The sequence below is a fragment of the Marmota flaviventris genome, chromosome 1, assembly GCF_047511675.1.
Source record: "Marmota flaviventris isolate mMarFla1 chromosome 1, mMarFla1.hap1, whole genome shotgun sequence".
Lineage (NCBI taxonomy): Eukaryota > Metazoa > Chordata > Mammalia > Rodentia > Sciuridae > Marmota > Marmota flaviventris.
Genome location: NC_092498.1, coordinates 13623598 through 13691438, shown reverse-complemented (window position 1 = coordinate 13691438; position 67841 = coordinate 13623598). Strand labels below are relative to the sequence as shown.

The 67841-nt window shown below is 38.3% G+C and overlaps 3 protein-coding genes across 4 annotated transcripts; all 3 read left to right on the top strand.

Moving 5' to 3' along the window:
• Positions 1-7641: 7641 nt before the first annotated feature.
• On the top strand, positions 7642-32728 carry Wee2 (WEE2 oocyte meiosis inhibiting kinase). Its single transcript, XM_027952219.2, has 11 exons — positions 7642-7974; positions 12284-12474; positions 16214-16262; positions 20476-20648; positions 21999-22120; positions 26945-27091; positions 27776-27883; positions 27995-28080; positions 28873-29043; positions 30926-31068; positions 32566-32728. The coding sequence occupies exons 1-11, from the start codon at positions 7642-7644 to the stop codon at positions 32726-32728; spliced, it is 1686 nt and encodes a 561-aa protein (XP_027808020.2).
• A 2777-nt stretch (positions 32729-35505) lies between these two features.
• On the top strand, positions 35506-44252 carry Ssbp1 (single stranded DNA binding protein 1). 2 transcript variants are annotated; one of them, XM_027952217.2, is made up of 7 exons: positions 35506-35577; positions 36224-36288; positions 39325-39385; positions 40606-40746; positions 40968-41055; positions 42604-42692; positions 44103-44252. In XM_027952217.2, exons 2-7 carry the CDS (start codon positions 36265-36267, stop codon positions 44144-44146), a joined length of 447 nt encoding a protein of 148 aa, XP_027808018.1. In that variant the 5' UTR covers positions 35506-35577; positions 36224-36264; the 3' UTR covers positions 44147-44252. The 2 variants fall into 2 exon arrangements, with proteins under 2 accessions (XP_027808018.1, XP_027808019.1); XM_027952218.2 differs by lacking the exon at positions 35506-35577 and adding an exon at positions 35584-35716.
• Positions 44253-62626: 18374 nt separating this feature from the next.
• On the top strand, positions 62627-63601 carry Tas2r3 (taste 2 receptor member 3). The gene has a single exon (XM_027952222.2). It carries the CDS (start codon positions 62651-62653, stop codon positions 63599-63601), a length of 951 nt encoding a protein of 316 aa, XP_027808023.1. The 5' UTR covers positions 62627-62650.
• Positions 63602-67841: the final 4240 nt, after the last annotated feature.

Below are 67841 nucleotides of genomic sequence, written 5' to 3'. Positions count from 1 at the left end.
ATATTCCTAGTACCTAGTAGGCGCTCAAAAAATATTTGTCAACAAAGTAAATGAATGAAAGTAGAGAATTATACCCCTATACAATAGAACCTCTTGCCATGCTTTATCTAGTATCTTGCACTAGTAGCAGATGCTCAAAAATGTTAGTGATATGGTGACATCCCCTCTTAGCACACACATTCACAGTCTGAAAGAGGCTTTCTACCTGATCATCAGGTATATCTTCTGTTTCTACTGAATTTCATTAGGTGATCAGAAGGGAACTAATTGAATTTAGCTATTAGAACAGCTCTGCTGGGCAACAAGCATGGAAGACCAGAAGAGGAGGAGCAAGAATCATACAGAGGTCCTAGGTTAATATAATATTTCAAAATGCATTCACCTAGAACACTGCTTGTCTAAATTTTAAAATAAATTCATTTTACTTTCCTAAAAACAAAACAGTAGGGCAAATGCAATCAGCCTTTCAGGCTGGGGACTTATAATTGAGAGGTGGCAATGCCAGGTTAAAATGCATTCACATTTTTCAGGTTCTTGATAATTTTATGTTCATGTTTTGTGATTTAATCTAATTATGCTTTCAAAATATATGTTGGTCATTTGTGATTCCTCTCCAGTGAACTCTGTCCATTTAGTTTCTTAACCTACTCAACACTTATGTTGGTAAAAGTGTAGACAACCTTTTCATTAAATTGTTATTCAATAATTGCTACACCACAAATGGCATTGTCCTTTCAATTCCTGTGACTTATAATTCACCTTTAAAGTATAATGTTAAATTACTATGTTTGCCAATCTGTGTATCCTTAGTCACTGCTCTGTCTGTACTTACACTAATACCACAGTAATTTAACCATTAAACATATATTTAAATTTTTATTTCTAGGAAAAGTAGTCTTATTTCTTTATGCTTCTTTTAAAAAATCCCCCAGCCATTCTTTATTAATTTTTCATGTGAACTTTACAATCATTTCTTCCAGTTTCAAGAAAAAGTGAGACTTTTCATTTAAATTGCATGAGCAAGACATATTTCCTGGAGAAGAAACAATATCTTTAAATCGAGTCATTTCTTTTGCAGGAAGAGTCTTCCATCCACGTAAGGCATATGTAGCCCTGCATTGTGACCAGTCTGCATAATTAGTGAACCAGGACAAATACTGGTGATCTAGACTGGAGTGCAGATTATGGGAAAAGAGGAGTTGCAACAAAGGATGAAAATAGTAAAAATGTGAATGGGCAAGAAGAGAGTAATGTTCCAATATGGAACATCTATATCCTTATCTGTCATGTGAACTAAAATTCCACAGCCAAATGGATTCTGAGAGGACCTAAGCCCAGGTTATCCAGCCTCCAGATAACCTCCATCCTCCCAGTGGCCTACCATCTATTTTATACATTGTATCTATTTTACTAGTTACAATGTTTCAGCTTTGTATGCACAATGTTCCCTTCACTCCCAGGTCATCTGTGCTGCAGGCCATGTTGGGATAGCCCAAGTTTAAGGTGGAGTAAATCACATGCCACAGATGCTGTGTTCAAGTTGGGCTAGGAATAGTAGAGGCATTAACATGTTCAAAGTTACTAAATTATTTAAAATCAACACATCTTTTCCTTTTAGTCCTAGTTTTAAAATTTGCATTGGGGTTGAAAATTAAACATTTTGAAACCTCATCAAAGTTATCCATTCTTTAACAGTGTTCATCATAGGGATAAATGGAATGCAAATATGCTTGACTACTCTGCAAATACTGAATGAATGCCTACTGTGTTCCAAGTTCTGCTCTAGGTAATGAAAATAGAGCCGCAAACAAGAGTTGAGCACTGCCATCATGAAATTTAGGTTCTGTTGGGGGTGGCGTGGGGAAGGATGATTTTTTAAATTAACCATGAAATATGTAATATATGATGTATTGATAAGTTTTATGCAGGAATGTGACACAGAGCAAGGGGCCAGAGAATGGATTGCAAAGCATAGTTTTAGGAAAGACATCTCTGGGAAGTGACCTTTGAGGGGCAAGTGATACCTGTGAAGAAAGACAAGTCAGAAAGAGCAAGTCAGTCAGAGAAAAGGTCCTGGGACAAATAAGATGTTGGCAACTGTAGGAACAGCAAGGAGAGCAGAGGCGAATGTGTGCCGGGGGAGATGCTGGAAGAAGTTGAACAGGATGGGGTGGGTTCTATTGCCCTGTGGGACTCGATGCAGGGTTAGCTCTGTAATTCTGAGTGAAATAGGAAGCAGTGGAGGATTTGAGTACAAGAATGTCATGATCTCACTTACTTTTCAGGAGGTGTCCATTAGCAACTAGATGTAGAATAGAATGCTGTGAGGTTAGGGTGAATACAGTGGACCCCTGCTGGAGGTTTTTGCCTCTAGGGAAGACGTAAGGATAGAATTGAAAAGATTTCTCCCAGGTTTGAAACCAGATTTAAAGATAGGTAGTTAGTGTAGTTAGGTAAATCGGGTCTAATATTGAATAAGATAAGTAAAATGGAGGCCATTATAGAGAATGGAGTCCAGGAAACCAGAGCAGCACTTGGGGAAATTGAAATGTTAATGTCCCCAAGGCCTTGGGAACCCATTCTAAGGAACTGTTAAAGAAACAGCTCCCAGCAAACAGGGAAATGCTGATCAGAAGCTGCCCCAGGCCCTTCTTGCCCAGATTACTCTTTCAGCCCACCTATCTCCCACCTTTTGGGCCTTCCCACCTGCATTCTATCACTGCAAGATAACGGAGAACAAAGGACAGGAATGTGGGAAAGCTGAAAGAAGACCTTAGCTATCTCGGATTCTCCTTTTGGGTACCCTTATTCCTGGGGAGAAGTCTTTTCTGATGTCCTTTAATAAAGCTTCTACTTTCTACTCTAAACTTGCCTCAGCGTGCTTCTCTGGTGTTGTACTTCAGCATTCGGGGAAGCAAGGACTCCTCACTGGTAAACAGCAGTAACAGGTTGAATGTAGGGTTGGTGGGGAGGGGAGGTACTCACCTATTGCCATTTACTGATATATGAAAAAAGTGCAGAAGGAGTAGGCTTCACTGGGAGGTTTGGACATGTTAAGACTGAGGTGCCTATTAGACATGCAAAGGGAGATGTGATAAGGCAGCTAAAATTTGAAGTTCAAGAAAAAAGTCTGAGACACAGATATAGATTCAGAAGTGACCTGCTTATAAATAGCATTTCCAGGTGGGGTGAATGATGCTCCAATAAAGTGAGTGTACCCAGGAAAAAGTCTGTGGAACTGAGTCCAGAGCCTCCAGAGTTTAGAGGCCAGAAAAATTAAGAGGGAAGAGCAAAGTGGTTCAAGCACTTTAGGGACTAGTTTTTAAAGCATGTATGTTTCTTTGGTCACTTGGTTACATTTTAAAACATTATTTTAACCATTTAATAAGCATCTATTCATGGCAAAAGATTAAATGTCAAACCTCACACAAGACGTGATGAACAGTGATTGCCTTCTCCTCTAATTCCCCAGTCCCACTCTGGCCATAGAGATAGCCACCTTTGACTAATTTAGAGTTTTCAGTGGTTACCCCTATGGAAAAGCTTTAATTCTGCTTTATCATATTCTTCAAATAAATAATTAAAAGTTTTCCTTAATTTTTTTATTAAGATAAAACTTCAGCATGGGGACCTTTCAGTCAGATCAAAAGTAAAAAGAAGAGGCTGAGAATGTTTGATCGAGTTACTAGTCCTTTGGAGGACAGAAGAGACAGTAAGTCAAGAGAGAGGCAGAAGTGCTATAGCTCCAAGAATGAGTATTTTTCATACTTATTCATTTCTTCCCAATCAAATTGTGTGTGTGTGTGTGTGTGTGTGTGTCTGCGTGCACACCTGCACAGAGGGAGGGAAGGTGAGAGATCTCACCTTCAGCTGCAGGGCTGGCCTTGGTATAGGTCACACAGTCAACCCATTATCTGCTCTAATTTTAGGGAATCTGGAAATAACCACAACCCAACTGAATAACAGGTCAGGCTAGTGAGTTCAGACTGAATTTTTAAAATATCTGCCTTAAAGTATAGGCAGGACATCATCAATCTCTAAATTATTGGACATCAGGTCAGAAATGTGTTCCTATTCTAGGAAGACTGTCTGTGGGCTGAAACACAGCTTATCTCTATTACAATAACCAAGCTGTTAAAAGGCTCTAGTTTTAGCCAAGGATAAGGTTTGGTGAGAGAATCAATTCATTAAAATTAGCTCAATTTTTTGAACAGGTAGATTTATAGATTTCAAATGAATGGATTGACCTAGATATTTTTTACCAATGGCATCAAAATACTCATTGGTAAAATGACCTTGTTATCATGGATTTGCTTTAAAATACCCTCACACCCACCCCAACAAAACTTCAGATATAAATTAAACAAGATTGTAACAATGCCCATAATGTTTGGAGCTAGGTTGTAATATATTGTGACTCCTTATACTATTTTCCTGTTTTTTGGTATGTTTGAACACTTTCATAAGAAAAAGGATAGGAAAGGCAGCAGAACACAACAGACACTAGTATGGCAATATGTAAATCAATGGATGTGTAACTGATGTAATTCTGCAATCTGCATATGGGGTAAAAATGGGAGTTCATAACCCACTTGAATCAAAGTGTGAAATATGATATATCAAGAAATTTGTAATGTTTTGAACAACCAACAATAAAAAAATTTAAAAAAACCTTATCTCACTAAAAAAAAAAGTTATAAACAAAAAGCAGAGTATGGAAACCAGTAGTTTCCAATGGGAACAGTCTCATCAAATACATGACGATCTAACATCACTATTTTTTCAGAGTCTGAATGACTCAGTCTTAACTCAATCTTATGTAATGTGGTAGAGCTTATTCAGTCTGTTCAGATGTGTTTTGCAATTCACTCTCTGAGGTGACAATCAGTAATGTCCTTCCTTGAAGTGACAGACTCTCAAACAAGTATCTCAACATCCATAGCCTTAGTTTTAAACTTTTTCAAAGGAGCAATCTACCCCAAAGTTGAATGCAAGTTTCCAAATCTTGCAAAATCAATTGCAATAGGTAGATTTTCCTGTTTCCTCTTCTTTCCATCAGTGTGTTTAAAGCTTCAGAACCAAAGTTTGGACAGAGTGGAGTCTAGGCTCTTCTTCCTCTTCCTACAATGTGTCTGCAAGAGGTGAGCTTCCTCCAAGCCCATGGTTTAGGGGCTCAAATACAACCTGTCAAATACAATCTGTCCTTCGTCTGTTCAACAACTTCTATTACAACTGGAAAAGTGAATGGTGCAAGTTTCTAATAGAATTACTGTTGATAAGAAGAGAACTAAACTATAACAATGACATTAGTTGCCTTCCTAGGCAAACAATATAGTCATAAATAGGAGTGATTAAGAATTAAAGCAAGGGAGAGAGAAAAGGAAAGGGGCTGATAATAAGAAATACCTAGTCTACCAGGTAATACCCTCTCAGCCTGCATTGGTGCCCTGCCTCCAGGCCTGAGGCACGCTCAGCATTGGGGATCAGGTCCTACTCCGTTGGAAGCAAAGCCAGCTCCCAGCTGGCCCAGAGAGGCAGGAATGACAAACTGTGGGGCTGTGAGTGGAAACTGATCAACACCATCATCTGGCCCACTGATCTCTAAGCAAGAAACGCACGCCTAGGCCCAGAATTTCAATAGATTGCAATTCCTTTACTGGTAACCTGTGAGTCTTCCCTCCCCTTTGATGCTTCTTATGGGCCCTCATGGGATACTGAATCTCTGATACAGGTGAGCAGTGAGCCACTGCATGCTAGAATGATCCAGGACAGTTTGGGTGGCTGGGAGGGAGTAAGGAAGGGCCAAGGCAGGGTCACATGGTGCACCTACCTGCAAAGCTCAGTTTTTAACTGAATAGACACTTTCTCATCTTCCTAGATGGCTTTCATTTGGGTTGCCCTCTTCAGGAATTCTGGTTGGAAATGGGGAAACAATGGAACAAGAGAAAGTGGTGCAGGATCCGTGGAATAGGGAAGTGGTGACAAGCAATGGGTAAAATAAGACTGTCAAGAGAAGGGAAGTTTGTTTCAAACCCATGGAGCTGCCTAGGTTCCCTCCACACCTCCTTCCCTGCACCTTGTTTATCTAGTAAACAATTCCTCTATGCCAGCTGCATCCCTCTAGATCCTCTTAATGGTATTGTGTCATTTTCCTTTTTTATAAACTCACTTTCACGTGGTTTTCTCCTATAAAGTGGTATTTCTGGGGTTTGTTTTCTTTTTCTTTCAGACATATATGTACACACACACACACACACACATTGTGTAATGTTATCATTGTGTAATGATAACCATAATCAAATTAATTAATAAATCCATCACCACCCATGTTGTACGTTAGCTCCCCAGAATTCATTCATCATACAACACATGGTACTTATCCTTTGACCAACTTCTCCCCAGCCCAGGGCAACCACAGTTCTACTCTGCTTCTGTGAGTTGGACTTTTTAGGTTCCATATATTAGTGAGATCATACAGCATTTGTCTTTCTGTGTCTAATTTATGTCTCAGCAAAATGTTCCCTAGGTTCATCTGTGTTGTCATAAGTGGCAGGATTTCCTTCTTTTAGAGGCTGAATACTATTCTATTGTATAAGGTACCTCATTTAAAAAAGTCCACTGACCATCAATGGACAATTGAGTTATTTCCATATCCTAGATATAGTGAATAGTGCTACAGTGAACATGGGTGCAGAGGTCTCTTTGAGCTTCTGAATTCATTTCCCTTGAGTGTACACCCAGAAGAAGAGAGATTGTTGGGTCATTTGGTGGCTTTTACTTCAAAGAGTTTTTTACCCTTCATTTGGGCAATCTGAGAAAAGTTAAATAATGTATATTAGAGATACCTAAACTGTAAGGAAAATAATTTTACAAAGTAAGGCTTTTTTTTTGGAAAAATAGTTGTCATTTTAAAGTGTCCAACATTTGCTTCTTAGTGTTGCTGATCTTTCTTTGGTCAGTTTAAAATTTTATTCAGTTCACTAAGAGCTTTAACCACTAATATTGTGGGGAGGAAGGGTGTCTGAATTAGGGCAAGTGTGTCTGGCAAGGATCTAAGATGTGTCCCTGTCAGGGATACAAACTCCAGCCAAGATATGTTCGAGGCTGTAAAAGGATCAATATGATATCCAGGTGATGGTAAATTCTAATGATCTGCTGTTAGCCATTAGGTGCTTGGGGAGGAGAAAAGAAGAGAGGGTGATATTTATATAAGGCAGGTGTAGAGGAGGGAAAATAATTTGTTAGATAATGAGCTTATTCCCCAATGGGCTAATGGGTATTTTTAAAGCCATACTAAATTAAAGGAATCCAACTACCTCACTACTATTTTATAGCACATGGGAACAGGGACACTCTGTAGGGCATACAGAAAAAATTTTGTATATGAATCAGATTTAATTGCTTAGAGAGTTACTGGGAATTTTCTGTAATCAGAATGGAAATAAGGATAAGCTGAGGTCTTACAGATTCATGGTACTTAAGGGAGAAATTTAACACTGTGCCACACAGCTGTTTGTTGGTTGAGGGAAAGGCTGGCTGAAGTTGTAGAACTTGCTGGGTTTTTTTCTCCTTAAGTCTATAGGTGTGGAGTGTTCCCTTCAGAGAGACCTCCTTACCTGTGCTATAAGCTCTTTCACTGAGATGGATGACAGCAGTGTTAACAAAGAGCCAAACCAGAAACTAAACTTTTCCTTTAGTGAAGAAGAGACTGAAAGTGAAGAGCAGAAAAAGGTACAAGAATATGGGGAGACCCAGAGCCCAAGTCCAGAGATGGGTAAGGCCCAGGACTCAGTGGCTTCTTCGACTCCTCCCAGAAACATACAGGAATGCAACACATCTCAGGAGAAAGGTGAGGGTAGCCCAGATCTAATTCTGCGGACTCCAGAGTCAGCTCCTCCCAAATGTCCTGCTACCCCAGCACCAACAGCCAAGAGGAGCAGGCTGCAGCATGGTGACAGCCCCTCCACCCCCAAGGTAAGTTAGCTGTGGAAAGGAGCCAGGTCACTGTAACCTGTCTTCAGTTCAGCTGACACGGCAACAGGACTCAGTTGTCCGTGTGTCTGTGGTAGACTTTCATCACCGGCTCTGTATATCCCCGGTTTTGTATTATTGGTGGAAATGAAGGACAGTGGAAAGCTACTGAAAAGAATCTGCTTCTTGTCTTCTCAAAATCATAGGTGCCAGTAACTATTTGGCATTGGCCACAAATAAGAGGGGTGGAGGATCCTAAAGCGTATTGGACGTAGAAGTAATTCTGAGATCTAGAGCCAATCTCTGTACTACATTTGAGAAAATTAAGGTCCCAATAGATGAAGTTGCTTATAGCTCAGCCAGTGGCAGAGACAGGGCTAGATACTTCATCTTTTGGACATGGTTCATCATTGTTTCCACCATTCCAGTTGACTATATTTTTTGGGGAAATTATTTTACTTTTTCCTAATACAAGAACATTCACATGAACATATTCATGGCCTTCTATTCTCCCCAGCAGGAACTCCTCCCTCCACTCAGCCTAGTCAAGAGCAGGCTCTTTTATAATAGAAGAGCAAAAAAGTAACTTTTTGATATTTCTTTAAAATTTTGAAATGGCAACTAAGAAGTGGTTTTGTTGTAATTGGTCTTCTATCACACTGCTCACGTTATCCCAACCAGGGTCGAGGCAGGTTACTTCTCATCGACTCTGGTGCCATGGTGTGTGATTCCTAGGATGGGTATTAGTTCTGCTTCCTGCTAGCTCAGCTTGATGTACTTAAGATCATTATAATAACATCTGTGATCCTGCTTGCAGGACAGTCACTGTCAGCGGGTCTCTTTAGTGCCTGCTGAGTTTGCATAGCTTGTCTAACAGGGAATACTAAGCTGCTTGTCTGAATTGCAGACAAAATATGTTCAGGGATCCATCAGCAGATTTTTTCAGTGATCTCAGTACCAATTAATCATTCATTTCTTGAGAATCCACTGTGGGTAGGGAAAATAAGATAAAATCTCTGCCCTCAAAGAGCTTAAAATCTAGCAGGAGAGAGGAGGGAGGGAGGGGGAGGTGGAGAGAGAGAAAGAGAGAGAGAGAGAGAAAGAGAAAGGGGGGCAGGGAAGGAGGGAGGGGGAGAGAGGGGGGAGGGGGGAGGGGAGGGGGAGAGGGGGAGAGGGGGGAGGGGAGGGAGAGGGGGGAGAGGGGGAGGGGGGAGAGGGGAAGGGGGAGGGGAGGGAGGGGGAGAGGGGGAGGGGAGGGAGAGGGGGAGAGGGGGAGGGGGGAGAGGGGAAGGGGGAGGGGAGGGAGGGGGGAGAGGGGGAGGGGGAGAGGAGGGAGAGGGGGGAGGGGAGGGAGAGGGGAAAAAGGCAAAAAGACCTTGTTAAGTGCTTCAAGAGTGGTCAGAGTTCTCTGGGCAGATTATCAGTGGAGTGACCTGGAGATAAACAGGTGAAGGAAGCACGAGAATGGCAATGAAAGTTGGCACAGTTTTGATACGTGGAGAAGAACTGGCTGAGAGTGTGGCTTGAGTAGGGAAGGACAATATGACATGGTGCTGTGTTTCATTCATTTGATCATTTTCAACTTAACACCTCATTGTTAGCAGATCTTCTGTTGGCAAAACCCATTTACTGTCTTCAAAAAAAAGTGCCCCCCAAATGAATAAAGACAAATAATGAAAAAACAATTCAAGTTCAGATCATGTGTGCTAGAAGAATGGTAGGGCATGAAGAGAAGGAACTATGAACTGAGCTTCAAAATATCAGGGAAGACTTTCCAAAGGAAATAATGTCTGAGAACAGTCTTAAATGATGATTTGGAGTTTTCCAAGCAGAGACTAGAGCTTGGGAGGGAAGCTACAAATGCAACTTCAGAAAGTGCATATTTATGAAAATACAGTTGGATCCAGGACTGGCAGAGAGGAGTTAAGGTGATAATAATTGGTAATGCTATGCTGAGACAATAATTGGTAATCCTTTCTACATAGGAAAGAAAGGTTGGCTTTGTTCAGCTTTGCCCAAGGAGTAGAACCAGAAATCATGTGAAACTGGCTTTAGTTTTCTGTAAGGAATTCCCAGCAGAATTACCTACAGATAGAAAAGCATCATCAGGAGGTAGTAGGGTTACTGTGGCTAAATGTATTGACCACTAGTTGACAGCCACCAGATTGGAATACTCAAGAGATCGAAGCATCAGGGGACTAATTGTGCCAACTGGGCCTTTTCTTCTTGAGATACTATGACATCAGCTGTGTGGGAAGTTTCCTTCTCTTTTCACCTTCTTCAGAAGTCTAGGAGCTACCCCCAGTTTTCCCTTGTCTCCCTTAATCCTCCACACAGAGCGGGACTGAGGGATTTATCTACATGCTCTGGAGCATATTTATACTCTCAATCTGTGTCATCTTCCAGGAATCGTCAATCTGCTTTATCTCCCAGCAGAACTTCCTTTTGTAATGGATGTTACTAATGTCCTTATATCACAAGGGGACCTCATATATTCTGTTGGCTTTCATATTTACAGACTACAAATTCTGATGTTGTCTGCCCCTATGTGACCAATTTTTCTTTTTCTTTTTTTTAATCTGAAAATTTCTTAGGCTTTTTAAAAATTTTCCTTGAAATGTGGCAACAGAACTATGTGCTGTGTTCCAGGTGTGGATGTTTCATCTGTCACAGAAGCATTTTGCTTTCCATATGATGATCAGTATCACAAAACTCCTTCTCAGGGAACCATTTATAATAATTTTAAAAATAGAAAACATGTTTCCCAAAACACATTGGTAATTGAAAAATATCAATGATACAAATATAGTTCTGCTTATTTTGAACCAATAGTCAGTTCTCATGATAAACTCAGCAGAAAATCAAGAGTTTACCAGTGAGGATGTTGGCCACAGCCTCTGAGATTATTCATCCTATAAACTCTTAAGACACAGACAGGGCACTGTAAAAACCCTTGACTTTGATAATAACATATTTCTTCACTAAAATAAATATGTTATTATGTATACTCTGTAACTTCATTGATTTCCACTTATATCAATCATGTATTGAATGTAATAAGCCTCATTTTCATTCTTTGTATATTCACATTCTTTAATGAGTCATATTATAGTCTGGCTTCTGCTTCTATACTAAAAAGTCAGGGGCAGAGACCATCCAAATAGTAGAATTCTTTTATAAAGAGACCCACAATGCAGTGATTACCCTGGGAGGCACATGTGCTACTGTCTACTTACAGATCTATAGCATAGGTAATCCTCTGGTCCCTGGCTCTTAGGACTAATGGAATTCTGTTGTCTCAGAATTTTCTGTCTTTGACTTTCCCCCTTGCCCTTTGGTTGATTCTGGTTCCAGTTAGGTCTATGGTCTCTTACTGTACCACACTTGGAGTATTGTCTTGTATACTCTCCTATTTATTGGTAGCCACTTCTATTGGTTATAGCCACTGCAAAACCTGAAATCTCAAGCAATTATTTCAGAGCACTATTTTTCAATCTCTTTACCTTACTTTATGGAGCTTTTTTTTTCATTTAATGCTATATTTTAAGTGAAATTGGGAACTTATTTTCTCATGTTTAGTTTATGAAATCTCTTCCTTACAAAGTGATTATTTCTGAGACACTGAGAAAAAAATTGCTAACTAATAGATTATGTATTTCTTAAGAGCTAGAATTCACAAACATACCCCTCAGTATCTAGCCAAGAATCTGCTACTTAGTAGGCACTAAATATTTGAGTGAATAATTTGAAGTTAAAGTATAAACTATGGAACATATGGATGGGGTTTTCTATAGAATCATTTTTATTTGTTGAAATGTCCTCATCCTTAAAAATTGGAGGTAGGGCTGGGGATGTGGCTCAAGCGGTAGCTCGCTCGCCTGGCATGTGTGCGGCCCGGGTTCGATCCTCAGCACCACATACAAAGATTCTGTGTCCGCCGAAAACTAAAAAATATTAAAAAAAAATTCTCTCTCTCTCTCTCTCTCTCTCTCTCTCTCTCTCTCTTTAAAAAAAAATTGGAGGTAGGATTAGAATTGGTGGGTTTCACAGAGAGCTAACAGAATTTCCTAGGGCAAAGGGGTGGAGCTTAACAAAATACAGATTCCTGTGTTCACCTCATAAATAAGAATATTTAGAGATAGAGACTGAGATTCTATGTTTTTCATAGAGCATCAGTTATTATGCAACTAGTTTGCTTTAAGGCCCTTTTAGCAATAACACTTTGTTCAAATATTAGCTAGCTAACTGATATGGAAGTTTTTTGTTTTTTTACTAACCCTATTCTGCCTTGCCTTTGGTTATCCTCATTCAGAGCCTGGTGAGCCCGCCGGAGATTTCTTCAACAGGGAAGCTTCTTCCCCGAAGTTCTAAGCATTTGAGACACACATTTGTTCCCCTCATGGATGAGAGTACCTCACTGGCTCTGGTCAATGTTAATCCATTCACCCCAGAGTCCTATAGACAATCATCCCTTCAAGGCAAGAGGAAGATCCGAGGAGATGTGTAAGTGTAGCTCTCTCTAACTTTTAAGAACCTCTATAGTCAAGGGGAAAGGAAAGAGAGAAAGTAAGTTTAGGAATAAGAACGCTATTTGAATGAAGTTTAAATAATGTTTACATGACTTTCCTCTTAAGTGCCGATGTTTTCACAGAGTTTCTAGCATGTTTCTGTTCCAATACTATACATAACTTCTCTGTAAAAGCAGGGGAAAGTAATTAATAGATCTCTGACTTCAATTAGAAAGTTGAATGGGGTATGGACTGTATTCAAGGGGTCTCAATTGGTTATTTTGGTCCTAGCAGATGGGAATGGTGTAGTTCACACAGCAAACAATATATTGCTACTTAAAGTGTACATTGTGTGACTGGTGATGAGAGCTCCAGAGAATAAGGATTTGAACTTCTCTGTAGGTGATGGAAGACTGATTACAGATAAAAAGATAGTGTTTCTTCCACTTTCAGAGGTGCTGAAAAAATGGAAAGCCAAATTGCCCCATTCCACAAAAGGCATGGAATGGTAGAAATCATCCAAATAAGGACTGTGCATGTTACTCAAAGACATTACCATTATTTCTTTTTTCTTAAGAATGGAATTACCTCTGTAATGGGGACAGTTATATATGTTCATAAGTACCCAGCAAAATAAATGTGCAGTAAATAATCTCAACTTTGCAGAGCAGTAAATATACCATGATGGGTTGTTTCTTTAGATTCAATGTGTATGTGTTATGGAGATATGTGGCCTGAATAGGTTTTTTTTTCAAAACAGTCTCCCAAATCTTAAATAAACAGAATTTCAGCATAAGTATAGCCAGTCTACTTTGGTTTCCAAGAATTCTATTGGTTTCAGCTCTTTAGGAGTCTTTGTATGTCATCAAAATCAATGGCTCCACTTTTCACTGAAGCAAGCAAGAAAAGACAATTAACTTGAATTCCTGGCAATGAAAGTGGTGATACTATAGTCATATTCTTACTGCTTCTAAGATGGTGTTTTCCTCCATTATTTATTGCTTTGTTGTTATTTTATATAAATGTCATTCATAAATATCAGAATGTAGTGCTAAATTTGCCACAAGTGTTCACCAATTTATTTCCATGAATGTAGTGTCCTCTACTTGTACGTCTCCAAAAGAAAAATCTACTGGCTGATCTGTAAGATGAATTTTTCCTAAAGATCCAGAATACAGTCATGCAAGAAGAGGATATTAATCAGTGCTTTCTGCTTATTGAAGAATAACTCAAGACATCTTAGCCAAGTCTAAGTTCTTAGTTCTGTTATATTTACAGTCTGTGAACCAAATTGAAAGCCAGGTTCCAGGTAGGGGTTGGAAGGAGGGTGTAGTGTGGCAATGAAGAGCAAATGCTTTGGGATCAGACTTGATTTCAAATCCCAGTTCTATCACTTACTAATTATGTAACCTAGAGGTTTCTTTTTCTTTTTATTTGTTCTAATTAGTTATACATTACAGTAGAATGCATTTTGACACATTTTACACAAATGGAGCATAACTTCCCATTCCACTGGCTGTACACCAGTAGTGTAACCATACATGTATATAGGGTAATAATGTCTGTCTCATTCTACCTTCCTTCCCATCCCCACAGCCCCACCCCTCTCTACACTTCCCTCTGCACAATTCAAAGTTCCTTCATCTTCCCTAGCCTGCCCCCAACATGGACCAGCATCCACTTATCAGATAAAACATTCAGCCTTTGGTTTTTTTGGGATAGGTTTATTTTACTTAGCATGATATTCTCTAGTTGCATCCATTTACCTGCAAATGCCATAATTTCATTCTTCTTTAAGACTGAGTAATATTCCACTGTGTATATGTACCACAATTTTTTTTATCCATTCATCTGTTAGTTTCAGAGTTTGGCTATTGTGAATTGAGCTGCTAAAACATTGATGTGGCTACATCACTGTATGTGCTGATTTTAAGCCCTTTGGGTATAAACTGAGGAGTGGGGTAGCTGGGTCAAATGGTGGTTCCATTTAAAGTTTTCTGAGGAATTTCCATACTGTTTTCCATAGTGGTTGCACCAGTTTGCAGTCCCACCAGCAATGGATGAGTGTGCCTTTTTCCTCACATCCTCGCCAACAGTTATTATTGCTTGTATTCTTGATTATTGTTTAAATTGCCATTCTGACTGGAGAGAGATGAAATTTTGGAGTAGTTTTGATCTGCATTTCTCTAATTGGTAGAGATGATGAACATTTTTTCATGTTTGTTGATCATTGAATTTTTTTTCTGTGAATTGTCTGTTCAGTTTCTTAGCTCATTTATTGATTGTGTTTTTTTGGTGTGTGTGTGTGTGGTGTGTGGTGTGTGGTGTGTGTGTGTGTGTGAAATTTTTTGAGTTCTTTATATATCCTGGAGATTAGTGCTCTAAGAAACTACAGAACACTAAAGAAAGAAATTGAAGAAGACCTTAGATGATGGAAAGTTCTCCCATGCTGTTGGATAGGCAGAATTAATATTCAGAATGGCCATACTACCAAAAGTGTTATATAGATTTAATGTAATTCCTATTAAAATCCCAATGACATTCTTCATAGAATTAGAAAAAGCAATCATGAAATTCATTTGGAAATAAGAGAATCAGAATAGCCAAAGCAATCCTTAGCAAGAAGAATGAAGCAGGAGGCATCAAAATACCAGACATTGAACTATACTACAGAACAATAATAACAAAACCAGCATGGTATTGGCACCAAAATAGACATGTAGATCAATGGTTCAAAATAGAAGATAAAGAGACAGACCTCATAAATACAATTATCTCCTACTAGACAAAGATGCCAAAAACATACATTGGAGAAAATATAGCCTACTCAACAAATGGTGCTGGGAAAACTGGAAATCCACATGTAACAAAATGAAATTAAACCTATATCTCTCACCATGCACATAACTCAATTCAAAGTGGATCGAGGACTTACGCACTAGAACAGAGACCCTGCGCCTAATAGAAGAAAAAGTGGGCCCAAATCTTCATCATGTCAGCTTAGGAACTGACTTCCTTAACAGAACTCTTAAAACACAAGAAGTAAAATTAAGACTCAATAAATGGGATGGATTCAAACTACAAAGCTTCTTCTCAGCAAAGGAAACAATAATGTGAAGACTGAGCCTACACAATGGGAGAAAATCTTTAACCTGGACTTTGGCAGCACTCTCTGTCTTGGTTAGCTTATTGGGGATGATAATGCCCACATAGAGTTTCACAGATGTTCTCTTCTCTCCCTTGCTTCCAATTCTTAGCACATGGTGTTCTACTTGCCTAGAACTCCCACTTGTTTTCCTAAGCTGGATCCCACTCATTCTTGGAATCTTAGCTTACATATCCTCTCTTTTGAGAAAGCTTTTTAGTCTCAAAATACTTAACTGGACATTGGCCACAGTATCCCTTAATGCTTTTTTTTTTTAATCTTTAGTTGTAGCTGGACACAAACCTTTATTATTTTATTTATTTTTATGTGATGCTAAGGATCGAACTCAGTACCTCACACGTGTGAGGCAAGCACCCTACCATTGAGCTACAACCCCAGTCCTAATGCTTTGTTCTTAGCCTGCCTGATGTTCTCATAGTGAAACTTCCTGGTTATCCCTGCCTTCAGACAGAGATTAAAGCAAGGAAGAAACTGTCTTATAGCCCCAGAACCTAGCACAGCACCAGGCTTCATCAGTGCATTAACATATATAAGCATACCTTGATACAACGCCTTTCTTTTTCCTTAGTGAGGAAGCTGGCTCGGAGGAAGGCAAATTGGAAGGGCTGCCTGCCAAGGTGAGCATGATTCTCTGGCCCCGCTGTCAGGACACAGGCTTTTCATCCTGTTCTCTCTCCATCTCCCCTGTCTTCTCATCTCTCCTCTCCCCTCCCTTTTTGCCCTTTCTCTCCCCCCTTCCCTTACCTCTCTCTTCCTTGCCCCTTCTCCCTCCCTTCTCTTTTTTCCTTCCTCCCCCTTTTCTCACCCTCTCTCCTGTACCCACCTCGGTACCTCTCCACCTCCTTCTCTTTTCCTCCCTCTCTCCCCGTCTTCACCCTGCTCCTGTCCTCCTTGGGCTTCCTCTTTCCTTTTTTCTCCTCCTCTGCCTCTTCCCCCTCCCCCTCCCCAGCCCTTTATTTCTATACTAATGGGATGTAGAAATGACAGGAAAATCCAGACATTTTTTTTTTTCAAATGGCAAAACAGAATGGGGGACAATGGTATAAAACCAGAGGTTTGTATGTAAAATTTTAGTGCTTTTGTTTGTGTGTGTGCATTGCTGGAGATGGCTTTAGGCATGCTAGAAAAGCTCTCTACTGGTGAACCTTCTCTCTGAGCTACGTCACTAGTCCAAATTTCAGCTCTTAAATGTGTCCCTATCTATTGAGTTTTATATTGTTTGCAGTCTTCCATGTAGTATTCCTCTTCTGGTAATCGGACCTAAGAAACTAATACTCTAAATACTACCTCAGAAATGTTTGTTACATCTTAATTGTGATAACAAAAAGTAGGGGGTTGCTAAATGCCCAATAAAACAATGACTAATTTAATATAATATTGAGTCAATAAAAATTAAATTGGAATTAAGATGTTTATAATGTATAAAAACATGGATCAGTTCAATGTTCAGTGTACAAGAACCCTCAAAAAACTAAATGAGGAATGATCACAATTATGTGTTACATATTCATTGAATTAGTAGAAACTACTCGAATAGTGGAAATTTAATTTTTTTCCTTCTAATTCCTAAAGTTTTCTGCAGCAAATTTTATCTGTTGCATAAAGGAGTTGATATTTTAAAACATGACTGTAACCATCTTGGAGAAGACGACCATGGGCACATGCTTCCTTTTATAAGCAGATGTTTCTAACTTACGCCTTCACTACTCTTGGAATTTTATTCTTATTTTGAAAGGCATCTCCTAGCTTCAGATAGAAATGTCAAAAATATTCATTAAGCATTTAATATGTGAAAAACATTGTATTTGGTTCCCATAAGGAATAAAAGCTGTATGAAAGTCACTTCCTAAGAGGAACTAACACCTTTGAAATTTCAAAATAATCTAAACATAAATGTGAAGTTAAAAGATGTGTATATTTATTTGTATACTTGTGTGATGTGTATATACATACCCATGTATTTATTTAAAACTTCGGTGGAGGGTTAGAAAAGATGTAGGAAGCAAGTCCACCAGAATACAGTGTATCAAAATAATTCTGGGCAAAGGAATAAGTAAATGCTCTGAAGGTGGAGGAGGTTATGTTGTGAGAGGGTGGGATTGGAGAAATTGCAAGGATGGTGAGCTGGCAGATTTGGTATCTGAGATGAAGGTGGTAAGGTAGTACTGTTCATCTGATGAGAGGGCCTTCAGTTCTCTTGTTAGACGTTTAAATTTCGCACCAGGAAACAATTAATTGTCTGATTCTGTGGTATCATTTTGAAAAAAATAATTCTTACTATGAAAGGAGTTAGAGGGATAATAGTTATAGTAAATCCAGATATGGAGTAAATGTCTTGAGATTGGCTAAGGGCAATGGAAATTAGAGACCTAGATGATGAAGACGGATTGGAATTGGATGTTAAAATGAGCTAGTTAACATCCACATATCAAAAAGAACATTTGAAGTTGTGCTGAAATTGTGTACAATGAATCAAAATGCATTCTGCTGTCTCATATACCTAATAAAAAATTTTTAAAAAAGAACATTTGGCCTTTGTTTTTGGGCGATATTCTCTAGCTCCATCCATTCACAGGCAAATGCCATAATTTCATTCTTCTTTAAGGCTGAGTAATATGCTACTGTGTATATATACCACAATTTCTTTAACATTCATCTGTTGAAGGGCATCTAGGATGGTTCCATAGCTTAGCTATTGTAAATTGAGGTGCTATAAACATTTATGTGGCTGCCTGACTTTAGTATGTGGATTTTAAGTCCTTTGGGTATAAACCAAGGAGTGGGATGACTGGGTCAAATAATGGTTACAATTTCAAGTTTTCTTGGGACTCTACATACTAATTCCATAGTGCTTGAACCAATTTGCAGACCTATGAGCAAGGTATGAGTGTACCTTTCAACACTCACATCCTTTTCAACATTTAGTGTTACTTGTATTCTTGATAATTGCCATTCTGACTGGAGTGAGATGAAATCTCAGTGTAGTTTTAATTCACATTTTTCTAATTGCTAGAGATGTTGAACACTGTTCATATATTTTTGACCGTGCACATTTCTCCTTCTGTGAAGTGTCTTTTCAGTTCCTTGGCTCTTTTATTAATTGGGTTATTTGTTTTTTTTGGTGCTAAGTTTTTTGAGTTATTTATATATCCTGAAAGTTAATGCTGTACCTGAGGTGCATGTGGTAAAGATTTTCTCTTTTTATGTAGGCTCTCTCTTCATGTTATTGATTTGTAACAATATTTTCTAATATATATATATATATATATATATATATATATATATATATATATATATATAATTTTATATGATAGCACAATGCATTACAATTCTTATTTCACATACAATTCTTATTTCATTTCTACTCTGAATATCAACACAAATAGAACAATTTGATATGTGGATGCTAATATACATAAGGGTGGGCTAGGGAAGAATAGAGATACTTTGGACTGAACAGAGGGGAGTGAAGGGAAGGAAGAGTGTATGGGAGTAGGAATGATAGTAGAATGAGTCAGACATTATTACCCTATTTGTATATAGATTATATGACTGGTGTGATTCTACATCATGTAAAACCAGAAGAAAGAGAAATTCTATTCCATGTATGTATGATGTGTCAAAATACATTCTACAGTTATGTATACCTAATTAGATATAAATATAAATAAAAGTATCATTGCAGTCAAAATGAACTAGTTAAAATTAAAAAAACAAACAAACAACTTTATTTGCTTATTTATTTTTGATCCCAGGGATTGAACCCAGGGTGCTTAATCACTGAGCCACATCCCCACTTTTATTTAATTTTTTAAAAAATTTTGAGACAGGGTCTCACTAAGTTGCTTAGGGCCTTGCCAAGTTGCTGAGGCCAGCTTTGACCTCATGATCCTCCTGCCTTGGTCTCCCAAGCTGCAGGGATTACAGATGTGCACCATAGTGTCTGGCTAAGAATTAATATTTTTTAAACCACTGAAGTTAGAAGATAAAAATTTCTGCTAATTGGGAAATTAGGAAAAGATGACTTTGGTAGACAAATCAAGTTCATAGTAAATTGATGGAGATGCTGATCATAATAGTTTGCTGAAAATTTCCTATGTGCTGGGCATTCTACTAAGTTATCTATCTTATTATTACATACAATATAAGTAATAGGATATTATATATTTTCATGTAATAACCTTAAGGAGCAGTGGCTATGATCTTCATCTTACAGATGAGAAAGCTGATAAAGGAATTAAATTATTTGCCTGGAATTATTTACTAGGTGGGAAAAGAGGGATGTCACTAGTTGGCCAGTAGGGAGAAGGTTTGCTTTGCTTGAGCATTTATTCTGAACTAATCAAGCGAGCATTTTTGTTCTTCAGGCCAAGATTTTTGAGAAAACTATTTGTAACCAAGTCCATTCAATATGAGATGGAAATCTTAGCATGAGGACGGTGAGAAATGTAAAGAAGAGATTCAAAGGGACGTTTTGGTTTTTGATTTGCTCTTCCTCAGCCGAGGACAGTAGTGCTAGGTATGACAACATGTGTTCTCTGTAGGAACATATAGAAAATAATACTATGACTAGGTAGAAGAAAGACCATTAGAGAATGCACAAGAAATGTCAATACAGAATTGTGTGGAAAGTTACAAAGAACAGAGAAGGTAGTCAGACATTGAGGGATTCTTGCTACTGTGAATATCGACACAAATAGAACCTACTGCATTTGCCTCAAGTCTTTTTCAAAACCTAAAGAATTTAAGAATGTAATATGGTTCTTTTTTCATTGCTCACAATATGTTGGGAAGAGTTATTCTAATTCTCTTTTTATAAAAATATTTTAGAAAAGTGTTCTACAAGAAACTAACATGGCTTCCCGCTATGAAAAGGAATTCTTGGAGGTAGAAAAAATCGGGGTTGGAGAATTTGGTACAGTCTACAAGTGCATTAAGAGGCTGGATGGATGTGTTTATGCAATAAAGCGCTCTACAAAACCTTTTACAGAATTGTCAAATGAGTGAGTACCTTCGAAATACACTAGAGGTGCAATCTTGGATTTGGAAAGCTGTTTCTTTTCAAAATATTTTAAATGCGAGTGCTGATAGCATGAAACAAATACTCGTTGCTTCTTTGTTGTCATTTTAAAATTCTCCTCCCCCAGTGTATGTCTTATGTTCATTACTTTCTTGAGTTTTTCAGATCACTTTTTCCAGAGACAAGTTCCTAAACTATAACATGATAATTTCAAATACTGTTGTGAGTGTGGGGTTTTTTTTTTTTTGTGTGTAAATCTCTTAGCTTTTACATTTTAATACTGGTCTTACTGTCTTTTTTTTAATGAGTAGATTTATGGAATTATCTTTTGATACTTGTTCAGTTCATCAGAAATACTGCTGAGAAAGAAATTATCGTTGACTCACTGAGTTACCTCTACTTTGCATTAATAATGAATACAATGGTCAAGTTTCAGAGACAATACACAAGGAAAAATTATTTACAATAATTTATATTTCATCCCAGAGCTAATTGTTAGCAATTTCTTCCTTGGTTATAAGGAAAACAAATATTTTCAGATTCCACCAATACTTTTTATGAATTCTTTGGATATAATACTATGCTGAATCCTGAAATTACAGACTTTGAAATTCATTTTTATATTGAAATTCATCAAGTACTATATTTTGCTTACCTTGTATTGGGTTTTCCTATTGTATAACAAATGTCTATCACTAAGACTCTCTATGACTATATCATATTGACTGAGTTTAATATTGACTCTAATGAGGGGCTGCGGTGGTGGCTTAGTAATAGAGCACTTGCCTAGCATGTGTGAGGCACTGGGTTTGATTCTCAGCACCACATATAAATAAATAAAACATAAAGGTCCATTGACAACTAAAAAAAAAAAAAAAAGACTCTAATGACAATCTAGCCTTTCAGGGAAGATAGAGACCCATCACAATATCCACCATGGGTGGTATGGTGACTTTCTTGTTAAGCCCTTAAGGTTTTTATATTGTGATACAGTGAAATTAAGATCTGAGCCTGTCTACTATTGTGACAGTAAACACCTAAGATTCCTCTTCACATATGCCATATTCAATATAACAACAGAGGACCTTGGTACCAGGTTGACCAAGCTTCTGGTCTAATCACTATCACTTTGAATTTGGACCAGTCACTTACTTTCTAGAGACTTCATATTTCCCACTGTGTCTTACCAATGAAGACTGAATGAGATAAAATAATAAGCATGCAGTAAGCACCCAGCAAATGTTCTGCCATTGTTCATGCCTCATATTTTATTTGAAAACTTCTTAATGTACAAATTATCTTGATTAATTTTCTCAGTGCTTTTCTGTTTCAGGAACTTGAGTTTGCATGAAGTTTATGCTCATGCAGTGCTTGGGCATCACCCGCATGTGGTACGTTACTATTCCTCATGGGCAGAAGATGACCACGTGATCATTCAGAATGAATATTGCAATGGTAAGTATGTGGACTAGTATCTATAGAGAGGGATATGAGTCTTGTAAGTCTTCAGAAATAAAGCTGGACTCTTCAGAATTTATGCCAAGTATAGCAGAGACATACCTAAAATGTTGGTACCATAATCTTGCTTAGAATCAGAAAGCTGAGAAAATAGTTGAGCTGAAAAAGGAATTTTCAGGTGCATATATGTATTTCAGAACTTGTATGTAGTTGATATGTATGAGCCATCACTCCCTTTACACTTTATTTACACTGAGAGAAAAATTTACCCCAACATTTAAATGGTAAATAATTCTTCTGCCATTTTTTAGTTATCTTGAAAGATATAAGCCATGCCACTTTGAGGAGCTGGTGGTGAAGTTTCTTCATGATGCCCTATTTTGGTATACATATGACTTTTGAATAATTTTCTAGTATATTCTTAAGTTGGGATAGTTAATGCTTCTTACCTTTGAGATTCAGTGTTCTCAGAGTGAGAACTTGGGGTGAGACACCAGGACTGGACTTGGTGACTTCAGATACATTATCCTAGGTTCTTCAGGATTGAACATCCATGTAACACATGTAACACATGTAACACACACTTGTAGCACATTTTTCTGGGCTACTTAGATCAAACAGAGAGTCCTCTGGCTAAACATATTTCTAGTCCGTTTTTAAGAGGTTGACAACAGTTATGTGTTGTTGGCCTTGGAAATATTTGTCATCAAAATGTTCAGTGGTAAAGTAGAAAAGTGCTACAAATTGAATAAAAGCTTGCCCTCATATTAGGAGTAGAAATCCATATTCTGGCCACAGTAGTATTTGACAACCACGTTCCTTTCCTCTACCTCACCTTCCCTGAGTGTCTTTAATGGTGTAGCCTGTCCTTTAGCAATTTTAGTAACCAATTGGCCCTGAGTATATATGTCCAGCCTGGCTTTTTAGGGTAGTGATAAGTGATAAATTATATAAATTAATATTATATATTATATAAATAATATATAATAGCATATCATATATAAATAAATAAGAAGTAGGCAAGTAAATAATATTATGAAGTGCTAGAAAATGATACATACATCCTGTAAAATAATGATTTGGCATTTCTCTTGTTGTTTTCTTATAAATTTCCTTTTAGCATTACCTGTTACCCTTGTGGGCTGTTTTTTTTCTCTTATTATCTCACCGCAAATCCCTTTTTCTAATAATCTGTCTGAAGGAACTGATGGATCCTTTCTTTTTGCTTAAGATTGAGAGGTCAGTACTTCTCAATCATCTTCTCTTCCTAATTCCCCCTTATGGAAGCCTGAGGTTTCTGGTTTTTTTTCCCACTCTCTTACTGTAAGGAAGATTAGTTTTATTGCTGTGGCTTTTTTCTATTAAAACACAGATATTGCCAAATAACAAAAATGCTTTGTAACTTGTTTTGGGAACAGTATAAAGCCTTCAAAATTCAAACCAAATAAGTTGGAGAGATTATTTCTATTAGAATCATCTTTTAACTTATTTTAGCATTTGTGGACCTTCTATAGGCTTGACACTGTATGGAGCTGTAGGTAGAGGAGTACTCAAGCCACTGTGCTGCACTCATTCTTTTAGAGTGACTACACAAGGGGCAATGCAAAGCTTGCTGGTGCAACTATGGATAAACCAGTAAAGAAGATAAATGTGACAAGATATTGGAAGGGGCCTGGATTTTAGGGTCAGGAAGACCTGGTTTCCAAGCCTAGCTCTGCTGCTCACTAGTTGTATAATTGCTGTGATGTCAATATCAAATGAGTGAAGGAATGGTAAAGGAATAGTTTGAGAATTAGCAACAATACCTGCCAAATGTTAGCAGCAGAGTGCCAATACCACCTGGTGTAGAGTAAAAACTCAGTAATAATTGTTGTTAGAGTAGCCTGAGATAATTTCATAAAGGAGGTAAGATTGGAATTAGACCTTGTGGAAGGCCAGTTAGGTACTTAGAAGTTTTCCAGTTGTTGGAATAGCATGTAGGCCAAGGGTATGGTATTGGGAGCAGGTCTGGCACACAGTAGGTTCTCACATGACTGAAGTAACCCATGTAGTAGGAAATGAGATCAACAAGGTAAAGGATGAGGAGACTAGAGAAGGCCTTGAAAGCCAGGCAGTAGATTTCAGATTAGATGTGATGAATTCTAGGGAATTGTTTCTTCACCATGATGACCGATAACTTCACTACTTGCCATTTAAAAAACAACTTTGATTTTGCAAAATGCAATCCATACATGTTGAGCCTTTCCAATGTCTCATTCCTTTAAATGCTTCCTTCATTCCATGTCCTATCTCTCCCTCCTTCTCATTCCCTATTTTTCCATCCTCCACCTTCTCTCGCCCCCAGTCTATCACAGAAGTTAGGCTGGAACATGTACAATTATGATTTTAACTTATATTATAAATCAGATGATTTAGATAGTCATTTAATTTCCCCTGCTATCTCTCCCAACCCCTTAACCAATAAAATGTTACTTCCTTCTTCTCCATCCTTGCCAAGTTCCCCTACAAGTCACCTCTGGGCCACCCTCAAAAATCTAAAATAGTAGTTGGATTCTATAACCCTAGGATTCTAACTGAATAAGGATTAGACATTAACCTCTGCTACAGGCAGTATTTTCTGGTGACATCTATCACTGGAGTTTTCAAAGCATGCTCTCCTAGAATGGTGGTCCTTATACTTGTTTGGCTGATGTGACATTTGGAACTAGGCATCCTCTCTGGGATGCCATGAATATTGGTTGTATTTTTCTATCAAACAAAGAATCACTTCACCAGCAGAAAAATATACTGGTGTTATAGGTAGCAACATGAAGAATGTGAGAATACAAATGTATGAACCAATATTCTGTTGAATAGTTGATCTTTTTTAATATTTTATTGTTAGAGTCACCTGCTCTTTATATATTTTGATATCTGTTAGGTCTCATTAGAAGAAAGGAAAACATAAATATCATTTTTAAGTTTCTTTTATCTTCTGGTAAGGGAGTAAAGTACTATTATTTTTATCTTAAGGGAGGAACTCAGCAGCCCATCTCACAAAGTGACCAAGGGCTGTTTTGTTTTTTTCTTTGGGCACAATGCTTGCAATTACAGAAGCCATGTCCAAGTTGTACCTTGGGTTATGAAGTTAGGGCTTCTGTGACTGGATGGGATTGATGGGGATGAAGCTCACAGTATGTATATAAACACGTGTTTCCTTTCTGACACTATTGAGTAAAGGACAGTTAATTGTGCTCTTTTATAAGGGATGGACAATCAGCTCTAGTTGTAGCAAAATAAGGATATTCTAACACCTCTGTATATAGGAGTACTTTTCAATTACTTCTACTATTGTTAATTATTACTTGGCCAATTTTAACATTATTTACTCAACTTCCAAGTATTTAAAAGCAATGTTAACATTGGTATTGTTGCCCTTACTAACACTGTAGCTTTTCAGAGTAGCAAGCACCTCTGTTTATAACCTACAAGAACATACTAAAAATTCCTAGTATCCCAGGAGTCTTCTTTACTCCACACCTTAAAGGGGTCCTTGACTTTCTATATCTTTTACCTCTAGAGCCAGGATGAACATTCATTTCAGAAAATATTTATTGCATGCCAGGTCTTGGGAAACGGAATATGAATTGGATGTGGTCTCTGCCCTTATGGAACTCAGGCTAGGAGGGACACAGGAGTTCTATTGGATGCACCCTTCCTCCTCCTTGTCAACATCACCTCATCTACAAACTGTCTCAGAGTGGCTTCATTTTAAAACAAAATCCAAAACTTTCTTTTTCCTTTTTCTTTCTCAGTAATAACTCATCTATAATACATAAATTCTTTTCTGAGAAGAACCTGAGAGAAGTAAAAACCTTTACTGTGGTCCTCTTTGTGTTTCTGAAAAGATCTGAATTCTTTCTTTGAACTTATTTTAGCATGACAGATGAATCTTTTCATTTAATTTTATACAGCATACTTTAAGCACACATTTCCTCTATTACCATCTGATACATATTTGACTGGTAGAGTTACAGCTTTGTAATTGCCAAGGGGAGCCAGGACCCTATAATTTGAAGAATCTGCTAGTAAATGCTAATTAATGAAATAAAGTGCTCAGAAACACTCTAATATCTTAAGACGGGTGGCCAACCTCAAGTAGTCATATAAACCCAAGCCTTATTTTTTATTGATGACAATGATGAATCAAGATAGTCTACAGCTGATATTTAAATACTGTGGTTCAAATAGGATTCAGATGTGTCTAAAGTTTTAAATTTTTCCATGGGTCGGCTATCATTAAGTATTCTCATTTTATGATATATTTTTAGTCGAATTAGAATCCATTACATTAAAATTATTAGCCTGACATTGACATGGAATTAATCATCAATACTGATGGCAGCTATATGACTATGCCTGATTGGCATTCTGGTTAATAGGTAAATTTTTCTTTATTCATACTGAGAATTGAACCCAGGGTCACGACCACTGAGCTACATCCACAGCCCCTTTTATTTTTTATTTTCAGACAGGGTCTCACTAAGTTCTAAGGCTGGCTTTGAACTTGCCTCAGCCTCCCAAGTAGCTGGGATTACAGGCAAGGGTCACAGCACCTGACTTCTTTTCCTTTTGAAAAGCTCTAATTCTTCTTTCCAACATCTCTATAACATAAACATAGAGCAGATAATATTATGCTTTGCACTGACACTAAAGTAATATAGACCCGTTGGACTGCAAACAATCATGAGGAATTTATTGAATATTTATTATGCTTTCACCTTTAAGACTCATACCTATTTTCTCTTCCTGTGGAGTTATTCTCTGTTGTTTCTTTCCTAGGCGGGAGCTTGCAAGCTGCTATATCTGAAAACACTAAGTCTGGTAAACATTTCCAAGAACCAAAACTCAAAGACATTCTTCTGCAGATTTCCTTGGGGCTTAAGTATATCCACAGCTCTGGCATGGTACACCTGGACATCAAACCTAGTCAGTATGGCTCTTTCTATTCTTCATGACATATTTTGTTCTTTTCATATCATCATCATAATTTGTGTCTGAAAAAAAATTGTGTCTGTATCAAAGGCCCTTGACTATCAAGTGTCAAAAAGTGTTGGCTGGGAGAATGCCTTCCATTTGTTTCCCCTAAAAAAGTTCAGTTAAATAGTTTAACCATTTCCCTCTTGGACTTAGAGAACAGAAAGGGGGAAAAAACTTCCATATCATGAAGGTAAACTATAAAATAGATATTTAATTTACTACAAAGGTGGCCGTTTATTGGCTACATTCTGATCATGTAATTTATAACACTGCTGCACTTTTTCTAATACAGCACTGATCAAAATGCGCAGAAATGAATTGCTTTTTCACTCATTAATGTGAAACTTAAGGATAAGTTACTACTTTGTGTCTGGTGAGACAATGGTATCCTGCCATCAGTCTCTTCAGAGAATGTGAAATATATGATGATGGTTTAACTTGAATAGGCATTATCAATCACTGGCTATCCCAATGTGATTTGAGAGATCTCATAGAAAAAAAAGAAAGGTTGGTGGTCTTGCTACAATCACACAGGAGGAGAAAATAGGGCAGCTAAAATGTCAAATTGAGAAAAGAATCTTTGGAATGCAGAGCTTGGGAATCATTACTTAATGCCTAGTCTGTATTTTTCAGGTAACATCTTTATTTGCCATAAAATGCAAAGTGACTCTTCTGGAGTCCCAGAAGAGGTTGAAAATGAAGCTGATTTGTTTCTCTCTGCCAGTGAGATATATAAAATTGGTGAGTCTGCTTTGTAGCCCTACCAGTATACTATTATCCTATAAAACTTATACTGATGACTCCCCTTATTCTTTTAAAGAGCTCTGTTTCTTATTTATTTATATTTTTTAGGTGACCTGGGTCATGTGACATCAGTAAGCAAACCTAAAGTAGAAGAAGGAGATATTCGATTCCTGGCTAATGAGATTTTGCAAGAGGTATAGATTAAAGGGATAGGGAGTATTTTGTTATTTTATTTTTTGAGACAGGGGCTTACAATATTACACAGGCTGGCCTCACACTTACAACTTTTCTGCCTCAGCCTCCTGAGTAGCTGGAACTATAGGCATGGAGGGTATTTTATACTCATTGACCTTCTTGACACTCAAGGCTCAGTGCAAAAAATGAAGAGAGTATATCTAAAATTTAAACATATTGTATCTACTTTCCATTGAGAATAGAAACCAAAGAGGGGAGAAACTTACCCCCAAACATGGGGAAACTGGCTCAATCAAAGGTGAATCGATACTTACACAGTTCTTTCTGCAGAATTACTGATCTGCCTTTTTGGAAGGAACCCTCCTCCTTAAGCTCTGGTTGGTACAGACCATTTTTATCATGTTGTTATCCTTTAGCCATTGCCCATCTTCTAAGATGTCTGTTGAGTCTGACCTAGGAAGGATAAAACTTCCTTCTGAGTGATAATTAAGAAAAAATGAGTCTTTCATTCCTGTGATTGGCTAGTTTATGTGCCAAGCCATCTTGAGTCTGGCAGGGCCAAATGGCCCTGAGATTATTCCTTGGGCACTTCAGGGCATAGCAGTATTAAACGGTATATTTGTGTTCCCTCTCTCTTCTTAGAAATAAACCACTAACTAAAGTAAAAGTAGCTTGGCTCATAGTGTTTATAGTGCTTACGTACTCAAATGAACCTCTCCTACCAGTTACATTTTAGTCTAGACTCTCTCCATTTGGCAAACTAACTGGTCTTCCTATCTTCGGTTCTGCAGGATTATAAACACCTTCCCAAAGCAGACATATTCGCTTTGGGATTAACGATTGCAATGGCTGCAGGAGCAGGGGAATTACCCTCCAATGGCAGCGCGTGGCATCATATCCGCGAGGGCAACTTTCCAGATGTTCCTCAGGAGCTCTCAGAAGACTTTCACAATTTGCTCAAGGTGACATTTCCTATGAGACAAAGAGAAGACAAAGTGTCTATTTTTTTTTAAAAAAAATTGATGGCAAGTGGTGGTGTGGGGGGTTGGGAAATGGATCTGTTGGTAGTGCCATTAATAGAAGGAAAAAGCAACTGACTGGGAAGGCCAGAAAAAGACACAGGACAGATTGAAAGCTTCTCAAGAAAACTTGGAAGACATCATGAAATCTTTCATGTTATAGATTTAAAATCCTGTTATGAAGATTTTTTTTTTTCATTTGCTTTTCCTAATAACTTTAAAATGGGCAGGTGACACCTCTTTCTGCATTGGAAGAAACCCAAGGATCTAAGTATATTTGAATTTTATATTCACAGTCAATAAGTAGTTAACTTAAAAATTCAAACTTGACCTTTTCCCCTCCCACTTCTGGGCTTTAACTATTAGCAATGATACAGTGATGACATTACTGAAAGAAAGAGTTTCAAGTGTATATAAAAAAGTATATTATAAGTGACTGTTGATAATTTACACAATACCAGCAATTGGAGCTATTGGAGAAAAGGCATAATGTCAATTCAAAAATCTGCATGTTCCTTGTACCAAATAATATCAGAGTAAGTGTAGGGAGATAAAAAGGAGGATATCATGTTGAAATGGAGATACAAAAACACTGTCAAGAAGCTTAGAATCCTATCAAGAAAACAAAATGCATATATGACTAACTTCATGGCTTAAGAAACAGGATTGGTTAGGATCCCTAAAATAGGCTTAGAAATATCTGCACTCTTTGACATTATATTTGAGTTTCATAGTTTACCTCCAGTCTTCAAATATAGTTACAAATGTGTTCTTCCGACTTCCTTTTGCTTTCTTGAAAGGAGGCAAACCTTTCCTTACAAGGGTCTCTTGTTCACTGTCTAATCTGTTACAATATGTAAGTTGCTCTTAGATTTAGTTGATATTCACTGAACACCTAAATGTTGGCCCTATGCTAAGCAATACTGTACAAATCTGGGCACAGTGATATACACCTGTAATCCCAGCAACTCAGGAGGCTGAGGCAGGAAGATTCCAAGTTTGAGGCTAATCTCAGCAATTTAGCAAGACCCTGTCGCAAAATAAAAAACAAAAAGGAATAGGGATGTCAGCTCAGTGGTAGAGTGCCCTGGGTTCAATCCCCAGTACCAAAAACAAACAAAAAAACCAAAACCAAAGCTGTAGGTGAATATTGTTAATTAATTTAATTCTCACTATAGTCCTAGAAGGAGAATACTGTTATTCCAAATTTCAGGTAAGGGAAACTGAGCTTCAGTAAAGTTTTCAAAGTAAATGGCAGAGTTGGCTCAAAAATTCGTCCCCAAGTGTTTTCTTCATTATATGACACTACTGATATCTATCTATCTATCTATCAATTATTTCCTACCATATTCAAATCCTCTTAGGTTACAGCCATATCTACCTGGAGATAGTGTTTTAGGAATATTGTTGAAGTGGTTCATTATTAAGTGATAAAGGAGCAGAACCAAAAGTTGGGTAAACTGGGCTTTGATCTTGGTTCTTCCTGTTGAACTAGTCACTTGGACTTGGACCAGTTACTTTTTACGTAGCACCTCAGCCTTTTCCATTTTAAAATATGGCATTAGACTAGTTAATCAGCCTGCCTTCTTTAAACCATGATAATTAAAGACAGGTCAAAGGTGTGGACAACTGATGTTACCAGACATGGACAATTCTTCTGTCCAAGGTGGAGCTAAGTTTTCATTTATGTCTCCTTCCCTCTGCACAAAAGAAAATCAGTGTTTCACAAAATCCACCAACATAGGCGGGGTTGGAACTGGCTCAAGTGGGGAGATTTTCCCAGTAGTGAAGCTTCTGTTCCTTCCTTTTGGCTCTACTTCATCAGAAAATGATCCACCCTGATCCAGCTGAGAGACCTTCTGCAGCAGCTCTGGCCAGAAATGGAGTTCTCTGGCCTTCCCTGGGGAAAACACAGGAGCTCCAGAAGCAGCTGAAGTTGGAAAAATCCAAGATGGCCATACTGGAAAGGTAGATTTGGGGATGTTGGAGTCAAGAATGAGTCGATTGCAAATCATTCACATCAGTATGAGCAGGCTGGTGTGCTTCTGTGGATTTACATTTACATATATTGTACATTATAATACCTAGGCCCCTGTCCACAAGCAGACTGTCAGCACTGAGGCCTTTTACAGCATGGGACTAGTTCTGTGACTAGGTGGCTTGAGAGAAAATTCCAGATAATACAAAGGAAGCAAGAGGGAGGAATACAAGGAAGTACCACTGGTAAAGAAAACTTGGGATTCTGAGGGACAGCAGGTGTCTTAAGTAACTGGTGGGGATCACCTCACCTTGGTTAGTGAGTAGAGACCTATTTGAGAAACTCACTAAGCTTCAGTGTTAGGCAGGCAGATATACTATCATGGTACATATTTAGAAGAAGAGTTTTCTGAACAAAGAAAGCAATTCAATTGCTTATTTGCATAAGCTTGTATTCTTTTATTACCCATTCCTTCATTAAACAGATGGGAATTAATCAGATGGGGTAAGGTTGGGGAAGAGGTCCGGCAGTGTGTTTGAGCAGTGTTCTGAAGGAATTTTTAAGTGATTATTATATTGTGTGCTGTTGAAAATACAAAAGGAAATGGAAAAGGGTCCTTGTCTGAAGTAAGCTTACAAGTCCAACTACTCTTAGCTACAAAGTCCATCTTGAAAAGAAAGATTAGTTTGAAAGCTTAAAAAGTCTCTGATATGATTTTTTAGTAATAAGTTGCAGACTAAAGACCCTGGATCTTTAGTCAGTTAATTATTCCAAATAAGCCACTTAATAATTATCTGGCTCTAGTTTTGAGTTCCATTGTCCATGGAATAAAAAGAAAGTATTTATACACATATGGTCACAACAAGGTAAGTGCCTCTTACAGTGTAGTATGTATATTCTGTGAAGCTTCCAGTGACTGTCATCAGCCAGTACCAGTGGTGGGCACCCATTACAGAGATGAGGCAGATGGCATCTTGAAATTGTCTAGACCAGAGTCTGGCAAACTTGTTTGGTAAAGGGGTAGGAAGTAAATATGTTTTGCTTTGTGGGACATATAATCTCTTCTATAATGACTCAACTTATTTGTAATATAAAAACAGCCGTTGATTATGATTGTGTTTGTCTGTGTGTGTGTAAACAAATGAGTGGCTGTGTTCTAGTATAACTTTATTTACAAAAATAGGTGGCAAGCCAGATTTGACCAGGAGCTGTCTTTTATTGACCCCTGTAACTTTCATGTATTGACTGAAAAGCTGTATGCTTATGCCCCAAGGATCTGGGAAATTGAATCTACCATGTGCCATGACATGTATTTCAACTTATTAAATGACAATCATAACCACAGGAACTGAGCTTTCTATTCTTCATATAGTGCAGGCTTGTTTCTGTAAACCTGAAATAAAAAGAAACTGATGTGTTAGTTGTGGTCGTAAATAATATCTATAATTAGGGAATAAATAACCTATGTTTTCCTGCTTTCATTTCAGGAAACTGAGAGAAACCCAGCAGGCCTTATCCTCTATGGAAGACGCCCACCATAGTGACCCTGAGATCTCTGGGGCTCACACAGGATCAAGAAGAAAAAAACACCTGGTGGGAGGAAAGACTGCAAAGTCTTCAAGCTTTACCTGTGGGGAATCTTCTCCATAAGAACACATTTCATACCACCAGTCTTTTACCATACAGCCTCCAGAAACAGACACTGAACATCCAAATTTCCCTGTTACAAGAAGGAAAAATTCACCAATTTGAATGCCCAAGACTTCAAAAGTCACCTCATTTAGTATTTACAGTCAAGGTCATAAAGCTACTAAGGTTCTTATCAGCAGTGGTCCCAGGTATACTAATTGGTAGCCACTTTTCTTCCCTATTGTTATATTCCTAATGCCTCCTGTCAATAACTTATGCTTAAATTTTCTGATGAACAACAAGAAAACGGCCTCTGAAGTGAAAGAAGGGAATAGCCTTTGGCTTGGCCTGTGGACTGAGAAATGTCCAAGGACCCCAGGGACTCTCTGTACATAGAAAGCAACAATATTTGTCTTTGAGTTGAAGTAATAGCTTACAAGAAATGTGCCTGGAATTCAACAGTGCTTCCCAGGGTGCATGATACTATTCCTAAAAGTGAATGCCCACATTCTGAGCAAGTAGTATTTTCTGGATGGAGGTATTCTCTTCTCTGATACTGTATTTATAAAATTAATGGCCCTATATTATGTGAGGTAGGTAGCAATAAGAATATGTACAACTAGGACATCCCTGAGCTGGTTAACTTGTGAAAAAAAAAAAAACAAACCACGGGAGGTAGAGGGTTCAAGGAAATTTGATGTTACTGCTCTCTCTCAGTCTATTTGACTTAACCATCTTGTGGCTGTTCTGGTTGGTTTGGATTTTTCTGGATATCAACAATTTCTCTTGATTTTAGCAGAATTTGGCTTTGCTTCTGTGATTTTAGCATATTTTATCCAAATCCTCTTCTCTGTGTACATTTTCATAGGAATTTATAAATAAAGATTTTAATTTTTTTCAGAGCCAAATATGGGTAAAGCATTCTTCTTTGTAACATGTAATTAACAAATAATGAGAAATTTATGTTAGAAAAATGGATGGTTGAGTGGGTGAGAGAATTCAGTTGATTCTAACACATCTTGTCAGTAAGGCTTCATAGGTCCAAAAGCCAAGAATAATGGTCAGGCTCAGCTATACAATAATTTTGACCATAAAAGTGTTTGATAACTTCTTTATGTCATGTTAATGATGGTAATCTGTTAATAATACATTGATTTTTCTGTTGCCTAATTTTCTTCTTTTCCCTTCATTTTTAGAATCAATATCTCTCTCCTCCCCACCACCCCTCTAATAAGCCCTCATACAATTCTTCTGTCTTGGAATAGCAAGTCTTTCCATGTGGTCTATTTCCATTGGATAAAGACTAGTAAATAAAATGGGGTTGGTTTATTGCTTGCCATTTCCTCAACAAGACTCCCTTCCTATGTTCCTTGCAATACAGTGCCAGGTCAATCACATTTATGGTTTTAAAAACAGGTACGTTATTAAGTGTGCAACGTATAGTCCAGAATTCTTTGGTTAAACTAGTCTCAGGTATTATAGCTACCACTAGAAGGGTCTCTGACCTTTCCACTGTGTTCCTCAAGTCTAACTTCACACCTGAATGAACCTGATGCCAGATTGGTTGGGCTCCCTCTGGCTCTGTGAGTTTCCATGGCAGCAGTTATCACAATAGCCCATAGCTGCATGGATACTATTGAGTATGAGAGGAACTAGGTCTTCATTGGGTTTGAGATTTCATCTTTTCCACTTCAGTTGGACATTTACCCCTTGCTTGGGTAAATTCTGATTTTGCATCGATATCATGACATAACTCAAATTATTATAATTATTTCATTAACATTATTGGGCTGGTGACATTAAATAAGTTAAATTTAAAAACTCTGGAAATGTATCCTCCACAAACCCTGATACCTGAAGATGCCAACAGACAATCTTGAGATTTAGAGAAATACTTCTGTGCTCTACTGGTCTAGCTCTAACAGGTCATTTATCTAAGGTTGTAGAAGGATTATAACTAAAAGACTAATGTTAACCTCCCAGCCTGGACAATTAAATCTGTACAATTTCAACCTTAAATTACATTAAAAAAAATTGTCAGTTTTTTTTTAAAATTAAAAAGTAGCCACAATAACTCTAAAGTGATGCTAAACTTGCTTTTGAACCACCTTAAAAATACATGTTAGTAATCAGTTTAGGCAGAAGTGCTATAATAATTTTCCAACAGTTATGAGACTTTAGAAAAACTGACTTTAAAAGCAAAGTGAAAACTTGATTCAAATTTTCAAAAAAAAATTTTTTTAACAGTATCAAAACTTTCCAAAGCTTCCTATTTATGATAAAGCATTGCAAACCCTGTTCTCTATCACTGGATGCCCATAGCTGAAATTCTTTTTTTTTTTAATTTATTTTTTAGTTGTAGGTGGACACAATACATTTATTTTATTTTTCTGTGGTGCTGAGGATGGAGCCCACTGCCTCACGCATGCTGGGCAAGCGCTCTACTTCTGACCCACAACCCCAGCCCTCTTCTTTTTGGCGCCCTCTTGAATATTGAGGCCTCAGCACTTTCTCTACATTCCTTCATTTTTCTGCTTACGGCTTCAGGAGGCTTGGGGCATTTGTTTTGTTCCTAGTCTCAATTACACTACTTCTTCCCTTCTTGGGCGGGACTGGGAACCTCATTCCTTTGGAAATTTAAAATCGCCGCAACTCACCGCTTGGCGGCGCCGACGCATCCTTTTCCGCCTGGAATGAAACTTCCCGGAACTCCTAAGTGAAAGGACGTGTTTCTCGCAGTTTTGACCGGCAGCATTTTTACGGAGCACGCCTCTGACTTCCTGTTTTCTCCTTCCTATCGCAACCATTACGTCTTCCGTGCACCGGAAGTGACCCTTGGGTGGGGGGGATTGCCCGGTCTAGCGAGTCAGGTGAGGGAGGGTGTGAGGAAGGGCGCGAGCTGTGTGTTAGTGTTCTTGAGTGCCTGCGAGTTTCTGGAGGTGGTGCAGTGTCGCTGTCTTTCCCTTCTCACTCGAGGCGTGGACTCTGCGGTTTCTCCCAAGTTGTTAGGTGGGAGTGTCACGTTTGGGAAAGGGCGTCCGTCCCTCCCGGGCGCTCGCGGGTCTCCGGGGCACTTTGGCCTTTGCCAGCCGGGATGGAAGTAGTGGTTTTTGCAGCAGCACCGGGTTTCAGATTGTAGTCCTTTAAAGACACTGATATTTATTGAGCTCTTGCTGTGTGTTAGGCACTCTTAGGAGTCTAGAATATGGGAGTGAGTTAATCAGGCAATCTTTGCTTCGAGAGCTTGTGTTTCAATACAGTTTGAGAAGACTGGATTGGAAGTGGGAATAATTTAGAACCAGAGTTTAAAAATACGGGTTGGAGGAAGAGGAAATTAAGTGGGCTCGAAAAGAGGTTTCTGGAGGGGGAAGGGGATCCTCAAATGTGCAGGGATGTTGATGTGGGCGCAAGTTAGAAGTGCATGAAAATTATGAGTGCAGTTAGGAATTTAGGATAGTGAATATGTTTCTCTTGCTATAAGATGCAGTATTTAATTTATCTTTTTTTTTTCTTCAGGAAAAGCTAAGTTTAGATTGTAAGAAAAGAAAATAGAAGCCATGTTTCGAAGACCTGTATTACAGGTAGTCACTTTTCTGTATTAGTGCTAAACTGTACTTTTAACAGCCATAATGATCTGATTTCTGTAGGCTTTTGACTGCAGGGGCAAAAGACCTTTAAGTCTACCCATCACCTGTGTGTACTCACTGGACAGGGAAGTTCAGAAATGAATTTTGCCATGTAAATAATGTTTACTAAAACAAAAAATTTCAAATTTATTCACCTATGTAATAAGAATCATTAATTTTTAAAATGTGTAACTTGAATATAGATCAGAGAGTATTTAAGGTTTTAAATGATACAAGGACTATAACACATTGTTTCAGCATTTTTTTCTATGAGACATAGTTCCTTTTCTCACCATCTATCTCCTTTTACTAAATGCTTCCCTCTTATCTTCTACAGTGAGGACTGCTCAACTCTTTGCATCACCACAGATTCACATTGCCTACCTTCAGTCTCATTCTGAGCAATTTGGCTCCTTATCTATCCCCTCATCCTGGCCATCTTTGAGTCATATTACCTAGATTACCACTTTTCCTTACCACATTTGGGTACCAAGTCCTGTAGATTCTCCTTAATAATACCTCTATGACTCCTCATCTTCCCATTAAGTCTAGTGAAGAATCAGTTCCTCTATGAAATCTATTGACATCTTTGACCAATTGTCAGTTTGATTTTATAGTCTTAGATCCCCACTTTAACTTATAGGTACTTCTAACCTTTTAAGATTATGTGAAACATGGAAAAGTTATTGCTAGTTGGGTACAGTGACTGAGTCCTATAATCCCAGTTACTTTGGAAGGCTGAGGCAGGAGGATTCCAGGTTTAAGGCCAACCTTGGCAATTTATTAGGACCCTGTCTTAAAGAAAAAAAAAAAAAGTGCCGGGGGTGTAAAGTGCCCCTTGTTTCAATTCCTAATACAAAAACAAAAGAAGTTACTACTGTCTTGCTATCTTGATAGTACTTAGTACTATAGTATTAAGATATCTTTAAGATCAAATATTCAGAAGTTAAAATTTAATTTTAAAAGTCGTATACAAGTTAATATTTCCCTATTTCTACTTCTTTAGTTGTTCTTAATTTTCATCTGTGCCTAATGTAAGACATTGTTATTTTTTAAGATTTATGAGTTTGGGCTTCTCTGACCACTTAAATTAGTATATTGCTATGCTCATGACACAGTTACTAGTTAGCAGTTTGAGTCTCTAGTATGTTGTAACTTACTGTGTTTGTTTTCTTATCCACCTTCTATCCTAAAATTTATGATAGGCTTATATAGCTCACAGCACCCAGGAGTGGGTATTCATTTGATGGTGTTCTTCTGCTTTTTATATTAACAGTACTGCTGCTTGAAAAATGTTTCTCTGATAGAATGTCTAGCTCTCTGAATTCTGCATCCAGTGATGTATATTCCTACCTTATGAAGGTAGGAGTAAAGGTAGGGCTATACCTTGAACAAAGTATCTTTGAGGCAGCAGAGGACAGTGGGAAAATCAGCAACCTTGTTATTAGACAACCCTGGATTCTAGTCATTACTTACCACGTATTTCATACAAGATCTGGGGTAAGTTCCTCACTCTGAGCTTCAGTTTACTTGGGTCTAAAGTGGGGATAATTTTACATAATTTATATATTTAGTTTTAGGGTTACTTGATAAGGTAAAGCTCTTTGTTGGTATTCAGTAATAATATCTGTGATTAACTAATATGTGGCAGTGGCTACTCTTTTCTGATGACTCTGTGACTTGGATAACTATATCTTTGTACTTAACCATGTTTGCTTATCTTATGTCATTTTCCTTGATAACACTGAAAACATGAAGTTTTCCATCAGATATTTATACAGCTTTACAACTGGCCAAGTCCACTATAGAAGCTGTGTGGTTTTTTTCCCAATAGTCTTGTGAAGCAGATGTTCATCATCATTTTTGCTAATTTTTAAGTGAGACACATTAGGCTAATCATGTTTGAGTTATCTCCTATAGGGAGCCTGACTTTGGAACCTATCCTTTTGTATATCCAAAAGATATTCATGTAATGAATATATGGATTTTTTTTTTTTTTTTTTGGTTCTGGGGATTGAACTCAGGGGCACTCAACCACTGAGCCATATTTCAGTCCCTTTTTTTGTATTTTATTTAGAGATAGGGTCTCACTGAGTTGCTTAGGGCTTTTGCTAAGTTGCTGAGGCTAGCTTTGAACTTGCAATCCTCCAGCCTCATCCTACCAAGCTGCTAAGTATTATAGGTATGTGCCAGTGTGCCTGGCTTTGGAATGTATTGTTTTATTTATTTTGGAGTTTAACCTATTTTTCATTCTCTGTTCTTGTGGCTAAGAGTGAGACTTAAGTAATGACATTGTTTGTATTACATATACCCTAACAGTAGTTTGATAATTACTTTTTATGTTATTAATGAGTATTTATAAATACATTAATTATAAAGTACTATTCCTTTTTCTCCTCTCCTTTGGTCTAATGATGTACTGAGTCTGTACCCATATTAGATAAATCTAAGTTTCTTAATTTCTAAATTGTGTATTCAAAATATAAATAATATACCATTTATTTATTTATTTTTAAAAAGTCAATCTATTCTTTTGAGTGTAAAAAGTAATTTTTGCTTTTTTCTATGTTTCCAGCTAATGAAAGCTGGATTTTTTTTTTTTTTTGGAGCAACTCTTGGGTACAGATTAGATTTACAGTTACTGTCATGCTTTCCTTTGTGGAAGACATACAATTTTGATTTTATGTTTCATGTGCAAACATAGAAGTGCCATAATCACAAAGATTACCACAAAAGAAACAGAGGACTATAAATTAACTCTTGGGCATGTTCTCTACTACCTTCTTCATACCTGTGGCTTCTGTGGTAGGCTGCTCCAGAAGTGTTTGCTTGGTCTTTCTGGCTTTGTATGTTGAAAGAACATGGGAAAAGCTTTTCTCTTCTGGAACTCTTCGAAACTACTGCCTAAGTAATGAACAAATGTGAGCAGGTCTTCTGTTTGCCTTTGCCTTTTCTAAAAAAGTAAAGCCATGTTGCTTGTTTGTTCATCAGGTACTTCATCAGTTTGTAAGACATGAGTCTGAAGTAGCTAGCAGTTTTGTTCTTGAAAGATGTAAGTAGCCATTTTCTAAGTTTGCAGTGTTACTTATGGTACTATTCTTGTATTCTCAAAGTGATGTAGAAGAGATGTGCTGGGTTAAACTGTGTTAACCATTATGACTTTGGCTGTATTTGCTTCTTAGGTTGCTTGCCCCATCAGGCTGTAAGGCCCCTTCTTTTCTTTCTTTCATTTTTTTTTTTTTTTTTTAAATAAATTGGGCCTTTGTTTTTGTTTTTTTAAACTGGGGATTGAACTCAGGGCCGATTGACCACTGCCTCACATTCCCAGCCCTACTTTGTATTTTATTTAGAGACAAGGTCTCACTGAGTTGCTTAGCTCCTCACTTTTGTTGAGGCTGGCTTTGAACCCTCAATCCTCCTGTCTCAAGCTGCTGGGATTACATGCAAACACCACCGCACCTGGCAGGGCCCTTCTTATCAGCCAGATACTACTCACTCTTGTTATCACTGTCCTGCTGGACGATTTCTCATATTTGGTTGTCTGTGTCTTCTAAGGTTATTTTAAATTGTGAAAGATACTATTTCACAGAAATATTCCTTTTTTTTAATAAAGGTTTTTAAATTTCAGATTTGTTTTAGTTCCACAGACAGTTCTTTTAAAAAAGGTACTATACATAAGATAAAGAATTTGAATTTTTTTTTTTTTTTGTGGGGCTTCTTTCTGTTTTTTTCTTTTTTGCAATCCCTTTCCCCCGCTGCCAATCTTCCTTTATTGGTCCCTTTAACTTAGTATGTTGACTGCTAGTATTTAGGTTTTACTTAATTCAGAGATTAAAGTTGAAATGATATTTTTAACTGTTCCTTTTCTAGATAATTCTCTCAATCTGAGGTGTTTAGATTTCTTTAAATGTCAGCTTCAGCTGACATAATGAATTATCACAGAGTGGGTGGATTAAACAATAGGCATTTATTTTTCACAGTTCTGGAGACTAGAAGTCCAAGATCAGGGTGCCAGTATGGTTGGGGCCTTACTGGCCCCTTGGTGAGGGCCTTATTCCTGGCTTGCAGATGTGTTAGCTTCCTTACTGTTTTCACATGGTAAAGTGAGCAACTCTGGTCTTTTCCTCTTATAAGGGCATAAATCCCATCATGGAGGCTCCCTTCATCACCTTATCTAAACCAAATCAATCACATTGGGACTTAGCACTTCAAGGTACAGATTTTGAGGTGGGTACAGCAGTTTTTTCAGTCTTATTTTATTTCCTTTTTCAGCTCTGAATCGTGTGCAGTTACTTGGGCGAGTAGGTCAGGACCCGGTCCTGAGACAGGCAGAAGGGAAAAATCCAGTAACAATATTTTCTCTAGCAACAAATGAGATGTGGCGATCAGGGGAGAGCGAAGAATACCAAATGGGTAAGTATAAAAGCCTGGGGTTTTAATTTTATCATCAATAAGTAGAAATTATTTATTGCCAGTTATCTTAAATAGAGATAAGCTACTTTCAGACAAGGTTTATCTTTTCTCATTCTGTTGTTCTTTTAAAAAGTTGTGAGTTTGATTTTCCTGGGCATGTTGTCCACTGGCATTTGTTTTGTCTGCTAGCATTGTAAATATTTCCTTTTCTTGTGATTTAGGTGACATCAGTCAAAAGACAACATGGCATAGAATATCAGTATTTCGGCCAGGCCTTAGAGATGTAGCATATCAGTATGTGAAAAAGGGGTAAGTTACAAAAGGAAGGGTCTTTTGGATTAAATGATTTAAAGAACCAATAATAACAAGTGTTGTCATGGCAAGGAACATGTAACAACTCCTTTGTTCTTGAGCTCTTATATTAAGAAGTACTGTACATTTCTTAATACTATATGTGTGGAATGTAGCTATGTGTGTGACTCATTCAAAGGCATGTAAAATCTTTAGTCTTCTAAGAACTTATATTTTAGGGCATACATAAGGTATGTATGTAAAAATACATACATACCTTATGTATGCCCTAAATAGCAGTAGATTGGGGCAGGAAATAAGACCAGTGCCTTAACTGCCACTGCAACATGTGCTTTTTGAACAACTGCAACAGGTCCTGTGCCTCTGTGATCAGGGATCCTGGAGATAGGTAGTGTCTTTTCTTCTTCGCATTCACATGACATTCCTAGCAGAGGATCTGGAATGTCTGAAGCCTGACACTGAGTTGTTATTCTCAGTATTTATTTTATATTTTGTAATTTTCTATAGATTTAGTAGTTCCCTTTGTAATGCTTAGATTAATTATCATAAAAATGTCTTTTCCAAATTCTCAGGACAAATGGATGTGTTTAACAGCAGTTACATTAATAGTTATGTTGTTTAGAAATGTACTTGTTTTGTAGAAATAAAACATTTAATAGAAATAATTTCAGCAATGATTAGAAATTTTGTCAATAACAGCATACCTTTTCTTCATATGTATCTCCGTTGTCCTTCTTGTGTGTGCACGTGTACACATACAAATATGTAAGAGGATATTTCAAGGAAAATGTCAACATACAATTTTACCTACTGATTCATGAATCTGCGTGTGTGTATGTTTTCTTTGATATCCAGTCATTTCACTTGTTTTGTCTTCTTTCTATATTTTGCTTCACTTTTCTGGTGATGGTGGACTCTTGAGAACTGGTGCTGTCATAGTAATTTTCTGCCTTTTAAAATCACGGTTATGATTGTCATCTAGCTCAGTCTTCTATATATATATAGTGTAGAAATTGTCTTAGTAATTGACTCTGAGTGATATGCCAAACTGAAAACCTCAATTTTGAGTTTTAATAATCTAAGCTCCTTAGAAGTAAAGTCATCAATTTCACTATAGAAGAGAATTGATAAATGAGTTAAAATCAGCATATCTGTTAGGAAGTCTAAACCCAGAGGTTAAGTAAAATCACATTTTGGAAATCAGTCCTAGGGATTAATAGATGCCCCTAAATTGGTCTTATGTCTTTATAATCTTAAGGCTACCTCTTTTTTTCTTTTAATTTTGTCTTAAGATTTAATTTTTTTTTCCAAAAACTCCTATAAAGAAAATAGCTAAAGGATGAAAACATTGTTTTTTACATATCAAGTCTGTCTATACTTTGTTTCTGTACTCTTAATTTTGAACTTTAAAAAGTGATAGAAAAAATGGAATTATGTGTAATTACAGATTTAATTATTAGTAAGTATTCATTACCACTCCTGATCTGACTCTTTGTAAAGCATGTTAGAGTTTCCAGAATAAAAACTGTGAATTATTTATAACAGGTCTCGAATTTATGTGGAAGGAAAAATAGACTATGGTGAATACATGGATAAAAATAATGTGAGGCGACAAGCAACAACAATCATAGCTGGTAAGAACCTTGTGATAATAACGTTTTTTTCTCCTTTAAAAGCTTGACTATGGGCTGGGGTTGTGGCTCAGTGGTAGAGAGCTTGCCTATATGTCTTAATTCTTTGTTTAATGACAGATTTCCTTTTGTCTTCCTCTTTCTCTTTGCTCTAGAGTTCATGTCTTAAAAACATGTTGATATTATAATTTGTTATAAATAATAATTATATTTACTTACTAGTAAGTTTATTGGAAAGTAAATTGACTTTGAAAACCAGCATAGGTATTTTCCTATCCTCTTTTATTTTTTATGATAAACTAAATTTGTGAGTAAACTTTAGATTGTTCAAACTCTTGGGTGTTATGAACCAGCAAAATAGAAGCATTTCAGATTATCTTTTGATTTTTTTCTTGTCATCAGTTGTCATTAGCATGATCAGTTAACTATATGTTGATGACTGATAGTAAATATGAATAGAACTTCATTTCTGTTTGAATTTAAGAAAACAGTTTAATTTGGTCGACCTCTTTTATAGGCCATATTTTTTTTTCCTTAGGAATCATACCGGAACTTAAAAATAGCCACCAGTGGATGGCACTGTTGGCTTTTTATAGTGATTTCAGTTCTTATAATCTCTTTCTTGACTTACCATTCTATACCTAAGTATTCTATTTTGGAAAGACTGCAGTTATGAAGTCATGAACAGATATTGTAAATATAGGTCATTGTATAATGTCTACTTTGTGGATAATTTTATAGTTATAGGAATCTGAAATTTTTGGAGTTATGCAGGAGATAATGCTTACCTATTTTCCCTTAGCTAACTCCCTGTGGAATAGCATTGCAGAGTAATGTCTGATATTTTCAGATAAAAATGCTTATTTCTATAGTAATTATTGTAAAGCTTTCCCCCAAATGGGTATATAAAATCATTCTGTCTTAAAATTAAGAACAAAATTTTTCTGTGAGTTTTTGAACTTACTTAAAAACATATCTGCAACACTAACAAGGCCACATGGGAACCTTTTCCTTTCTTCATACCTAGCATATGAAATGATGTGCATTGGTCCTTTTCTTTGTGAGGATGTGCTGTCTGGTGTCATGGCCTCTGTTGAACATAGCAGACATTCAAACTTGTGACCAGTTTTTTTTTATAGAAAGTTTTTGTTGGGATGATTTTATCTTCTGTCTTCAGGAAAAACAGATACCTCAGCTTTTCTAACAAGGCGAATTGTTGAATAAACTGCCTGGGAAGCCCAATTTTTAGCTCTATTTATGCCTATTTAGTTAACTTTTCATGAATGCAGCAAAAGTTATTTAACATTTGGAAAACTTATTATAGCACTAAAGTATGTATATGTTAGAGAGGAATTATTAAGTGAAATGGAAAAGAGTTCTGAAATTAATATTTGTCTTTTGGCTTCTTTACAGATAACATTATATTTCTGAGTGACCAGACAAGAGAAAAGGCATAAAATGGATGATTCTTCTTTGACCATTGTTTGGTACAGTTCCCTTTCTGAATCATCTATAGTCTTTATAGTTTCTAAGGACAAGAATTAAAGTGCTCTTTTGTATAAATGAGTGGTAATATTTTTCCTGTTGCTGCCTCTCCCCTTTTTGTAGCATAAACATCAGTAGCCCCTGTCAATTTTTGTGTGTACTGGTTGTTTATTCTTTTATGAGTAGTTTCAAAATAGTGAACTTTGAGGTTCATTTACCTGTGTTATAACAAAAGGATTAATATATCCTTTGGAAGGCCTTCTGCTTTGGGGCACATTTCTATCACAGTATACTGTTCAGCCACTCAGCATATATTGAGCATTTCTGTATGTTAGACATTTATCCCATAGTTGTAAATGTCGACTTTCTCACCTATTTGCTCTACACATTTGAAAGCAAGTGCTGAATCTTCTCTGTGTACCTCTACTTTAACCAGTATGTAGCTCAGAAGAGCCACTCAATAAATGTTGACAGATGAATGATCCCAGTGGGATATTGACCTTTAGTTCAATTTGAAGGTGTTTGCTGAACAGTGGTTAGTGTCTAACCTAAAACTATTTCAAGAATAACCTATCTTCTTCACATCTCTTGCTTTAGGGCAGTTTAGTTGTAACATTTATGAGATATAGTTTACCAGCAGTAGAGCCCTGAATATAACTTGAATTGAAATAGTTTATCTCTAGATGCTCTGGTTTCATTATTCTCTGTTTCCAAGCCCCACTTTGGTATTCTTTTCAAAATCTCTTCTAGAGATTTTGATATTTCAGGGGGTGGGGTGAGGGTCCTTTTTTATTTATTTTTTATTAGATTCTGGGATTGAACCCAGCACTTTGCATCTGCTATTGGCAAGTGCTTTACCATTGAGCTAACCTCCTGACCTGAACTTGTGAGGGGGAAGTTCCCTCAGAAGTTTCCTTAGCTTTATCTTATCCTTGCTTATCCTTTCCTTAGCTTTAAGGGAGTTTCCTTAGCTTTATCCTAGCCTTGCCCAGGACAGTAGAAGGTTACTATTTCCTCCTATCAGCTGTCTTTCTTTCTGCAGCTGAAACCACTAATCACAGTATTAACTCTGATGTCTAAGCTCACACATTGATCTGTGTGGTAATATAATCATCATTCCTTTTTGCTACTATGTTCCTTAAGCAGCATTGAAAGTAGATAAAAATTATCCTTTGAGCAATGCTTTGTCTTCTCTCAGCAAAGCCAATTTTATATTTTTTCAGTGTAAGAAGTTAGGCAGATTAGCATGTCTATTTAAACAAAATGATAAATCTGTGCTCTGGGAAAATCACATAATGAACAAAAGAGCCTAATTACCAACCCAGAGCATTTCTGATTCTAGGATTCAGTGGCATAATAGTGCATCCTTCAGGATCATCTCAGTGAGCTGAGGAGATCTTCTCCAAACTCTTCTGCTGGAAATTGCCTCTTACCCTTCTGTCCCTGAAAAACCATGAGGTTGAATCAGCTTTCAGTCAGGTTGAGTCCCCTTCCTGCATATTGATTCTGCTAGATCCAGTTGTCCCTAATCAGATAGACTGGATCATAACCTCTGCCTTCCCCATCTGCTGAGAAACTTCCTATAGCTCTTACAGACTGTACGGGTCTTCTAGCCCAACTTCAGGTTTTTTAATTCCCTTTTTCATGGTGTGAAGGCCCAAACCTGCAGAAAATTGCCCTATGATTTTCATTTGGGGATTCCATGTTAAATGGAAAGATGAGCATAATATGTCAAAAAGTGGGAGAAAAAGTACCAAGCAACATGTGTGATGTTATCCCATATTTGAAAAGTTATAACTGAGTATAAGCTTTAAAAATTTTGGAAGGAGAAATATTGAAATGTTTTGATTACTTCTGGATAGGGATTTTATAAGTGTGGTTTTTCTTATTATATATGCTTGTGTGTGTATGTATTACAACATAAGCATATATTACTTTTATAATAGTAGTAATAAAAATATTTTCATTTTGGGGAAAACATCTTGTCATTATTTCGAAACCAGGCTTATTGTACTTACCAGTACTGCTTCATATACTGGAATGAACAAGAAAAACTTCCACATACTTTCCCAGTCATCTGTACTTTAGCATCTTATGCTCCTTTACTTTATCCACCTTTTAATAGTGTGTGTGCAACCCAAAAGGATGATTTTAAAGACCAGCACGTATGAAATCCATATTTACTGCCAGTACAATTCTTTTGAGTCATCATTTCTCAAAAAATTGTTATGTGATTAATGTTCAGAAACATCAAACACATTTTTTTCTGTGGCTTTTGTGGTATTACATATTGCTAAATGGGTTACAGTTTATCCTTTACAGCTCAGGAAAAAATTAATAGGTGTTTGCTTTTGTTTCCAAAAGAGATCATATAATTCTTGAAGGCAGGGTTATTTTATTCAAATTACCCTTTTGCCCCAATCTGTCTCAACCCAGCGCAGCAGCAACTTTGCATGTTTGTTGCTCAGTTGTAATGAAATATTAACGTGAAAATGAAGGCAGGATCACTTTATTTATTTTCTTTTATGGTTTGCATTATATACTGTGAAGATTGGGGGAGGTAGTAGGAAGAAAATCATTGTAGAAAATAAGCAGTTGGGGCTGGAGTTGTGGCTTGCGGTAGAGTGCTCTTCTAGCACTTGCAAGGCCTTGGGTTTGATCCTCAGCATCACATAAAAATAAAATAAAGGTATTGTGTCCATCTACAACTAAAAATAAAATATTTGAAAAAAGAGAAAAGAAAATAAGCAGTAATCCCCAGGGTTAATGAGAATGAGTTATAGGGAAATCTCTTAAGAGGTAACAATAATCATATTAATGGCTGACATTTCTTAAGTGCTTATTATGTGTTAGACACTACTTTTTATCATTGTCCCATTTAACTATTATCCTAAGAAGAAAGTACCGTTATCTCCATTTTACAGGTGAAAGTAAAAGGCAGGTTAAGTAACTTGTCAAAGCCATGTATCTTATGCATACCTGGAATTTCAGCTCAGGTATGTGACGTTTGCATTTGACTTTTGGCACTGTCTGCTTCGGTTTACACTGATAGGCTTCACTGGCCTTAATACCCACATTCTTCCACTGCTAACCTGAAGAATACCCTGTGCAGGGTATGTTGGAATCATACCAAGAGTCGAATAAACAATAGTTTTTGGTTGGGAGAAGAGTTTCAAGTAAAGGAGAAATACTTAAACCTTAGTCTTTCTGAGTCTTGGTCTGATGATCCTATGTCACAGTTAATATCTCTACCATGGCATCTTAGCATATTCCTTTTGCTTTCCTTGTATTGAGCAGTGTTTCTTTCCTGATTAGAGTAACCTCAGTTTGTTTCTTTCATTGTTTCCTAATTGAGAGTTTTAATTGTCAAGAATATTGTTCAGGGATTTTTCAAGTTTACTCTTTAGAGAATGAGAGTTTTGGCGTATTTGGCAGGCATTACTATAATTTGCTTCTGTGCCAGCCCCACAGTCCCACATGCTAGAATAGCATATAGCTTTTTAGGTTGTTGGTATTATGTAGTCACAATAATGAAGCATCTCTTTATTTTCTTATTCTTGGTCCATTTGCTCTCTGCTGTGTTTTGGAGCTCAGGCTCTGTTTTACCACACAGGTGCCTATGTTGACATTATTTACTTTCTGTGTCCTGTTAGGAAAAATAAATGTGGTTTCTAATAATAATAATAGTTCAGAGTTAAGGCTCTACAGTCACACAGCTTAGATTTGAATCCCTGCTTTTCCATTCACCAGCTGGTTAGATTGTTGTTTGTTTTCTTGCAAGTAAAACGGGGATAATAGTACCTATCTTATAGTCCTGCTGTCAGGAGCACAGTAAATACTGCAGTACCTGTAACTTCTTTAATACATAAGACCTGCAACAAGTCCTCAGTATGTGTTGACTGTAATTATTGTAGTTATTTATTTTTTTGGTACTGTGGATTGAACCTAGGTTTGAGTAACCACTGAGCCATATCTCCAATCCTTTTTACTTTGAAACAGGGTCTTGCTAAGTTGCTTAGGGCCTTGCTGAGTTGTTCAGGCTGGCTTTGAACTTGTGATTATCCTGCTGCAGCCTCCTGGGTCTCTGGGATTTCAGGTATGCACCACCACACCTGGCAATTATAGTTATTTTAAATAAGGCACATCATTCTTTTTGTCACTGTGCCCATCTTACCAAATCTCATGTGATATTTATGAGAGTTCGTAAACTTTAGAATAGTTCATTGTAATTTTTTTTTGTTATTAACTTCCATGGATTACTGAGTACTTCCTCTACATTGATAATGTTTTTGGTTGTGTTTCATTTCCCAAGATTATTTACAATTAATCTAGTTATCTTTCTAAACTCCAAAGTCAGTTGAACACTTGCTTTAGGGCATACTCATCTAAAGGACCTGGATGTAGGGATGAATGTAACAAGACTCCAGTGATGAAGGGAACTCAGAATTTAGGATGATGAGGGTGGGAAAGAGGATAAGCAGAAACGTTTGCAGCTAAGTGTGTGAGGAGAAGCACAGGAGAAGATAGGCTAGTCTTTTGTAGAAGAAATAGCATGATCAGAGATCCAGAAACTTAAAAGTTTTTGAGGCATTGAAAGATGAAAAAAGGTGGGTTCAGGCTAGATTGTAAAGGGTCTTGGAAGATTGCAGAGAACTTTGGCAAAGGGGAGCCATAGATGGTTTGCAAATAGGGACATCTCATCAGAATTATGCTTTACAAAGAGAACAACAAAAACATGGGGATGCATTAGAAGGGGGACAGCCTGGAGGCGGTTAGGAAGTTCCTACAGTAAGCTTAGAGAGATGAGTGGAGTGGGGATGAGAGACAACTTGAGGGACATCTGGGATTTGGTTTGATTCAACAAATTATTAGTTTGTTTTCTAGTTCTGTGCCAGTTTCTGAGTTAGAAATACTAAGGAGAATAACTTATAGCTTTTTCTCTTACATATAGGATCTAGTAAGAGAAAAAGCAATAAAGGATGATTTTGAGGTTCCTCTTGGGTACATACATGTGTGATACTTCTGAGTTTATGGAACAGGGATGTGGTAGCAGATTTGAGAGGGGGAAAGATATTGAGTTGAGTTTTGAACATAGTTTAATTGTAAAGTTTGTAGCAGATATTGTTAGGGTGTTGATTACATTAATTGAACTTGGAAGAGAACAGGGTTTGTTTTTGACTTCTGTTGAAACATTGTTAACAGGTTTTGTGAGATAAGTTTCAAATATTTTCAGGATTCCAGATTTCTGTTGTAGAAAAGATTTCTAGTTGCTTGTTTATCTAGAATTTGTTTTAATTACATAACGATAATATGATAGGGAGACAACTGCTTTTGAAATAAGTTTTTTCTTACAGTTCCTAAGAGGAGGGGCATACAGTGTGATGCAGAGCCCACTTGAGGAAGCACCAGGGTTGGATATGGAGGCATAAAGGAAAAGGGCAAAGCACTGTCGTGTTTTTCATGGGGAAGGAACAGGTAAAGCACAGAAGGCTAGCGGAGCAAGTTTAGGATTAGGTAGTTTGAATAATTTCAACAAACTTTGAGCTGTAGGTATGATCCCTAGTTGTCAGATACTTGGCTCTAGGGTGAACAAGGGAGAGGCTGATAAAACACAGTAGAGGGTGTGTGGATTTAGAATTGTTCTTTTTTTTTTTTTGCATATCAAAGATGTGTTTTCACTAATTCTAGGAAATAACTAATCCTGGAAGGAACAGCCCCTCTCTGGGTCTACAAGGCTCCAAAATGTCCAAGCTTCCTAGAATATAAACAATAAACAAAATGAACACACTACTCAGTCTCCATTGTGTCTTTTATATTTACAGAACCAGTATTTTGTTAGTTATGTCATTGTGCTCACCCTAAGTACTACATTCCTTTTCTTGGTAGTTAGGGTTTGCCAAGTGACTATATACAGAAGTCATTTCTTGGAGCTTCCTGGAAAATTCTTATATTAAGTAATGCTATTTGGAGACTCATACTTTGTGTTTCTCCAGATCCTTATCCCCTGACTTTATCGTTCTTATCTCAAATGCGGATGTGATGCCTAAATCTGTAGCAGACATCCTGAATATACAACAGTCTTCAGGATGGAAGATAGAAGAAGCTGGGATCTGTGATCTCCTGAAGCCATGTGACCAGTACTGCACAGTCTACCTCTGGACTTCTTTGGAAGAAGCAAATAAACCTATACCTTGTTTCAGCCACTTATTTGTGTGCAGTTAAACCTGATCCTTATTAATTTATACATTTTTACCTTTACTCTTATCCTTTCTTTCTGTTATATCACCTTCCACTGAAAATAGAAGTAAAATTTCATCTCTGATCACATAATCCTTTAGATATTTATCCTACATCTCATAAATTTGGGGAGGACACTGGGGCATATAAAGTACACAGAACCTTAGCAGTTAGCCTTAGAAAGAGTTAATAACATCTTACTTTTTTGTCATACAGTTTCATTTTGTGTGTACTCCCTAATGAGGACCCCTAATCAATAACTCCCCATTAAATAAAGAAGCACTTATATTAAGAATAGAAGTACTGTCCTTACACTCCCGGGAGAGTACCGAGACTTCTCACTGCAAACTAACCAGATCCAAAATACAAAATACTTATTATTGCATCATTATGTGTATTAGTCTGCACAGTCTGCCATATAAAAACACCATAGACTGGGTTTAAACCACGATTTATTTTCTCAAGTTTTGGAGGCTGAAAATTTGAGGTTGGAGTGGCAGCATGACACTGCCAGCAATTTCTGGTGAAGCTTCCTGGCTTGTGGATGTCTGTCATCTAGCTGTGCACTCACATGAACTCTTGTGTGCCTGTGAGGTTTAGGGCCCCACTTTTTTTTTTTTTTAAACCTCATTTAATTTTACCTTCTTAGGGGCTTCATCTCCAAACACAAGGTAGAGGTTTATGTTGGGGGTTAGAACTTCAGCATGCAAATTGGGGAGTTTGACAGTGACCTAGTGCAGTCCATAGCATTGGGCTTGCAGAAAAGGGAAAACTCCCAAATGACAAATTTAAAATAGGAACTGAAGTGAGCAATAGAAAATGGTGTTCTGTGATGATAGGTGTCAATCTTTGCATTATGATTTGGAAATAAAGGTAATGTGCAAAACATGCCTCAAACATTCTTTAATTTTTTTTAAAACAAGATAGGCATGTCTTCTACCACATCTTTTAACAAATTACCTCTACCTAGGTTCTAGAAAGTGCTGTTGAAAGAGGAAAAGGGAAAAGTGTTAATATTAGAAAGAATTCACAAGTGCTTTGATTATATTGAATATGGTTATATATGAATGTAGATATTAAGAGGTGCTGGAAATAAGTATTCAGGTGCCAGCTATAAACAATGAAAATGTAATTTTTATGTCAACAAATGCCACCATTTTGTAATTTTTAAAAAGGTGCCATTTAAAAGCACCAGAACTTGCAAGGAGTCTACAGTACAAGATCTCTATGGTGAACATTATAGAAATTTATTGAATTACATTAATAGAAGAATTCAGGAGTTTGAAGGAACTTTACAAATTATTTCTAAATATATGTTCACCAAACGTCAAAGAACAAACAACATACTCATGAAGAAGAATGAGAAATGGAGTAGATGCTCTCTCAGTTGGCAAGTATTTTTTTTTTTTAAACCTAATATGGTATACTATTGATACAGAAATAAACAAATCCCAAAGTAGTACGGACGAGTCCAGAAACAGACTATGCTTATGTAGAAATAATAGCTGATGAAAGTGGGATTATAAATCAGTGGCTAAAGTATATTCAATAAATTTGAGGAAATTTGTCATCCATTCCAAAAAAGAGAAAAAAAAGAAATCAAGCCTGTATACTGTATGCAAAAATATATCTGGCTATTTGAACTTGTTTGTAAAACATAAAATTTAAAGTTGAAAAAAATGTAAGGGACAATGTCTTTATGATTTGGGTATATGGATTTTTTTTAAAGTGATAAATCTGACTTAAAAGTAGCTTTTGTTTATCATAAGTCACCATTAAGCAAAAAGATAAGTCACAAGCTGAGAAGATACTTGCAATCATATAACTGAAATATAATTATTTAAAACACATAAAAGCCTACAAAGTAATGGGAAAAATCTCAATGGAAAAAATGAGCAAAGACACAGAAGGAAATACAAATGACTTAATATATGTAAAAGAGGTTCACTTTGATAATTAAGGAAATGGAAAACAAAAGCCACAAATAGATTTCATGTTAAGCCTTCTAGATTGGCAAATGTCAACATTTGCTAAGGGTGAAGGAGGATGCTGTAGATCAGTGGAAACATGCACAGGAGGGGCAGTGTGAACTGGCATTCCCATTTGGGAAAATGTCTTGTCATTGTTGAAATTTCACATAATTATTCTACCTTTAGGGCATATACCCTGTAGGAAATGCTTGCTGAATATATCCCATGAAAAACATCCAAGAGTGCTCATAGCAGCAATGTACATAGTAGTAAAAAACTGACAACAACCTAAAGGTTCACCAAGAATAAATACTGATGTAGTGGAATATCGTGCAGCTGTATAAAATAATTATAGTTAACATACTAATAGGAATAGCTTTTAGATATACATGAAGTGAGACAACATGAGAAGATTGTAGAAGATCTTTGTGTAATAAAGATTAGTATCAAATAAGTCAACTGTTTATTGTTAGGTACATGTGATAAAACTTCAAAAGTAAAAGGGAATGATAACATTCAAGATGAGTTATCCTGGAAACTTGGGGAAAACAATTAAGGGCAGGACAGGAAGAAGTATATGGTGGAATTATGGATGTTTATTTTGTATAGCACTATTATATACCCTGTATGTTTATTATTTTCTAGCCCAGGTAGTCTGTTATGTTAGTGAATAAATGATGATCATCACTATTCCTTCTATCTGAATAGTGCATGGGAATTCTCACGTCCAGATTTTCTGACAGTAAGCAAATTATTTGCCTCCTGATGTGGTTCCTTTTACATTTTTCCTTCAAGAAAGGACGACACAGGGAGAGATGGGGTATCTCCATCAGCCTACAGAAGGTCCCTGCTAACCATACAGTGCCCTGACCCCTGTGTGTAATAAGAGGACAAGAAGGAACTATGTCTTACTTCTATTGATGATGCAGGGTTCCATTTAATGCAGCCTGTTCTTTAACACAAACCATGTGATACTGTAAAATTTGCCTTGAACTGGTGCATGAAAGGATACCCAGAGGAGATTAGTATACAATGCAAAGTAAGGAGTATATATTTTATTGTAATGGTAGTGGAAAGTGATTGAAATGTTAACTAGCAAAACAAAATGATCAATCAGATTTACATTTTGAGAAGACCACTCTTGTAGCTAAGTGGGGAATATATTATGGGGGAAGACAAGAAATGGGGAGAAATGTTGGTAGGGCATCAAGTAGTACAGATGAGAGATGATGACATCTTGGAGTAGGATGGAGGTTATAGAAATGGAATATCCAAGGCATATTTTATAATTAAAATGTAAGTCATTGATGGGTGGATACAGGGTGAGAGGAAAGGGAAAAATCAAGTTAATTCTTAGATGGTGCCTGATTTAAGGAACTGGATAATGTTAACGTTTGCGGAAACGGGGAAGAATAAGGAAGAAAAGGTTAATTCTTTTAAAGTGGGAATCAACTGAGAAGCTGTTTCGGATGTGATGGTTTTGAGGTGGAAGGGGTGAAATTAGTAAAAAGTATGATCACACATGAAATGTTATGTGACATGTATTTGAACATGCTGTGTATTCTGAGCTTTGTCCTCATTGAATAATTCCAATGTGACTAGAGGAGTGTTATTATTTATTTGTTCTCATGTAATGTGAAAGAGATTGTAAGATAAGAAAAAAATCTCAATCTATAGAACCTAGAGTATGAGAAAACTGAACAGGGACAAGGGCAGGTTGTAGGATAATCCCTGTCACTGGAGTAAGGTCTAGTTATTAGACTCCAGAAACAAGGGATTCTGACCTTATTGTGATTCCACTGCACAGAGGTCAGGAAGCAGGTGGGCCAGGTTCTCCTATTGGCCTGAGAAAGCAAAAGGCGATGAATGTGAGCTGTGTTTATGTCTGAGTGCTCTCCAGTGCTCTTGAGGTGTATTTTATACAACATGGTGCCAATATTGCTGAGGTTTGCCTCGCTCAGTTGAGGGATTCCTTGGCATCTGTTCAGATCAGACTATATCTCATTGAGATTTATCATCTGCTACTCTGTGACATCTTTTTGAGGAGACTTAAAAGTGTCTTTCAGTGCATAATGTCCGTGCCCTCTCTGTGTTGAGAGCCACAGCCGAAGGGGCCCCAGCAAACTTCCAGCTCTTTTTTTTTTTTTTTAATTTTTTATTGTTGGTTGTTCAAAACATTACAAATTTCTTGACATATCATATTCCACACTTTGATTCAAGTGGGTTATGAACTCCCACCTTCACCCCATACACAGATTGCAGAATCACATCAGTTACACATCCATTGATTTACATATTGCCATACTAGTGTCTGTTGTGCTCCGCTGCCTTTCCCATCCTCCACCATCCCCCCTCCCCACCTCTCCCCTCCCCTCCCCTCCTCTCTCTCTACCCCCTCCACTGTATAACTCTGAGGGTCTCCTTCCATTTCCATGCAATTTCCCTTCTCTCCCCCTTTCCCTCCCACCTCTCATCCCTGTTAAATGTTAATCTTCTTCTCCTGCTCTTCGTCCCTACTCTGATCTTAGTTACTCTCCTTATATCAAAGAAGACATTTGGCATTTGTTTTTTAGGGATTGGCTAGCTTCACTTAGCATAATCTGCTCTAATGCCATCCATTTCCCTGCAAATTCTATGATTTTGTCATTTTTTAATGCAGAGTAATACTCCATTGTGTATAAATGCCACATTTTTTTTTATCCATTCGTCTATTGAAGGGCATCTAGGTTGGTTCCATAGTCTTGCTATTGTGAATTGTGCTGCTATGAACATGGATGTAGCAGTGTCCCTGTAGCATGCTCTTTTTAGGTCTTTAGGGAATAGACCAAGAAGGGGAATAGCTGGGTCAAATGGTGGCTCCATTCCCAGCTTTCCAAGAAATCTCCATACTGCTTTCCAAATTGGCTGCACCAATCTGCAGTCCCACCAGCAATGTACAAGTGTACCCTTTTCCCTACATCCTCGCCAGCACTTGTTGTTGTTTGACTTCATAATGGCTGCCAATCTTACTGGAGTGAGATGGTATCTTAGGGTGGTTTTGATTTGCATTTCTCTGACAGCTAGAGATGGTGAGCATTTTTTCATGTACTTGTTGATTGACTGTATGTCCTCCTCTGAGAAGTGTCTATTCAGGTCCTTGGCCCATTTGTTGATTGGGTTGTTTGTTCTCTTATTGTCTAATTTTTTGAGTTCTTTGTATACTCTGGATATTAGGGCTCTATCTGAAGTGTGAGGAGTAAAGATTTGTTCCCAGGTTGTAGGCTCTCTATTTACCTCTCTTATTGTTTCTTTTGCTGAGAAAAAACTTTTTAGTTTGAGTAAGTCCCATTTGTTGATTCTAGTTATTAACTTTTGTGCTATGGGTGTCCTATTGAGGAATTTGGAGCCCGACCCCACCGAATGTAGATCGTAGCCAACTTTTTCTTCTATCAGACGGCGTGTCTCTGATTTGATATCAAGCTCCTTGATCCATTTTGAATTCACTTTGGTGCATGGCGAGAGAAAGGGATTCAGTTTCATTTTGTTGCATATGGATTTCCAGTTTTCCCAGCACCATTTGTTGAAGATGCTATCCTTCCTCCATTGCATGCTTTTAGCCCCTTTATCAAATATAAGATAGTTGTAGTTTTGTGGCTTGGTTTCTGTGTCCTCTATTCTGTACCATTGGTCCACCCACCTGTTTTGGTACCAGTACCATGCTGTTTTTGTTACTATTGCTCTGTAGTATAGTTTGAAGTCTGGTATCGCTATACCGCCTGATTCACACTTCCTGCTTAGCATTGTTTTTGCTATTCTGGGTCTTTTATTTTTCCATATGAATTTCATGATTGCTTTCTCTATTTCTACAAGAAATGCCGTTGGGATTTTGATTGGAATTGCATTAAACCTATAGAGAACTTTTGGTAATATCGCCATTTTGATGATGTTAGTTCTGCCTATCCATGAACAGGGTATATTTTTCCATCTTCTAAGATCTTCTTCTATTTCTCTCTTTAGGGTTCTGTAGTTTTCATTGTATAAGTCTTTTACCTCTTTTGTTAGGTTGATTCCCAAGTATTTTATTTTTTTTTTAGATATTGTGAATGGAGTGGTTGTCTTCATTTCCATTTCAGAGGATTTGTCGCTGATATACAGGAATGCCTTTGATTTATGTGTGTTGATTTTATATCCTGCCACTTTGCTGAATTCATTTATTAGCTCTAATAGTTTCTTTGTAGACCCTTTTGGGTCTGCTAGGTATAGAATCATATCATCTGCAAATAGTGATAATTTAAGTTCTTCTTTTCCTATTTTTATGCCTTTAATTTCTTTCGTCTTTCTAATTGCTCTGGCCAGTGTTTCGAGAACTACGTTGAACAGAAGTGGAGAGAGAGGGCATCCCTGTCTTGTTCCAGATTTTAGAGGGAATGCCTTCAGTTTTTCTCCATTCAGAATGATGCTAGCCTGAGGCTTAGCATAGATTGCTTTTACAATATTGAGGTATGCTCCTGTTATCCCTAGTTTTTCTAGAGTTTTGAACATAAAGGGATGCTGTACTTTGTTGAATGCTTTTTCCGCATCTATCGAGATGATCATATGGTTCTTATTTTTAAGTCTATTGATGTGGTGAATAACATTTATTGATTTCCGTATATTGAACCAGGCTTGCATCCCAGGGATGAATCCTACTTGATCATGGTGCACAATTTTTTTGATATGTTTTTGTATCCGATTCGCCAGAATTTTATTGAGGATTTTTGCATCTAGGTTCATTAGAGATATTGGTCTGTAGTTTTCTTTCTTTGAAGTGTCTTTGTCTGGTTTAGGTATCAGGGTGATGTTGGCCTCATAGAATGAATTTGGAAGTTCTCCCTCTTTTTCTATTTCCTGACGTAGCTTGAAAAGTATTGGTATTAGTTCTTCTTTAAAGGTTTTGTAAAATTCTGCTGTATACCCATCCGGTCCTGGGCTTTTCTTAGTTGGTAGTCTTTTTATGGTTTCTTCTATTTCCTCAGTTGATATTGGTCTGTTTAGGTTGTCTATATCCTCCTGACTCAATCTGGGCAGATCATATGACTTAAGAAATTTATCTATGCCTTCACTATCTTCTAATTTATTGGAGTATACGGATTCAAAATAGTTTTTGATTATCTTCTGTATTTCTGAAGTGTCTGTTGTGATATTGTCTTTTTCATCCCGTATGCTAGTAATTTGAGTTCTCTCTCTTCTTCTCTTCGCTAGCATCGCTAAGGGTCTGTCGATTTTGTTTATTTTTTCAAAGAACCAACTTTTAGTTTTGTCAATTTTTTCAATTGTTTCTTTTGTTTCGATTTCATTAATTTCAGCTCTGATTTTAATTATTTCTTGCCTCTACTTCTTTTGCTGTTGTTTTGCTCTTCTTTTTCAAGGATTTTGAGATGAAGTATGAGATCATTTATTTGTTGTTTTTTTTCTTTTTTTAAGGAATGAACTCCAAGCAATGAATTTTCCTCTTAGAACTGCTTTCAATGTGTCCCATAGATTCCGATATGTTGTGTCTGTGTTTTCATTTATCTCTAAGAATTTTTAAATTTCCTCCTTGATGTCTTCTATAACCCATTGATCATTCAGTAACCTATTGTTCATTCTCCAAGTGATGTATGCTTTTTCCTTCCTTCTTTTATCGTTGATTTTCAGTTTCATTCCATTATGATCAGATAAGATGCATGGTATTATCTCTACTCCTTTATATTGTCTAAGAGTTGCCCTGTGACATAATATATGATCTATTTTTGAGAAGGATCCATGTGCTGCTGAGAAAAAAGTATAACTGCTTGATGTTGGGTGGTATACTCTATATATGTCAATTAAGTCTAGGTTATTAATTGTGTTATTGAGTTCTATAGTTTCCTTATTCAACTTTTGTTTGGAAGATCTGTCCAGTGGCGAGAGAGGTGTGTTGAAGTCTCCCATGATTATGGTATGGTGGTCTATTAGACTCTTGAACTTGAGAAGAGTTTGTTTGACAAACATAGCTGCACCATTGTTTGGGGCATATATATTTATGATTGTTATGTCTTGTTGGTGTATGGTTCCCTTGAGCAGTATGTAGTGTCCCTCTTTATCCCTTTTGATTAACTTTGGCTTGAAATCTATTTTATTTGATATGAGTATGGACACTCCTGCTTGTTTCCGAAGTCCATATGAGTGATATGATTTTTCCCAACCTTTCACCTTCAGCCTATGTATGTCTTTTCCTATCAAATGCGTCTCCTGTAGGCAGCATATTGTTGGGTCTTGTTTTGTGATCCATTCTACTAGCCTGTGTCTCTTAATTGGTGAGTTTAAGCCATTAACATTTAGGGTTATTATTGAGATATGGGTTGTTCTTCCAGCCATATTTGTTCATTTCTGTTACTAAACATGGTTTGTTTTCCTCTTTGATTATTTCCCCCCCCTTTACTGTCCTACCTCCCACTGTTGGTTTTCATTGTTATTTTCCATTTCCTATTCCTGTAATGTTTTGCCGAGGATGTTTTGAAGAGATGGTTTTCTAGCTGTGAATTCTTTAAACTTTTGTTTATCGTGGAAGGTTTTAATTTCATCTTCCATCCTGAAGCTTAATTTCGCTGGATACACAATTCTTGGTTGGAACCCATTTTCTTTTAGTGTTTGAAATATGTTATTCCAGGATCTTCTAGCTTTCAGAGTCTGTGTTGAAAGATCAGCTGTTATCCTGATTGGCTTACCCCTAAATGTAATCTGCTTCCTTTCTCTTGTAGCTTTTAAAATTCTCTCCTTATTCTGTATGTTGGGCATCTTCATTATAATGTGTCTAGGTGTGGATCTCTTATGATTTTGCACATTTGGCGTTCTGTAGGCTTCTAGGATTTGGGATTCTGTCTCATTCTTCAAGTCTGGGAAGTTTTCTTGTATTATTTCATTGAATAGACTGCTCATTCCTTTGGTTTGGAGCTCTGTACCTTCCTGTATCCCAATGACTCTTAAGTTTGGTCTCTTAATGTTATCCCATATTTCTTGGATGTTCTGCTCATGGTTTCTTAACAGTCTTGCTGAGCTGTCTATGTTCTTTTCCAGTTGAAATACTTTGTCTTCATTGTCTGATGTTCTATCTTCTAAGTGTTCTACTCTGCTGGTAGTATTCTCCATTGAGTTTTTAAGTTGGTTTATTGCTTCCTGCATTTCTAGGATTTCTGTTTGTTTGTTTTTTATAACCTCTATCTCCCTGTATAGTTGATCCTTTGCTTCCTGGATTTGTTTGCGTAATTCATTGTCGAAGTGATCTTTCATTGTCTGATTTTGCTGTCTAATGTCTTCCTTGATACTCCAGATCATCTGAAGCATGTATATCCTGAATTCTTTATCTGACATTCCATCTGCTGCAGCTGTTACCTCTTCTAAAGTTGCGTTGACCTGCATTGCTTGTGGTCCTTTCTTTCCTTGTCTTTTCATACTGCTTGCGTATCTTTCCTGCAGGCGCGGGCGGCGGCTCTGCTCTCTCCTTATTCCAATTGGGGTGTCGTGGCTACCACGCCGGCAGGTCACTGGGCCTGTTCTGGGCGCTGGCGGCAGCTCTGTTCTGCCCCTACTCCAATTGGGATGACGAGTGTACCACGCCGGCAGGCCACTGGGCCTGATCCGCCGGTCGGTTGCAGGTTTGCCTACCCTGCAGGCATGGGCGGCGGCTCTACTCTGCCCCTACTCCAAATGGGGTGACGTGTCTGTCGTACAGGCAGGCCACTGGGCTTGTCCCGCTGGTCGGTCGCAGATCTGCCCACCTTTCGGGCACGGGTGGCGGCTCTGCTCTGCCCCTACTCCAATTGGGGTGTCGTGACTACCCCGCCTGCAGGTCGCTGGGCCTGTTCCTGGCACGGGCGGCGACTCTGCTCTGCCCCTACTCCAATTAGGGTGGTGTGTGTACCACGCCGGCAGGCTCTTGGGCCTGATCCGCCGGTCTGTCGCAGGTCTGCCTACCTTGGAGGCGCAGGCGGCGGATCTGCCCTGCCCCTCCTACCACGCCTGCGGACCCCTGGGCCTGATCTGCAGGTTGGTCACAGGTCTGCTCACCCTGCGGGCACGGGTGGCGGTTCCGCTCCGCCCCCACTCCAATTGTGGTCACGTGGCCACCACACCGGCAGGGCCTGATCCGGGCGTGGGAGAAGGATCTGCTCTGCCCCTACTCCAGTTGGGGTGATGTGTGTACCACACTGGCAGGCCACTGGGTCTGACCCGCCAGTGTGTGACAGGTCTGTTTACCTTGCAAGTGCCGGCGGCGGCTCTGCCCTGCCTCTCCTACCACGCCCATGTACCACTGGGTCGCGGGTCTGCCCACCTTGCGGGTGCGGGTGACTGCTCCGCTCCGCTCCCTCTCCAATTGGGGTCACGCGGTCACCACGCTGGCGAGCCGCTGGGCCTCCTCCGGGCGCTGGCGGCGGCCCGGCTCCTCCCCTCTGGCTCGACGACAAATTGAGGAGACTCGGGTGTCTGTGCCTCACCCCCCCTACCAGGAGACCAACTGTTTCTGTTGCCGCTGGTATTGATGAAGTTCTCTCCTCCGCCGCTTTCTGATGGACATCAGATCTCTGCCATGTTGGTATCCTATGCGAATGGCAGCATTTCGTTCCCCTTGCCGGGCAACCAAAGCAAGGGGTGAGTCCTGACCGGCCCTCAGCAGGACCCAGACCGAGAAGCAGTTTCCGTGGGCTCCTAGCCCTGAGCCAGGGCAGTTCCGGGAGCCGGAACTCGGCTGCTCCGTGCTCGGTGTAAGCTCCGATAAGAGTAGGCTCCAAGAAGCAGTCCCCGCGGGCTCAGTTCCGGGAGCCGGAATTCGGCCACTTAGTGCTTGGTGTATGCTCTGATAGGAGTAGGGTCCCAGAAGCAGCCTCTGCAGGCTCCCCAGCCCTGGGCCAGGGCGGTTCCGGGAGCCAGAACTCGGCCGCCCCGCGCTCGGTGTTTGCTCCGATAAGATCAGGTTCTAAGAAGCCCCCAGGCACTGAACCCTAGCAATCTGTCTGCAAGCCGCAGGCGAATGGCAGCCTGAAATTACCTGTTCTATGGCTGAATGAGCTGCGGTCAGTCAAAAACAGGGATGGTGACGTCAGCTTTCCAACATGGTGGCTGCTGGCCTCCTCTGTGGTCTGACCGGTGTGGAGAACCGAGATGGACCGCTTCCTTCCCCCGTCTCAAACCCAGAATTCAGCCCTGAGTACGGTGCTTGCACGGCTGGCAGAAACTGCAGCGCTGTATCCCTGCGTCGCTATCTCCAAACTTCCAGCTCTGATTGGCTCACAGCAGCCCCAGCAAACTTCCAGCTGCCAGCTGATTGGCTCCTCTAAGGTGATGCTTATTGGGCTGTTTCCCCGCCCTTTCAGACCACGGAGCTGCTTATTGGGGGACTCTTTTGGCTCCGCCCATGCGACCCAGCCAATCGGCTTCAAGAGGGGGAGGAGTGTGGGGTTGAGAGTATGGCCAGAGGAGCTGGTGGTGGCAGTTGGGCTCTGAGGGAATTCCTGAAGAGCTCTTGTGTGTGTGTGTGTGTGTGTGTGTGTGTTCTAAAAATAAAGTTCATTTCTGTTTGACAAGTGGATCCTGAATTTTGCCCAGCCAGACTGCAGCAGTCTGCTTTGTGTTTTGATGGCATTGATTCCTTCTCCATCCATCAGACATTGTTTCCAAATAGTCTTGATCACAACTTATTAGTGGGTTTTAAAATCAATTTTGTGAGACACAAGCATATTAAAAGATATAGACTAGCATATTATTTTACTCATTTTTTTTGTTTATTATTTTATGATGGATAGTGCTTTGTGGTAGAATTCTGATGTTTGCCTTCTGTTTGTATGCCTCTGAGTCCTCCTCATAGGAACCGAGGCTTTTCGTGCTTCTGAGTGATTCTTTTGGCTTCCTTGATGCTTTCTGTGCTGGGTGGCTCCCATCCCTGTGCCCTTTGAAACTGAGTCCACTTTCTCCATATTCTTTGTGACCCGGATGTCTTCCTTCTGGGTGACACTGGACACTACTCTATTTGCATTTCAGCAAAGAGCTGCTGAGTTTAGGTTCATAGATTGAAGTGACAGTGCATGTCATCTGTGAAGAGAGCAGAGCAACCTGACAGAGCCAGAGAGGACTCAGTCAACTGTGCTGAATGGCAGACAACTTGGGCAGAGACCACAGACAGGTACAGCGAAGCAAGCTGTAGACAGGATAGATTCTCAGAAAGAAACTTGAAATCAGCAAGGAAACTACATACATCCACAGAAAAGCAAAGATCAGGGCTGCCTACTTGCTGAAATGATGGGAGCCGTTGAGGGGGTGTTTCTGGTTCTGATGATCACCCAGTTCATTCTTGGAAATCTGGGGAATGGTTTCATTGGTTTGGTCAATGGCAGACGCTTGTTCAGGAGCAAGAGAATCTCTTTATCTGACTTCATCATCACCAGCCTGGCCCTCTCCAAGATTGTTCTGCTGTGGATTTTCTTGATTGATGGTGTTTTGATAACATTCTCTTACAAAATGCATGATTCAGGAACAGTAATGCAAATTATTGATATTTTCTGGACATTTACAAACCACCTGAACACATGGCTTATCACCTGCCTTGGTGTCCTCTACTGCCTGAAAATCGCCAGGTTCTCCCACCCTACATTCCTCTGGCTCAAGTGGAGGGTTTCCAGGGTGGTTGTATGGATGCTGTTGGGTACACTGCTTTTGTCATGTTGCAGTACCATGTCTCTGATCAATGAATTTAAGATCAATTCTGTGCTCTGTGGAATTGATAGCACAGGTAATGTGACTGAGCACTTCAGAGAGAAGAGAAGTGAATATCATCTGATCCACATTCTTGGGAATCTGTGGCACGTCCCTCCCTTAACTGTGTCCCTGACTGCCTATGTTCTGCTCATTCTCTCTCTGCGGAGACACACATGGCAGATGCAGCAAAATGGCACCAGTTCTAGAGATCCAAGTACTGAGGCCCACGAGAGGGCTACCAGGATCATCCTGTCCTTCCTGCTTCTCTTCCTACTTTACTTTATTTCCTTTATAATTTTGTCATCCACTCATTTCCTACCAGATGCTAAAGTGGCTCAGATGATTGGTGAAATATTTATAATGTTTTATCTTGTTGGCCACTCATTTGTTCTCATTCTGGGGAACAACAAGCTGAAACAGACATTTATGGCAATACTCCCTTGTAAGTCTGGTCGTCTGAAGCCTGGGTCTAAGGGACCCTTCTCCCCATAGTTAGCAGAGGATGCAGGTTGGAACCTGGGAGTCCTTTGGCCTGGCTCCAGACTATAGGGCTCCTCCTGACCCTACCACAGTGCCAGTTTTGACTTTTCGTAGAAGAGAGACACTGCCTTCTTCACCCCTGCTTCTACCTGGTACCAAGGGTGAAAGGCAGACTTGTTTTCTATACATAGGATAGTTTGGGAAGGGGAAAACCATCTTTGGGAAATTTCAGTGTGGTAAGAAGATTAACCATGTAGACATGGAGCTGTCTTTTAATGACTATGAATATTAGTTTAAACTTAAATTCAATACTAATATGAATAAAATAGCGTAGTAGGCTTTTTAAAAAATTGAAATAGAGGCACTTAACTACTGAGCACATTCTTAGTCCTTTTTATTTAAAGATAGGATCTGGCCAAGTTGCTGAGGATGGCTTTAAACTTGCAATCCACCTGCCTCAGCCTCTAAAGCTGTTGAAATTACAGGCATGCACCACCATGCTTGGCAGAAAGCAATAACTTTTCTGTCCCATAGATGTTTGTTTGATTTCTTGTTCTATAATTTAAAGATCAAGATTTTTGGTCTTTGATAAGCTACTTTAGTTATTTGTTTGACTGTCTCTTTCCTCATCTTAAAAAGTAGACTATAACATCAACTTTGCAGGGCACTAGAATTTCATAAGACAACAGTAACAGCATTTTTCACAGTTCACTATATATAGTGCTGGATTAATGAAGGCTGTTTAACAATGACCTATGCAGCAGTACTTCTCATAAGGTAGCACTTTCCTTAAACCTGTGGTTTGATGATGAAAACAGTCGGGTGAAAAGCAGGTGTTTTGGATTCTAGTTTCCAATCCATGCTTGCACTTCATCATCATTTTATTAAAATTATCAGCAGCTTTTAACTTTTGAGGATGGAAAAAACCCAAGTATCCCTGCCGGCCCATTTGCCCTCTCACCCACTGTCCTTTCCTACCTCCCTTCTTCCTTACATCCATATATTCTTCATTACTTCCTATTCTTTTTTAAAAATATATATCAAGATAAATATTTGTTCTTCAAATTACAGAGTGTTATCCCTTCTAATATATGCAGCTTATGTAGACATTGATTTACCTCTTGTCATCAATTTTGGCAAGTCAATGAGAATATTGTTTATGTCATGTAAAATTCTCTCATTTTTGAGCAAATTCAGATAGGATATATAGTATTTCTGAATGTGTATTTCTAGCACTAATATGGCTTTCAAGTGTAGAGTGTTGTGACTAAGAATGTGGGCCTGAAAGGAAGATAGACTGGGTTCAATTCCTGGCTCTTGCCCTTAAGAACTGAATGACCATGGGGAAATTTCTTAACCTCTAGTTTACTTTCCTCCTTTGTACAAAGGAAATAGAAGTAGTATTTTTTGATGGGTTTGATGGAAGGAATGAATGAGTTAACACATGAATGATGATTACAGTTTTACATGGAGTAACACTGAAAAAACATTGTTGTTTTGTGAAAGATGGTATATTTTGACCTAGCATGAAGGATCATCACATGACTTGACATTTAGTCATGTGTAACCAGAAATTAATCTTAGGGCTGCTCTTGGATATGTACATTTATTCCTAAAAATACAGGAATAAAATGGTTTTTTTTGTCTATATAGTTGGTTTTTATTTATGTTTTATTAATTATCTTGTTATTTGCAGTTTTGGGGGCTTAACCCAGGACCTTGCACATTAGGCAAGTGAAGTGCTTTGCCACTGGTCTGTATTCAACACCCTGCATAGTTGACTTTTAAATTGATACTTGTTTCTTGAAGCTGCCAGTAAAATTCCAAACTCTGACCCATCCCACAGTTCCCTATTTAGAAAGATGTAACTGCTAAAAACTAAAAATGATATAAGATTAATTTATAATTCAGTAACATAAAAGGAATTCTAAAACTGGTATTTCCCTCAACCCCATAATTCAGTAATTAAACAAAGTCTGCTTATTTTCAGCATCGGGGAGTTCACTGTGGAATTCTACGCTGCCCTGCTTGGAGGGCATCTGTTTTGTCTGCTCTGACCTCATGCTCTTTAACTCAGCCTCAACCATTCTAAAACTTCTTTTGAGCTCCTTTCTACTTTTGTTACTTTGACAACTTTCTTGCCTAGCTCTGGCCTTATTGTTCTTTAGCTGATACTGAGGTCCTGATTCTGCATTAAGGGCTGAGGTGTTAGGATTTTCCTTTCTTACTTAACATCTCACTAGAGGTTTTGGCTTGGCTGTTTGCTTACTGACTGCTTTTCATTTCACTGACTGTAGTACTATGAATAGTGGTGCAGAATTCGTAGGAGAGTCTGGTGTGGTAAAACATTCGGTTCCCTTAGGGCATCTTACCCCATCCCACTTCAAATTCCTTCTTTCAGAAAAATTTGGAGGTGACTCCTGGAAACTATGAGAGTGTATTTTGTGATTTGAGCCATGTGTGGACTGTCATTACTCAAAGGTGGGGTAGGAGTAGGGGCTTGGGTCTGGTTGATGGGTAAGCTTATGAAGAAAGGAGTGTCGCCTACTGCAAGAGGCACAATGATGGGAAGTCTGGCTATTTTGGATAGGGCTTGGTCTTCTAATTCCATCAGAGGAAATGCCTAAACTGCAAGTTCTTCAGTGAGTCCCAGGAAGTACATACCTTAGGCCCAGTTTTTAGAAACCTTGGAAAATGACATCTTTATGTTTTGTTTTGTTTTGCTTTCAAATAATTGGCTTTCTTTGCTAAATCCCTTGAAATTCTTAAATCTAGGTCCTTTATGCCAAAGGTCCAGGACATGGCTTTTCTCTTCTATGACCAGACACCCTGAATCAAATTATGGAATATTAATTATATCTATATTTGAAGCCCAATTACATGCTAGAGTTGGTTCCCAATGTAAGACTGGAAAACGCCGCACCACACGACACAGATTACCAAAGAGGTTTTCCACTTTATTACAAAAGGCTGTGTGTTTATATAGGTCTAAGGAGAGGTCGCAGGGCTGAGGTAGATAACAGGTCACCCGTTTATTGGCAAGCTCTCCCATATGTCAGTTCAGGAGCCCAAGAAGTTAATTCTAATTGGGGCTAAGGCTTCCCACCAGCAGGGTTTGAACATTGGCGCCGCCGGCGGGAACGTTTCGCGCCAGTGAAAGAAACAAAGAGGAGAAAGAGGGTCATTAGACGCCATGCTGGGGTTTTTCTCTGGGGTGCTGCTGCCGTTATATGTTTACCCAACACCCAATGCCCATGTCCCCTCCAAAACACATCTATTCTTTTGTGTATTTTGGAGCTTTAACACAGGAATCAAAATCAATTTATGAGAGAGCTCATGAGACCTTCTAGTTTCCATCAGGATCCTCACAGGTGAGCTTCATCCTTAACTTCATTTTGTGGCAGTCATGAAAATATGCTAGTCAGATCTCTGCTGTGGAGATCATAACTGGCTTATATCTCCAGCTGCGGAGACTTGGCACTGTGAAGCTGTGCTTCCTGTGAGTTTCTTCCAGTGTGTGACAGAGTACCATGCAGGTCTCTTCTGTTGAAACAGGAGACTCCTCCACAGCCAATTCTCGCCTATTCACTGTCCATCAGTTTTCTTGAAACTGCTACAGTTTAGGACTCCTCCTCTACCCAATTGTTTCTTCCACCCTCCTTTGTGTGTGTGTGTGTGTGTGTGTGTGTGTGTGTGTGTGTGTTTTCACAGATGCCATACCTTAATTATTGTTTGAATATTCTACTTTCCTCCCTCGACTTCCTCCCATGTTGAGTATCATGTATGTTTAATCTTTTTTCATTCTCTGCTATTGGAAGACCTGAGTCAATATCCTCACCTATTTAAATAAGCTCTCTTTTTTTAAACTGTTAATGCAGATCACACAAATATTCAGGAAAAGACTTTGTGTGTGTATCTCTCTCTCTCTCTCTTTGTGTATGTGTGTGAGAGAGATTGTGGGAATATTCTGGAAACCAACCCATATTTTCCCTCCTTGGCAACTTCAGTGTCTATTTGATCACCAGTCAGATCCATTTGGTATTTAACAGCATTTCTTCCAAATGTCACCTCATCTCCACTTCTAGTTTTTTCAACCCATCAGAGTGACTGCAACAGGATTCTGACTAGTTTCCTGTCTCCAACTCCACCTGCTTCCAGCAAAGCATTCCTACATTACTTGGGTTTCGTTTTTCATACAATGAAAATACCATTATAGTGCTCTTTTCCTGAGCTCTATAGTGACTCTCCGTTG

Bases quoted from the DNA above. Each gene is read 5' to 3' on its own strand.
- Wee2 (XM_027952219.2), top strand. From the start codon at position 7,642: ATGGATGACAGCAGTGTTAACAAAGAGCCAAACCAGAAACTAAACTTT. The intron at 7,975-12,283 runs GTAAGTTAGCTG...ATCCTCATTCAG, and splicing joins ACAGCCCCTCCACCCCCAAG to AGCCTGGTGAGCCCGCCGGA. The intron at 27,092-27,775 runs GTCAGTATGGCT...TGTATTTTTCAG, and splicing joins ACACCTGGACATCAAACCTA to GTAACATCTTTATTTGCCAT.
- Ssbp1 (XM_027952217.2), top strand. From the start codon at position 36,265: ATGTTTCGAAGACCTGTATTACAG. The intron at 36,289-39,324 runs GTAGTCACTTTT...TTTGTTCATCAG, and splicing joins TTCGAAGACCTGTATTACAG to GTACTTCATCAGTTTGTAAG. The intron at 41,056-42,603 runs GTAAGTTACAAA...TATTTATAACAG, and splicing joins TATCAGTATGTGAAAAAGGG to GTCTCGAATTTATGTGGAAG.
- Tas2r3 (XM_027952222.2), top strand. From the start codon at position 62,651: ATGATGGGAGCCGTTGAGGGGGTGTTTCTGGTTCTGATGATCACCCAG.